The 51,767-nt window shown below is 39.3% G+C and overlaps 1 protein-coding gene across 2 annotated transcripts; it reads right to left on the bottom strand.

Moving 5' to 3' along the window:
* Positions 1-2,079: 2,079 nt before the first annotated feature.
* On the bottom strand, positions 2,080-42,245 carry LOC128695336 (uncharacterized). Of its 2 annotated transcripts, XM_070084454.1 has the most exons (4): positions 29,267-29,436; positions 25,133-25,231; positions 17,180-17,299; positions 2,080-4,439 (listed from the first exon to the last, which is right to left on the bottom strand). In XM_070084454.1, the coding sequence occupies exons 1-3, from the start codon at positions 29,342-29,344 to the stop codon at positions 17,180-17,182; spliced, it is 297 nt and encodes a 98-aa protein (XP_069940555.1). In that variant the 5' UTR covers positions 29,345-29,436; the 3' UTR covers positions 2,080-4,439. The 2 variants fall into 2 exon arrangements, 1 of the variants encoding a protein (XP_069940555.1); XR_011391925.1 differs by lacking the exon at positions 2,080-4,439 and having other exon boundaries at positions 29,267-42,245.
* Positions 42,246-51,767: the final 9,522 nt, after the last annotated feature.

Genomic DNA, 51,767 nt, shown 5'->3' with positions numbered 1-51,767 from the left:
TCTCATAAGCTACCTTTTTCTCTTTTATTACACCCTTTACTTCATCATTCCACCAATCACTCCTCTTTCCTCCTGTCCCCACCCTCCTATAACCACAAACTTCAGCCCCACATTCTAATACTGCATTTTTATAACTATTCCAACCCTCTTCAACCCCCTCACTACTCATCTTTGCACTAGCCCACCTTTCTGCCAATAGTCGCTTATATCTCGCCCGAACTTCCTCCTCCCTTAGTTTATACACTTTCACCTCCCTCTTACTTGTTGTTGCCACCTTACTCTTTTCCCATCTACCTCTTACTCTAACTGTAGCTACAACTAAATAATGATCCGATATATCAGTTGCCCCTCTACAAACATGTACATCCTGGAGCCTACCCATCAACCTTTTATCCACCAATACATAATCTAACAAACTACTTTCATTACGTGCTACATCATACCTTGTATATTTATTTATCCTCTTTTTCATAAAATATGTATTACTTATTACCAAATTTCTTTCTACACATAGCTCAATTAAAGGCTCCCCATTTACATTTACCCCTGGCACCCCAAATTTACCTACTACTCCCTCCATAACATTTTTACCCACTTTAGCATTGAAATCCCCAACCACTATTACTCTCACGCTTGATTCAAAACTCCCCACGCATTCACTCAACATTTCCCAGAATCTCTCTCTCTCCTCTACACTTCTCTCTTCTCCAGGTGCATACACGCTTACTATAACCCACTTTTCACATCCAATCTTTATTTTACTCCACATAATCCTTGAATTTCCCTTCAGTTACCACCTTTATATGTTCATGTAGCATCTCACTTTTCCCTACCCCCCTGGGAAGTTCCAGCTGTTCGGGTCTGTTCTTTCTCACTTCCTTGCTCGAAAGCTCAACTGCCTACGGTGGCTTCTCGCTCTCTTTTTCTTGATCACTTCCACTCCCATTCTCATGCCACCGCTGTGTACACAGATGGCTCTAAGTCTTCAGACGGCGTCGGATTCGCAGCAGTGTTTCCGGACAGCATTGTGCGGGGACATTTACTATCTTCGGCTAGCATTTTTACTGCTGAACTGTATGCCATTCTTGCAGCACTTATTCGTATCGCATCTATGCCTGTGTCATCATTTGTAGTAGTCTCAGACTCCCTTAGTGCTCTACAGGCTATACGAAAATTTGATACATCTCGCCCCCTAGTTCTCCGTATCCAACTTTGGCTACGTCGTATCTCTACGAAGCATAAAGATATTACTTTTTGTTGGGTCCCTGGTCATGTCGACGTACAGGGCAATGAACAGGCAGACACTGCTGCGCGGTCAGCAATACATGACCTACCAATTTCCTATAGAGGTGTTCCATTTCTGGACTATTTTGCTGCAATAGCTATCCACCTTCACGCCCGTTGGCAACAACGTTGGTCAACTCTGCTTGGTAACAAACTTCATTCTATTAAACCAAGCATAGGTTACTGGCCGTCTTCTCGTCATCAGTGCCGTGGTTGGGAGACCACTCTCTCCCGTCTTCGCATTGGCCACACTCGTCTTACTCACAGGTATCTCATGGAGAGGCACCCTGTACCTCTCTGTGAGCAGTGTCAAGTTCCAGTATCGATTAGCCACATTTTGTTAGACTGCCCTCTCTATCAACGAGCACGCAGAATTTACCTCCAACGCCGTCTTCGTTCTACTACTCTCTCTTTACCTTCCCTTCTTGCTGATGGACCCTCCTTTAATCCTGACTCTCTCATTGACTTCCTGACAACGACTGATTTACTCCACAAACTCTGATGATGATACCTTACGCACTCCCCTCAGCCCTTTCTAGCTCAGTCTCTTGCTGCCCTTTACCCTTTCACCATCCACTGCTCCGCTGTTATCCGTAACCTATTACTCATCTACCTCCCTTTTGCCACCTGATGCCCTCGCTTCCTTCCTGCCCTGCAGCGCTGTATAGCCCTTGTGGCTTAGCGCTTCTTTTTGATTATAATAATAATAATAATTGGAGTACATACCACTAATAACTAAGTAATTTTGGTGAGAATTTCTAGGATATCTGTCAAAATTGAAGGGAACAAAAATAATTTCTGTCTTTTCAGCAGTTGTACTTAGCAGACCCCTGAAAGAAATTTAATTTTTTGATGGTAGTACTGAATGGTTTGTGCAATATGTAGTTATAATGGTCATCCTGATTTTATTTTTGAAGTTTAGAAATACAATGCCAACTTTAAAAATGCAAGCAACCCTTCAGGTTTATGGATCAAAATTGGAAAATAGTGGAAATTTAAGGCAGCTAGAATAAATATATATTTTTTTTCAATATTTATTCAAAATACAAAGTTTCTTTAATAAACTAAACATTATTATTAAAATCAAAACTAAGCATTATACCCACAAAGGTCAAAAAATTAACAATACTACTATAATTCATTGCATACATGCTATTTACCTAATTCCAGTATGCAAAAACTATCCTTTATATAACCATTAAACACTCTTAAACTTATACCTTAAAAAAGAAATTATTTAATTAATTTTGTTGTATTTAGTGTGACAACACTACTTGGTATCCTAAAGCAGTTAGGACTTCAGAAACAATATTACAATTACAACAAATTGTAACAATCAATAACACGGAATGTAAGAAAATTATACAGTAAGCCCTCAACATTTTAACCACAATTATCCTAAGGATGGATGCCTCAATGCCGGTGAAGAACACTATCTGATATTATTTAAATATAATAAATCAAATTATTATGAGGGATTGCTAAACCTATAGGTGTAATTATTGTACAGCACCTTAGGAACGAAAGATTATCAGGTTTAAGGGTAGAACAGGGTCATACAGCTCAAGGAATTAGGACTACCCTATGGCTTTTCAAATAACTAAATTTAAACTGTTATACTTCTTGGAGAAATGTTACTTGTTAGATAAAATGAACAGGTTAATTCACAGAGACAAGATGTTCCAGAGAGGGGACACAGAAACAAGGGGTCACAATTGGAAGCTGAAGACTCAGACGAGTCACAGGGATGTTAGGAAGTATTTCCTCAGTCACAGAGTCGTCAGGAAGTGGAATAGCCTAGAAAGTGATGTAGTGGAGGCAGGAACCATACATAGCTTTAAGACAAGGTATGACAAAGCTCAGGAAGCAGAGAGAGAGGACCTAGTAGCAATCAGTGAAAAGGCAGGGCCAGGAGCTGAGTCTCGACCCCTGCAATCACAATTAGGAGAGTACAGATTTGTTAAAAGAAAAATTAACATTTTAGTTCTATTCCTATACAGTTCTTAATTTGGGCTCAGTTTTGTGTATAGTATTAAGTAAATAACTTCACCGTTCTCCAAGGTCAGTGTCACAAGTGGTCATGCCTGTCCTGAACTGTTTTGATGGATAAGTGGGAGGTTGTTTAATTCATGTTAAGCACTAAACCCATTTGAATCATTCAGTGCAAGATATGGTGGAGGCTCAATCCTCCGTCTGCCGAGTGAGAGACGGACGTTTCTCCCACTGAACCTCCACTCTCTAGAAAAGCACAGAATTAGTGGGGATACGACTGAGGTGCATAAATGAAATACAGGAATAAAGGGGATACCATTATAGTACTAAAAATATTTAGCCAACACAGGACTCTCTACAATAGGTTAATGTTGGAAAAATTTAGATTTAGAAAGAATATAGGAAAACATTAGGTTAGCAGAGTTGTGGACGAGTGGAACAAAATCGTGAGTAGCGTCACTGAAACTTTGTATAGCTTTAAAAGTAAGTTAGACAAGTACATGGGTGGGTGCGAGTTGGACCTGGGACCTGCTTAGCTTGGGCCAGGAAGCCTCCAGCAGTGCTCCTTTCTTACGGTAACTTGTCCGGTGCACCAGCACCGGACAAGTTCCCATAAGGGTCGATCAGATTATGATTGTGACTCAATAAAAAGAGGCAGGAGGCACTGTAATTATTACTGTCCTAATACAATTTCCTTTTAAAAATTATTTAATATAAAATACACTATTTTATATATTAAAACATTTACTGCATATTTTACTACTCTCAAAACTAAGACCTCTCAAACTTTTATAGAGTATGCAAATAGCTCTCAGAATTATATTTTATTATAAGAATAGCAAAAATGTGAGGGCTTGCAGTACTTTAAATGAATCAGTAACTTAACAAATGTTACATACACTATAAATTAGTTTTAAATGTAAAACAAAAATGGAGATTTCGTAGAAAAAAATGCCTAGCTCGTGGTTAACATGCATTATATAATACATATTCAGTATGTAAGTGATTTCAAATATAAAAGAAAGTTACAATTATTAGCCAGCCAGGCTAAAGGTAGAATAAAAAATAATCTTACCAATGCCACTATAAGGAAAAAAAAAAAATTAAAGGTGCATCACTAAAGCTGTTACTAAAGTAGGGCCTTGCCAAGAGTGAAGTTATTTCTGAAAAGACAAAATGCATAAATTAATAAGGTACACTAAAAAAATCTAGCAGAGAACTTCCCTTGATTATATAAACAATCTTTTACCATGCATAAATTTTTTATACAACAAATGGCATCTGGATCAACTCTGAATGCCTTCTTTACCACCAGGCACTTTGTCCCTTACAGGTTAAGATTTTCCCCACAAGTAAAATATTTAAATGCTAAGAATCTGAGGGTAGGAATGATGAAAATATGGTAAATATAGTTAGCAAGTGCAGAAATGAGAACAGCAGAAACACAAATAAACGTATTACAGTATAAAACTGTTTCATAAATTAGGCAAAGAAAACTATCCCTATGAATTCACAGTAAGTCATGCCTTTATCCCAGCATATCTCAAGAGAAGCAATAGGATGAAATAGTCATCGAACTGCCTTTCTCTTTTCCAGTCTTTTCCTCGTGTCCCAGAATTTGTGCTGAAAGATGTGGGTACACGTCAGAGAACACAATGTGTTAACTCTTTCATTGTCCAGACCCCCAAAATTTATGTTGCTCTCGGTGTCCAATTTAAAAAAAAAATTCTGAAATGGTAGAGAATCGTTTTCTGAAGGTAATGACAACAAAAACACGAAATTTGATGGAAAACTTACAGAATTGCACAGGCACAGTTAGTGGTCTTGGCACAATTTATGCATCAGCACTTTCACCCCCATTTTCTTAGCTATTTTGCTAGTGTGCCTTCTGTTCTACTGATTGAGCACAAGAAACCACTCATTTAACTATTTCAACCACTCTACAAAGTACACAGAATTCAGTAATTTGGCCAATTTTACACAAAATTAAAAAAATACCAATTTAAAAATAGAGCCCATAATAAAGAATGTAGACATTCCTGGCACTAAAACAACATTTCCTCTATTCATTAATCACATTTCCAGGCCTCTCCTATATTACGCTTACCTTCCATTTTGAATTTTTATTCATGCAAACATAGAAGATTTGCTCTTTCTCTAATAATAAAATACGTATAACCAGGAAAGATTGGGCATCCCAGTAATTGAATCAGACCTGTTTAATTAAAACCCATAAAACTGGGGAATGTATGAGAGTATAGTTTTACCAACGCTCTTATATGGGTGTGAGGCATGGGTGATGAATGTTGCAGCGAGGAGAAGGCTGGAGGCAGTGGAGATGTCATGTCTGAGGGCAATGTGTGGTGTGAATATAATGCAGAGAATTCGTAGTTTGGAAGTTAGGAGGAGGTGCGGGATTACCAAAACTGTTGTCCAGAGGGCTGAGGAAGGGTTGTTGAGGTGGTTTGGACATGTAGAGAGAATGGAGCGAAACAGAATGACTTCAAGAGTGTATCAGTCTGTAGTGGAAGGAAGGCGGGGTAGGGGTCGGCCTAGGAAAGGTTGGAGAGAGGGGGTAAAGGAGGTTTTGTGTGCGAGGGGCTTGGACTTCCAGCAGGTATGCATGAGCGTGTTTGATAGGAGTGAATGGAGACAAATGGTTTTTAATACTTGATGTGCTGTTGGAGTGTGAGCAAAGTAACATTTATGAAGGGGTTCAGGGAAACCGGCAGGCCGGACTTGAGTCCTGGAGATGGGAAGTACAGTGCCTGCACTCTGAAGGAGGGGTGTTAATGTTGCAGTTTAAAAACTGTAGTGTAAAGCACCCTTCTGGCAAGACAGTGATGGAGTGAATGATGGTGAAAGTTTTTCTTTTTCGGGCCACCCTGCCTTGGTGGGAATCGGCCAGTGTGATAAAAAAAAAAAAAAAAAAACTGACTGGGGTGTGGGGAAGCCTTACTTGCCCTCAGGAAAAACGGTAAAAAAAATATTTCCGCTCAATTTTAAGTTACATGTATGTACTTCCAGTTCTGAAACCAAATAAAATTATCTGTATTTCAGTAATATGCATTCCATCCTATTTAATGGTACCAAGAAAAAAAAAATGTCAATATATTAAACTGTCCACAGGGTCATTTTGTTTTTCCCATCATGCACTGCATATGGCAGGATTTTTTTTATAATGTGCGCACTCATTCTCTCATATTTAGGGCCAAAATTTACTGCTCACAATTTATGTGAGTGAGCCGAGCTTACAACATAGAACTACCTAAGGGACCCTGTTCTTAATGACACAGTCCTATGTGACAGCCACTGAAAGGGCTAACATCCCAATATCACCATACTGGAGGGATCTGGACATGCTTTGGACAGTGGTGACGTGTACTTAGCTCTGTCAGTGGTGACATGTACTTAGCTCTGTGAAGACTTGTTTGTGTGCTCTCTGTGAATCTGAACCATGATGCCCTCTCTTAAGCAGCTCTACCAGCAGCTAAAAGAGGAGCTTAGGGTTGCTAAGCTGGAGATACGACGATTAACGGAGGAGAATAAGAGGATTCGTAGTAATCCTGTTGTGAGTCCTCAGGTTAAGAGAAACCTAGCCATTGATTGCACAACATGGAACCAAGCTGAGGATCAAGAAGACTGTTGGAGAGGAAGAAACAATGAAGAACCAGAAGACTACTGTGGAAACTTCCAACTCATTTTCGGTGCTACCTGACGAATGTGGGTTGTCTACTGGGAACATCACAACAAGCACCAAGGAAGCATTGGCAGACGCGAGTGAAACATCCCCAAAAACCCCAACGAAGACCATCGAGAACGTCATGACGAATTCCACAAGTGAAGGTAAGAACATTGTTTTGGTTGGAGACAGTCAGGTTAAGTTTATGGATAGGGCATTTTGTCTTAGGGACAAGAAGAGGAGGCAGAGAGTATGCTTTCCTGGGGCTGGGATGGGAGATATTGTTAGCCATCTGGACGACATCATGAAAGGTAATGGGAGCAATCCTATTATCTGCCTCAGTGCAGGAGGCAAAGATGTTGGCAGACATAGGAGTGAGGACCTGATTAGCAGGTATAGGTCAGCAATAGAAATAATTAGGCAGAAGGGTGGGAACCCTGTCATATGTGGTATTTTGCCAAGGAGAGGAGTTGGAAACGAATGGTTGTCCAGGGAAATTGGTGTCAACTGCTGGCTAGACAAATACTGTAAGAAAAATGCAGTAACATTCATTGACAACTAGGACCTCTTCTATGGCAGAAATGACATGTATGCCAGGGATGGGGTACACTTACCTAGGTCTGGGGTGGGGGCACTGGCAACTGCAGTGGAGGGAGCTGTTAGGACTTTAAACTAGGAATAGTTAGTGGTATGGGTTTTGGCGGGAAAACAGTGAAGTCCCAGTGTTTTAGGGTAACTAGTAATAAGCAGAACAAGGTAGATAGTGGAAAGCCAGTGCCACTAGGTGAAAAGAACAGTAATAGGTTTAGTAGAAAAACAGAAATGATCAGGAAGGGTAAAGAGAAAGGAGGGTCTTTCAATGTATATTATGCTAATAGCCGTAGTGCTAGGAATAAGATGGACGAGTTGAATTAGTTGCTAGTGCAGGTAACATTGATGTATTTGCCATAACTGAGACGTGGTTTAATTAAAAAAGTCGGGACATGCCTTCAGAATGTCACATTCAGGATTTTAAATTGTTCCAAGTAGATAGAAGTATCAGGAAAGGGGGTGGGGTGGCACTATGTCCGAGATCGCTTGAACTGTTGCATAAAAACGGGTATTAAGTCTGAAATAACACATACAGAGTCTATTTGGATAGAATTTTCAGAGGGGCATGAAAAATTGAGTTTAGGAGTGATATACTGTCCCCCAAACTTAGATAGGGACCAAGGGAGACTACTATGGGAGGAAATTGTTAAGGCCACAAGGCACAATAATGTAGTAATTCTAGGAGACTAACTTTAGTCATATTGATTGGAATTTCTTGATTGGGAATTTAGAATCTAACGACTTGCTTTTTGAGGCAATTTGTGACAGAGCCTACAAGGGAAAATAACCTGCCTGACTTGGTTCTGGCAAACAAGGAAACCCTTGTTAAAGCTATCAGTATGATAGCTTTCTTAACACAATACATGCTGCCCAAAGAACATTTATCCCACATAAGGAAATTAGATCGAATAGAAATGACCCAAAATGGATGAATAATAGGCTCAAATATCTTTTAGGGCAGAAGAAAGGAATTTTTAGACATATCAAAAGAGGTGAGAGTCATCTTACGAATCGGTACATTGACATTAAGAGGAACGTTAAAATGGGATAAGAAAAGCTAAACGGGAGTACGAAATTAAAGTTGCTAGGGAATTGAAAGCTAACCCAAAAAGTTTTTTCCAGGTTTATAAAACAAAAGTTAGAGATAAGATAGGTCCCCTTAAAAATAACTCTGGGCATCTTACTGACAAGGAGAAAGAAATGTGCTCTATTCTTAATAATTATTTTCTCTCGGTTTTCACTCATGAAGACACTAACAATATCCCAGTAATTAATTTTTATAGTGGGCCTGAAGATGATAAATTATGCAATATCACAGTCACTAGCGAAATGGTTATCAAACAGATAGACCGGTTAAAGCAAAATAAATCCCTGGGCCCTGATGAACTTTTTTCAAGGGTTCTTAAAGAGTGTAAAATGGAACTTTGTGAACCACTGACTAATATTTTTAATATTTCTCTTCAAACAGGTGTAGTGTCTGATATGTGGAAGATGGCTAATGTAATTCCTATATTTAAAGCAGGGGACAAGTCGTTACGGTCAAATTACCGTCCAATAAGCCTAACCTCAATTGTAGGCAAATTACTAGTCAATTATAGCTGATAATATAAGAAGCCATCTGGATAAGCACAGCTTGATTAATGATACTCAGCATGGATTCATGAGGGGCCGTTCCTGCCTAACTAATTTATTAACTTTCTTCAGTAAAGCTTTTGAGGCCGTTGATCATGATAAAGAATTCGATAACATTTATTTAGATTTTAGTAAGGCTTTTGATAGAGTACCGCACCAGAGACTGTTAAAGAAAGTGGCAGCTCATGGCATTGGGGGAAAAGTGCTGTCATGGATTGAGTCATGGCTCACCAATAGGAAGCAGAGAGTATGTTTAAATGGGGTTAAATCCGAGTGGGGATCTGTAACAAGTGGTGTTCCATAGGATTCAGTCTTGGGCCCATTGTTGTTTATAATATATATCAATGACCTTGATGAGGGAATTACTAGTGATATGAGCAAATGCAGATGCAGTTCAGTGTAGATAAAGGTTCTGAAGCTCGGGAGTGTCCATAACCCTAGTACTTATCAGTTAAATACCGTAGAACTTAGCAGTACAGATTGCGAAGAGGATTTGGGGGTTCTGGTAAGCAGCAACCTTAAACCAAGACAGCAGTGCCGAAGCATACGTAACAAAGCAAACAGATTACTGGGATTTATATTTAGAAGTGTAAGCAACAAAAGTCCAGCAGTTATTTTACAACTTTATACATCATTAGTAAGGTCTCACCTATGCTCAGTTCCTCTTTACATTCATTTAACACCCTTGCAAACAGTTCATCATGACCTGGGGATTTGTTAGGTTTTAGTTTCTCTATTTGTCTGAGGACCATGTCACTAGTTACCGCAATCATACATAGTTTATTATTATCCTGTTCTACATAATCTATTATTTCGGGAATATCGCTAGTACAGTGGACCCCCGGTTTACGATCAGCTCCCAATGTGACCAATTATGTAAGTGCGTTTGTATGTGTATGTTTGGGGGTCTGAAATGGACTAATCTAATTCACAATATTCCTTATGGGACAAATTCGGTCAGTACTGGCACCTGAACATACTTCTGGAATGAAATAATATCGTAAACCGGGGGTCCACTGTATTTTCCTGGATGAAAACTGGGAGGAGGTAGGTATTGAGAATTTCACACACATCCTTATCACTGTCAGTGATCTGACCAGAGTTACTCTTAAATAGGCCAATCTTGTCCCTAATCTTACTTCTGTATACCTGAAAGAACCCTTTTGGGTTAGTCTTTGAATCCCTTGCGACTTTAGCCTCATAATCCCTTTTTGCTTTTCTTATTCCTTTCTTTATTTCTCTCTTTAATTGAATATATTGATTTCTTAACTGCCCATCCCCTCTTTTGATACGCCCATATATGCCTCTCTTTTGACCGATGAGATATTTTAATCTATTGTTCATCCATTTGGGATCATTTTTGTTAGATCTAATTTCCCTACTCGGAGCAAAAGTTGTCTGGGTAGCTAGAACTATGCTCTGAAAAACGTCATATTGGCAACCAAGATCACCTACCTGGCCCATAGTCAGGACATCTCAATTTAGCCCACCCAGGTAATTTTTCAGTCCCATGAAGTCGGCCAAGTGAAAATCAGGAACAGAGATTTGATTGCAGTTATCTGGGTAATTCCATGATATATTGAAACTAAGTGATTTGTGATCACTTTCCCCAAGCTCATCATTAACCTCAAGATTATTAATTAGTGAATCTTGGTTGGCAAGAACCAAGTCAAGCAGATTGTTTCCTCTAGTTGGTTCTGTCACAACCTGTTCTAAAAAGCAATCCTGAACTGTATCAAGAAAGTCACTAGACTCAAGATTTCCTGTCATATTGTTCCAATCAATTTGTCTAAAGTTAAAATCTCTCATTATCACAACATTTTCATTCTCACAAATAATAGAAGATTTACTGTTATGCAGACTACTGCATTAGTGTAGAAATGGTATAAATAATATCAGCGCACTTGTGAAAGAATATTAGACTCGCCAGTTGACGTGTATTGGATGCTTGGCATGATTTGTTTACTTTTGAACTTTGGTAAAAACCGAACATTTCTGCTACTCTGAGCTCCATTTCAAGGTAATATGTCTTCTATTCTATAAAATGAGACCAGGAAAACTAAAATACAACCATAAATACCATATGAAAATACACTGCAAAGTCGCTGTTGTAAACCAAAAACACAGTCGAAGTTTTTTTTCTCATTATGCATTGTGTGCTGCATGATTTTTTTAATACTGTGCACACTGACCACAGACCCATTCTTTCATATGTAGGCCTACCAGCTTTCTCTCACTAGATTTGAAGGTGCCAGAATTTAGGCGTACTAGTACGTCAATAACCCTGGTGTTTAAGCCGTACTAGTACATCGGAAACCCTGAAAGGGTTAAATTTCCAGACAAAATGGAGAGACGCAGATCTCAGGTAGGGAAGGGTGAACCATATAACGAGTTTTGGTCATAATTTGAAGTGTCTGTATTAGCAAAATGCAATAAAGCAGGGCCCTCCTGTACATCAACACATCAACTCCTGTTACAATTGATTTTCACTTTACTCTAGTTCTCTCCTATATTTAATGTCAGACTAAACATGAGAGGTAAAAGCACTATACAGCAGGGCCCCACTTATACGGCAGGTTAGGTTCCAGGCTACCGCCGTAAAGCGGAAACCGCCGTAAAGTGGAACACCCTTTTTTTCCACTTATAAATGCATACAAACACTAGATAACAAGTTTACACTAACATATATTAAGTTAGCAATAGAACCAGGCATCAAAAACAATAAAAAAGTACAATACACACATAGTGCACTCATTACTTACCTTAAAATATTTATAGTCTTAATCTAGGGTGAGACAAGTAGTATTTATTGTAAGAAATCAAGTGTGGTATGTATGGTAATAGCCAGGCTACCTTACCAGGCCACCCCACCCACACATACTATTCTATGATATTTAAGCATCCCAGAGCGATAAAATGTATATACAGTTCACTCATTACTTAAAATATTTGTAGTCTTAATGTAGGGTCAGGAGTAAGTAAATGAGATAAAACGAATAAATGAGAGAGAGAAAGAATGAGTACATGAGAGGGGACAGGCGCAGAGTTATGTAAACAAACCAGGCGAACGTAAGTTTTGTAAACAAACGAAGTGTACACGTCTGGTTTGTGTACAAGTTACATTGTGTACAGGTTGTCTCTACATTGATACGGTAGAATTAATAAAGAAGAACACTCCCATTCTCATGTAACATCATTTTGAGAAGAAATGAAGCTCTGAGTGAAGGCAATGGAAATAAGTCACACTGACTTTTTTGGGTTATCCTAGGTTCTCTACACGTATGTTGTTATGTATGATAATCTATGTAACTGTATTTGTGTATACCTGAATAAACTTACATACATACGAAAGGAATAATTTTCTACAGTTACCCCCAGTAACACATTTTCTCTTATGTTAGATTAGAGAAAATGTTATTCTTGCCGTCACTTGTACAAGTTATGTGGCTCCCACATCTTATATTTATGTTTATTTATTCTATTGTGGGGTGTATTTATCATCTTTTTATGTTATGTATCGTGTTTATTATATAATTTTGAAAAAAATATCATGGATGGATTAATGAAAATGTGTATATTAACGTAATATACGACATTTAATGAGACTCGGTGAGTATTGTTATTATTATCATTTCTAATATGGCGTCACTTGTGCAAGTCGTCTGCTACCACATCTCACATTTATGTTTATTTATTCTACTGTGGGGTGTATTTATCTTATTTATATGTTATGCATCGTGTTTATTATATAATTTTGCATGGATGGATTAATGAAAATGTGTATATTACCGTCGACATTTAACGAGACTGCATTTCTAATATTGCGTCACTTGTGCAAGTCGTCTGCTACCACATCTCACATTTATGTTTATTTATTCTACTGTGGGGTGTATTTATCTTATTTATATGTTATGCATCGTGTTTATTATATAATTTTGAAAAAAATATCATGGATGGATTAATGAAAATGTGTATATTAACGTAATATACGACATTTAAATGACTCGATGATTATTATCATTACTAATATGACGTCTGGAGACATAAGACACTTACCAATTTTAATGTGTACCTGCATGCCAGCACAGTATGTAAGTTTATTTAGGTACAGGTATACATAAGTATAATTATCAGAGTATATATAAAATATGAAATAACTTTTAAAAACATTTGAAATTTTGGAGTTTTCAGACAAAATGGAGAGACTTAGTGCTTACTGAGCTCATGGAGAATGTAAACAAACAGGGTGGGGCACGGTGACCGTATTAGAAAGTCAGGTGGGGTGAGCCGTATAGCGAGTTTTGGTCATAATTTGAAATGTCCGTATTAGCGGAACGCCGTAAAGTGAAACGCCATAAAGCGGGGCCTTCCTGTATTTGGAGACTACTGTACTTTTTTTTTTGGCATAGATCAACATAAAGCCAACCGAAACTAAATGTTTCACAATTATTATCCCCAGCAATGTTACACAAGTGCATGTGAAAAAACTTTCTTACATTTACTTTCAGACGTTCTGATGTCCATAACCTTTAGAGAAGATTCAACAAAGTTAAACTGGCAATCCCAAGGAATGCTTCCAATACATACCAAACTATACTTTCCTTCCTTCAACCCTAAAACACACTAACACCACTTTGGAAAAAAGTTATCTTTCCTACCAACCAAACGACTTTCACAAAGCAACACCAGTGTTGCCATAGCAACCAGTACATCCATCATACTCACTAGGACCAAAGTACATAACCTTGAATTCCAGATTGTGACTAAGGGAAAAAATGATAAAAACCTACGCATGCACAAGACAACCTGAACAACATGTATACAACACCAGATAACCACCAGCTTAGCCTGTGAATGTTCTATACAGTGTCTGTAACCCCTTTCCCCCTCCTTGAAAAGAGGGAAAAAAGGGAGTGTTCCCATGACTGTTATTCCCCTTTATGTAAAAGTAGGGGAGGGGAATTGATGGTACTCCCAAGCTGCCTTGAGGTAGAGTTCCCATCAAGACATGCCATGTGCTAGGTTTCCTGTGAATTCATTAACTGTAAACTTGCAATATGAGTTTATACCCAGTTGATTTCTGGGTCTCAGATCATCGATGAGTATTATGAATATAAGTGTGGCTGACATTCTCTCACATACTGAAAGTACTCTTCTCTCATCTTTGCCAGCAGTTTGGCAACAATGCCCTGGGTAGAGGCCTGATGCAGGCTGAGCAGTCTGACTCTTGAATGTCCATGGACAGTCTTCAGTTTAGCACCAACAGTACACATCAGAATGTATGCCTCCTGTGCCATGAGAACTAAGGAGCCAGATTAGTAGCCACCCATAGTTTAACATGTTCTAGACGTCTATTAAGAAAAATGTGCGAGAAAATACCGAGACTCACTTTAAATGTTAGAGGATTTTCTGGACCTAAGCAAGAATCCACATTCTAAGGATGGACTTGATGTTATAGGCACTTTAGTGAATCAAGTGTCAGCAGTAACAATACAACATTTGGGCATCATCATAGCTCTTATCACCAATCAGGACATTAGTTGAATGACATCCTGTCCAGCAAAACACACCGAAGATCCCAAATATTCTACCTGGGTACTGGCCCAGTTCTCTTTCCTTACCATGTTCATTAAATAGATTGTGTAAGGCAGGCAAGGACTTGATTAAAGCATAGCAGTGTTGATATTAGGGCAAGTGAGAGGTCATCAAGCAATGGGGCCTGTCAAAGTGTTAATTCAACATTTTGTATATTCATCCTTCATGTCAAGTCCCACTTATCCAGTGATTAGGTGTACTGGATCATTTATCATGGTCTGAACCCAAGAACCAGGCATCTTCAAGGGCTATCCTGGAAAGCGTAACAATGTCCAGTGTACTTGTCGAGGGTGTGTCCAACAAACATTTCAGAGGTATGTTGCAGCTGGTATTCTCTGGGTGGAAGACTGACACTAAGTCACAGAATCAGTCAAGTCAGTAAGTACATATATTCCCAACACTAGACACTCCCCAAAACAAAAATGCATAGAAACAGCATTTACAACATCTTTTCATATGTGTACAGTTATGCAAATATAAGGCAGCTTCTTCTCTGTAATACCAGTACAATAGACCCTGCCATCACCTAACAACCACCAATACCACAACCACCACCACCGTCACTACTACACCTTTCAATTGTTTACACTGGCTTGATAAAGCCTCTGGCAAGCAAAATATCGATGAGTAAGACATGTGCGTCAGCTGGGCATCTTTTTTTGTTGAAATGTTTAAACTACACAGTAGGCTTTATCAGTCAACTACAAGGGACAAAAAGGCACAAAGGACCCCAAAAAAGTAACTTCGACTTTTTTTGGGTTACCCTAGGTACTCTACACATATGCTGCTATGTATGATAATCTATGTAACTGTAGATGAATGGCCCAGAGAACCGACAAGTTGATAAATTAGACATGTGCAATATTTGGGTATCTTTAATGAGGAAACTTTTTGCCACACAGTAGCTTCATCAGTCCATACCAAGGAGAATGGTGAAGAACAGAAGTCGTTAGAAGTAATCAGTCCCTCAGCCTTGAGTCGATGTGATCAGTCCATCAATCTTGAAAAGAATATAGGATATGTGCGAAGAAATGGCTTATATACTACAGGCAAGAGAGGTGCAGCAGTCGTAGGTGTTATCACATTTGACGAATGTGGAAGTAGGTCATACCACCTACAACTGCTGCACCTTTCCTGCCTACAGTATATAAGCCATTTCTTTGCACATATGCTGTATTCTTTTCAAGATTGATGGCCTGATCACATTGTCTCAAGGCTGAAGGACTGGTTACCTCAAACTCCTCCTGTTCTTCACCATTCTCCTTTGTATGGACTGATGAAGCCACTGTGTGGTGAAACATTTCCTCATTAAAGATACCCAAATGTCGCATATGTATCTAATTTATCTATGTAACTGTATTTTTGTTTACCTGAATAAACTTACTTATATGACTGGAACAATATACAAATAACCCCACACATAGGAGATAAAAGTTTATGCTGACGTTTTGGTCTGACTTGGAACATTGACAAGTCACACTAGCACATGATATATACTGGCTCCCTCACCCTCCTATGTGCAGGTTATTTGTGTAATACAGAGAAGAATGTATTGTAGGCAGCAGTAGTAGTAGTGACGAATGAAAGATGACTGATGTAATCAGTATATCAATCTCAGAGAAATAGTTTGATGTGGTCAGTCCCTCAGCCTGGAGAAGAGCTCAGCTCCATGGTCTGAAACAATACGGAGCTGAACTCTTTTCCAGGCTGAAGGACTGACCATCTCAAACTATTTCTCCAAGACTGATGGACTGACTATATTATATTATCTTTACCTCACCATTACTCCTGCTGCCTACAATAGTTGCACATGCATCTTACTTATCAACTTCTTGTTATTTTATACCATTTTCAACAAGCAAACTGTTGTTTGCAATAGCCTGATAAAGAGTTCCCAGAGAGTAAATGTAGCAATAGTTACTCATGTCAATTTGTCTAACAATGCCAACACCCAGTACAGTATTCTAATTCTCAAATATTCTACTGTCCCTCAACAACTAGGGTAGACTTGTACAGGAGACAATGTACGAAAGAAGTGTTTTTTGACAAGGTCAGGGTAGATTTAAACATGAAGACTGCTATACTAGTCTAGCTGGCTTAAAAACTTTATAATGCACCCTATCCTGCAGACAGTAGTCAAAAAATTAAAAGAGGCACATAATGGGTCCAGAGACTGCGTATCCATGTAATAGTAGCTAAGAAAGTTAATGAACTACACTTACAAGTTTTTAATTTAGTTACAATCCTAATTTTTTCTTAATTTAACAAGCAGAGAAAATAGCATAAGCAGTACCTTTCTATAACTAGGGAAACTTGCAGAACATATTTTTTTTTTTAGAAGACTGCATAATTTTTTTATAAAGGATCTTTATAAACAAATGCTCTTCAGTATTTGCATCTTACCTAATGATACTGTTCTTCCTCTGGAAATGAAAGAGCGTTTGGATGGACTTGACTGCAGATCTCCAGCAGTTCTAGGTTGTTTATATAGTGTCTGACTCTGCTGGCATATCGAACAGGAACCTGAAAGAAATTTACAAAACATTATCAATATTGTACGGTATGAGATACCAACATGATGGTAAGGGGAAGACACACAGTTGTGTAGAACTTTTATTGATGACAGTTTTCTTGAGAGGTGAACCTGATAAAGCCTACTGTGTACAAAACATCACTAATCCGGTAGGCCATCACTAATCTGGTTCCATCACTAATCCAGCACTAATTTTGGCTAACATAACTTCAAATTTCCAGGGTTGCCTCACCAACCTGCTGTACTTGCTGAACAAACTGTTGGTGTCACTTGCAAACATAGGCTAGCAATTCCAATTTGTTTTTCTCCGTTTATTGTTATAACCTGCTCGCTTTAACCCCAAACATAGTTCCAATGAATAAAGAAAATGCTTCTCGTTGTGTAAAGAGCAAACGCTGTACAAAGTCCATGAAAGACAAGGTTGAACTTCTGGAAAAACTTGACAGCAGTGTGTCTGTGAGAAGCTTGTGTGAATTATACAGCACTGGCTCTTCCACAGTTTATGACAAAGAAACAAAGAAAAATTACTTTTCTTTGCTAACAGTGATTCAAAGAAACAGATGTGTAAAATGAATGAAGGAAAATGTTGAGAACTAGATCAAGCTCTGATGAAGTGGTTTAGGCTACGTGTAAGTAAAGATGTCGAGTTGTAAATTTCAGCTCTTCACTTTAGAAGCGGCAGTGATGACCTTTCTTGTGCAAGTCAAAATGGTTAACTTTATTTACCCTTTCATTGTTGGTACCATTGTATCACGGCTTTGAAGCCCACTGGGAGCAAGTTTGCGAGCAGGGGTCACTACAGTGAAAGGGTCAAGAAACTACAAGCTATCGGCATGGGTACTGTAGACTGGTTTAAATCCTACCTTAGCAACAGGAAACAAATTGTCAAGATCAACAACATAGAATCAGAACCCATGTCGATAACATGTGGGGTTCCTCAAGGTAATATTCTGGGTCCTTTACTATGGGAACAAGTCAACCATGTCCTCAATGAAATAAGCTGGGAAGATATCCTAAACAACACAGATCTGAACCTTTGCCTAGAAAAAATAAGCTGTGTGGCTCTTGAGATCTGCTCAAGGCACATTCCATTAAGAAAAAGAAAGAGATGTACACCAGAAAGAGACTCCCTATACAGACAAAGGTGAAGAGTCACAGCTGCTGAGAGGGACCAATATATCTGAAATACGAAGGGAGGCACTGGCCAATGAAATTGCAAATATTGAACTTAAGCTGAAGGAATCTTACAGGAGACAAGAATCACAGGAAGAACTAAAAGCCATAAAGGAAATTGAAAAAAACCAAAATACTTTTTCTTATGCCAAATCTAAGGAAAAAACAACATCCAGTATTGGGCCCCTGCTTAGGCAAGATGGGGCATACACAGATGACAACCAAGAAATGAGTGAGATACTAAAGTCTCAATACGACTCAGTGTTCAGCGAGTTGCTGCCCAGACTAAGGGTCGATAAATTAGACACACATGCAACACTTGGGTATCTTTAGTGATGAAACGTTTCTCCACACAGTGGCTTCATCAGTCCACACAAAGGAGAATCGTGAAGAACACAAGGAGTTTGAGGTAATCAGTCCCTCAGCCTTGAAGTCGATGTTGTCGGTCCATCAATCTTGAAAAGAATGGTCGACAACCCAAATGAATTTTTTATGAATGAGACCCAAAATGTTGTCATCTCAAAAACCTCAGCTATTATCCTAATCTTCTCACTTAGCAACGTACTCGTTTACCGACGCCCCAGACTTACAACGGGCTCTCTGACTAGTATGAATGCCTAAATAATGTGTATTAGAGCTGATTTCCTCTATTCTGTTTATTACAATAGACAGTACACTACTGTATAAACATTTAAAAGCATACCAGAAATGTTAGAAATGGTGCAAAGGTGACATTAAAACAATATCAAAGATGGGTGACACAAACCCACTACCATTATAGTATGCTCCTCACTTAGCGATGAATTTATTTAAAAATGTGGTCTTAGGAACAGAACTCCACCGTTAAGTGAGGAGAGGCAGTATTGTAATATACAGAATAGAGAAAAATAAGCTCTAATATGCATTATTTAGTTATGCATACTGGTCAGAGAGCCTGTCGTAAGTCCAAGTTATTAGTGAATGAGTATGTTTCTAGGTGAGGAGAGGATGCATACACTTGGAAAATCCTAGAGGGATCAGTATCAAATTTGCATACAAAAATCTCTCTCTACGAAAGCAAAAGACTCGGCAGGCAATGTAACATCCCTCCAGTGAAAAGCAGGGGTGCCACAAGTGCACTAAGAGAAAACACATTAAGTGTCAGAGGCCCAAGACTATTCAACTGCCTCAGAGCACACATAAGAGGGATTACCAATAGACCCCTAGCTGTCTTCGAGAAGGTGCTGGACAGGCACCTTAAGTCAGTATCTAACCAGCCGGGCTGTGGTTTGTATGTCAGTTTACATGTGGCCAGCAATGACAGCCAGGTTGATTAGGCCCTGATCCACCGCAAGGCCTGGTCACAGACTGAGCTGCGGAGGCGTTAACCCCCCCGAAACCCTCTCCAGGTAACATCATGCAGTGCATGATGGGTAAAAAAATTGTGACCAGGTTTTTGGTTCAACCCTTTGACTGTTTTGGCCGTACATATACGTCTCACATGCCAGTGTTTCGGACGTATATATACTCAATAATTCTAGAGGCTTCAAATAAAGCAGGAGAAAGCTGGTAGGCCCACATGTGAGAGAATGGGTCTGTGTGCACTGTATAAAAAAAATCCTACAGCACACAGTGCATAATAAGTAGAGAAAAACTCCGACCGTGTTTTTGGATTAAAACGCCGACTCTGAGGTGTATTTTTGTATAGTATTTATGGTCATATTCTCATTTTCTTGGTCTCATTTGATAGAATGGAAAACATGTTACAGAAATAGAGATGATTTTGATTAGTTTCACAAGCAACTCCAACCACCTCAAACTCACTCTCAAACCCACTAAGGTGAATTTTAAGCCACCTATTTTATTCCTGAAGAAGTAGAACCCAAAGCAGCTTGGGAGAGTATGACCACTCGTGACCACCTAGCAGTGATCCTTAACCCTTTCAGAGTCAGAACACCTGATCTGAGAATCACTCTCAGGGTCAAAGAAATAAAAAATAAAAATTCTTATGAAATAAGAGAATATTTTTCCAAAGGTAATGAAACCAAAAGTATGAAATTTTATAGAAAACTTATGGAATTATGCTCTTGCAAAGTTAGCAGTCTCAGTGATATTTATGAATCAGTAATTTCACCCACTCTGAGCCCTATTTTTCAGCCAATTCCATTGTTCCGGTTGACCAAACTCATTGCTATTTCACTACTATTCCTCCTTGACTGAATACAGGAAACTGCCCATGTACCTATTTCAACTACCCAATCAAGTGATCAGAAATTGGTAATTTTACCAATTTCACACAAAATTAAAAATTTTCCAAATTAACCCTTTGACTGTTTCAGTCGTATATACAGTGGAGCCTCAAAAATCGAACGTATCACATATTGAATGTTTCGAAAATAGGACCATTTTTTCGGACAAACTGTGTCCCTATTATCAAACGTGCCCCTATTTTCGGACCGCCGGGTATGGGACCTGTCTGCTGCCCGCTCTGTCCGCGTCCCCGCGCATGCGCCATGAGCAGTCTAGCTTTGTTTATGCTTGAGTGAACACTAACCTGCGCTCTCATTTACGCATTTTACGATTATTTCGTTGTGTTTAGTGCTTGTGGGACTGTGAAATAAGCTGCCATAGGCCCAAAAAAACTTGCTAGTGGTACCCCTGTGGTAAAGAAAGTGAGAAACACCATAGATGTGAAGAAGGAAATAATACAGAAGTATGAGTGGTGAGAGACTTGTTGAGCTTGCCAGGATGTATGGGAAAAACAAGTCAACCATCGGTTCTATCCTGTCAAAGAAAGAACAAATCAAGGAAGCTGATGTTGCGAAAGGTGTTAATATAGGGAGTGGATGAGGTGCCTTCTTCAAAGATTAAGGAGATTTGTGTCAAGTGGAATGATGTCCAAATGTTTGTGCAGAAGTACCACCCTGAGCAAGCTGAAACAAGCCATCTTTGCAACAAGTTCAGTGACAGAACCATGTCCCATTTTAGGGAAATGTTAAAGAGGCGCCAGAAACAGAGGACTGTGGACAGTTATTTTGTGAGACAGGGGTCCAGTGACTCTCAAGCTGGCCCTAGTGGCATTAAAAAACAGAGAAGGGAAGTAACCCCAGAGAGGGCTTTACCTGAAGTCCTCATGGAGATGGATTCTCCTTCCAAACACTAACCCCAACTCCCTCTCTCCTCCTCCCTATCTTCCAGATGCCATCACCAATCTTCAATAAAGGTAAGTAAAAATGTTATTTTATATGTATTACTATACATAATTAAAAACTACAGTATTTGTTGTATGTAAAACTAATTAATCTCTATAAAATGTATTTTTTGTGTGAATATTTTTGGGTTTCTGGAATGGATTAATTGTATTTCCATTATTTCTTATGGGAAATATTGCTTCGAATTTCAGACTTTTCGAATTTAGAACTAGCTCCTGGAACGGATTAAGTTTGAGTTTTGAGGTTCCACTGTATACGTCTCACAAGCCACTGTGTTTGACATATATCTACTCATCAATTCTAGTGGCTTCAAATGAAGCAGGAGAAAGCTGGTAGCCCCACATGTGAGAGAATGGGTCTGTGTGGTCAGTGTGCACCATATTAAAAAAATCCTGCAGCAGGCAGTGCATAATGAGAAAAAAAATCTCCGACTGTTTTTTTTTTTAATTAAAATGCCGACTTTGCGGTCTATTTTTGTATGGTATTTATGGTTGTATTCTCGTTTTCTTGGTCTCATTTGATAGAATGGAAAGCACATTATAGAAATAGAGGTGATTTTGATTGGTTTTACTATGAAAAGAACCTTGAAATGGAGCTCAAATTAGGGGAAATGTTTGATTTTTGCCAATGTTCAAAAGTAAACAAATGATGTCATTTTCCAATAAATGTCCAAGTAGCCATTCTAATATGCAGTCATGAATGGGTTGACATTATTTATACAATTATTACAATATTGCAGTAGTCTGCATAACAGTAAATCTTCTATTTTTTGAATGAATAAAAATTCAAAATAGAAAGCAAGAGTAATATCAGAGGGGCCTGGAAACATGACTGATGAACAAAAAAATTTTTATTTTAGAGCCAGGAATGTCTGCATTGTTCATTCTGGACCCTATTTTGAAATTTTCATACTTTTTAATTTTCGTGAAATTAGCCAAATTGCAAATTTCTGACCACATTATTGGGTAGTTGAAATCGGTAAATGGGCAGTTTCTTGTACTCAATCGATACAAAAAATGGAGTTCTAAAGAAATAGGTATGAGTTTGGTCGACTGGAACAATGGAATTGACTGTTTTCGACGTATAAATACGTCTTACGAGCCAATGTTTCTGACGTATATATACTCAATAATTCTAGCGGCTTCAAATCAAGCGGGAGAAAGCTGGTAGGCCCACGAGTGAGAGAATGGGTCTGTGTGGTCAGTGTGAACCACATAAAAAAAATCGTAATGAGAAAAAAAAAACTGATAATTTTTTTTTGGAATAAAACGCCGACTTTGAGGTGTATTTTCGTAAAGTATTTATTGTTGTATTCGCGTTTTCATGGCCTTAGGTGATAAAATGTTAAACATATTACAGAAATAGAGATGATTTTCATTACTTTGACGATGAAAACGACCTTGAAACTGAGCTCAAAGTAGCGGAAATGTTCGATTTTTACCAATGTTCAGGAGTAAATAAATCACACCACACGTCCAATACACGTCAACTGGGGAGTCTAATGTTCTTTCACTAGTGCACTGATATTATTTATACCATTTTTACAATAATGCAGTAGTCTGCATAACAGTAAATTTTGTATTTTTTTGTATGAATAAAAAATCAAAATAGAAAGCAATAATAATATAAGAGGGGCCTAGAGATGTGACTAATGAACAGAGCATATGTTATTTTAGTGCCACGAATGTCTACCTTGTTTATTATGGACCCTATTTTGAAATTGGCATCTTTTTTAATTTGTGTGAAATTGGCCAAATTGCCAATTTCTAACCACCATATTGGGTAGTCCAAATTAGTAAATGGGAGGTTTCTTGTACTCAGCTGATAGATAAAATGGAGTTCTAAAGAAATAGCTATGAGTTTGGTCAACTGGAACAATGGAATTGGCTGAAAATAGGGCTCAAAGTCGGCGAAATCGCCGATACGCATATGTCGCCGAGACCGCTAACTTCGCAGGAGCATAATTCCACGAGTTTTCGACCAAATTTCGAACTTTTGGTGTCATTACCATCAGGAAAAGATTCTCTATCATTTCATAAGAAAATTTTTTTTTTTTTTTTTTAAAAATTGAGCGACATAGAAGGACAGTTTCAGAGAGGGGCCTGAAACAGTCAAAGGGTTAATCAAAAATAAAGCTCAAAGTGGGCAAAATCGCCAATTCGTAAATATCGCCGAGGTCGCTAACTTCACGAGAGCGTAATTCCATCAGTTTTCCATCAAATTTCGTTCTTTTGGTGTCATTACAATCGGGAAAAGATTCTCTACCATTTCATGAGAAATTTTTTTTTCTTTTTTCGGAAATTTTGCGACACCAGGAGACACCTCAGGATTTGGGGTTGCGACAGTCAAGGGGTTAAAAATAGGGTCCAGAATAAACAATGTAAACATTCCTAGCACTAAAAAACATTTCCTCTGTTCATCAGTTACATCCTCAGGCCTATCCCATATTATGCTTGCTTTAAATTTTAAATTTTTATCCACACAAAATATAGAAGATTTACTGTTTTGCAGACTACTGCATTATTGTAATAATTGTACTAATAATGTCAATTTATTCCTAAATGCGTATTAGACTGGCCAGCTGGACGCATATTGGACGAGTGACATCATTTATGCACTCTGGAATATTGGCTACTTTTTGTCCTGAAACTAATCAAAATTTCTTATTTCTCTAATATATTTTCCATTCTATCAAATGAGACCAAGAAACTGAGAATGCAACCATAAAAACCATACGAAAGTACACTGCAAAATCGCAGTTTTTCCCATCATGCACTGCATGAGGCAGGACTTTTTTATATGGTGCACATTCACCACTAAGACCCATTCTCTCATATGTAGGCCAAAATTTACTGCACACAGCTTATCTAAGCTGAGCTCATCACATAGTACTACAGCACCTGCCTGCAAAGGGTTAAGGTCCCAGAACAAACATTTTCTAATAAATATGTCCTAGTGTTTGCTCACATGTCGTTTTACATCTATGATTAGTCATTGTAGCTACGTGAGACTAGCTAGTCTCACGTTGCTCTATTTTCACAATGTATATATCAAGGTTTTCAATAGTTGTAGACCTTACTACCTCCTTCTTAACCCAGTATTTGTTGGAGTAAGGCTGTGAACCAAGTAATTAACAGACGCACAGTTAAAAAAAAAAAAATTACATTTGTGGGGTAGCATTAAACCTGTAGGGATCAATACAGTGTCTGGGGAATTGGAGGCAACTGAGTTCAGTCCAAGAAACTGAAGGACAATTATAATTCCTTGGATCAAGAGCCCTCACCAGCATCAAGGAACCTACCTGAGAGAAGCTCTGATAAAGCCTCTTGTAAAACACTATACTCAAATTACCTTTCCTGACTAATTAGTTGGTAACCTATAAAACTGTAATGATTAACTTCTTAAACAGTAATCGTGTTTATTAAATAGAGCACAATTAAAATGGTACAGTGTACTTACTGGAATATTTACAGTGCCACTCACAGTTCCTGGTTCCAGCTTGATGTTGGGTCTTTTTCTCTTCTGCCCCACTTTAATTTCAGAAGCCAATTTCTGTATCTGACAATATAAGTTTTTATAAGTACCATTATCTAAATAATCAAAATGAAATATTTATTGAAAAGATCAATTTTTTAACAACAGCTGTCTCCCACCAAGGTATGATGAGCCAAACCAGAAAATACATCTACCATCATTCATTCAATAGCTGTCTTGCCAGAAGTGAGCTAACATCACAATTAAGATTACCCTCGGACTACAACAACCCTACCTCTGCTTCAGAGTGCAGACAGTAGAACTATATACAAAAAATGATGTAATTAGTCCTTCAGCCTTGGAGCTGGTGAAGAGCACCATAGTCATGAAGAGTCTGGAGCACAGGCAAGAAGGCTGGCACTTACATGCTGGTGTCGGATGGTGAGGGACGTGTAGCAGACAAAGCCATTGTCACTGGTAGGCAGGATTCCCCAGTGGAAGTATGTCATACCCGAGGGATGGGCTAGTAATAGTTAAAGCTGTGGAGATGTCCTCTGAACCAAGATTCCATGATGTTGCAGTCCAACAAGTTGTATATGAATGGTATATAATACGGACATTATGAAAACAAGAATGTCTTTACAACCTTCTTAACTACTACTGACCCGTCCCTCAGGTATGACCTACTTCCATTGGGGAACCCCACCTACCCGTGACAATGTCTTCGTCTGCTACACATCCCTCACCACATGACATCACTATATAAGCACCAGCCTTCTTGCCTGTGCTCCAGACTCTTCACAACTACGGTGCTCTTCACCAGCTCCAAAGCTGAGGGACTGATTACCTCAACTTTTGTATATAGTTCTACTGTCTTCCAATTATGTCCTTGAATTTGTATTGATAGAGCCACAGGTTGGTAAAACATCGACAATAAAGATACCCAGATGTTTCACACGTGTCTGATTGTCAAACATTATGTTGCCTAAATTATTTTTTTCTTCCTCTAACTTTTTGGTTTAATTTTACTCATAACTCAAGAAGGTCTCATCCAATCAGCATCAAAATTTCATGGTATTGTCACCGCCACTGCTTCTTATCCTCATAGCAGACACAGATTAAAACATTCACCACAGTTTTGTATCATTTACAGAAGACACCAAAATAAGCATGAAAGTCTCGTTGGTAGACAACATGAAAAAGAATTGCATGAAGATATAAGCTGGATTTCCCAGCGGGCAGTGGAAAACAACATAACATTTAATGCTTATAAGTTCCAGCTGCTTAGGTATGGAAAGTATGAAGAACTCAAAAGAGGATACTGTAAACAAAACCAAAGATGATCATCAAATAGAAAAAAAAAAAAGAATATGTGAAAGACCTTGGAGTATTCATGTCAGCTGCACAAACTATTTCTCCTATTCTAAGAGGAATGCAGAACAAGGTCATATAACCTTGCTAAGCAAAATATTCCAGAGAATACATACACAAGACTGATGAGACCATACATATTACCATGGGGATAAATCACAACAAGAGTAACTGAGCACCTAACCAAGTTGTGCAGACCTTCAAAGGGCAATAAATATGTACGAGCTACACAATGCTGCAGAACCTCATTCCATACAGGTGGCCAACATAAGTATGTTAACAGCTAGCTCACATTAATCGAAAGAGGGAGGTCAAAGAGTTTGAATTTATCCCTCACACTAGAATAAGTACAGTATCATATAGAATGATCTTGAAGAAGAGGTGGTGGAGGTAGGCTCGATACATAGTTTTACGAGCAGGTATGAAAGTGCCCACAAGGTTAGGACCCTAGCAACCACAAATAGTGAGAGTACATTATAATTAATATATTCCAGGGGAAGTGCTAAGCCCATAGGGGTCATACGGCACCTGAGAAACGGGCAGTAATCAGATAGATTTCAGGAGTCTGCAGCTTAATTTCCTCAGGTCAAGAAGTGCTTGAAGGCAGCCTCTATGAAGGAAAATTGAAACATGCACAGACAGCTGGTTAACACTTTAAATTTTGCAGAATTAGTTCCTGTCCGACCAAGTTAAATGTCAATTTTTTAATAAATGGTTTAGAAAAGCAACAAGCTGATAAATGAGACACTTGTACAACATTTGGGTATCTTTATTCTGGAAACATTTTGCCAGCAAGCAGTTTTTTCAGTCCAATGCAGAGAATGGTGGATGATGATGAGTTTGAAGTAATCAGTCCCTAAGCCTGGAGTCAATGTGTTCAGTCCAACAATCTTGATAAAATTGCAGCATATTTGCGGAGATGGGGCTGATGTACTGCAGACAGATAAGATGGAGTAGTGGTAGGTAAAGTTACCAGTGGAAAGACCCACTAGTGAAGTAGGTCAGGCCTATAGGTTAGGCAAACTTTGAAAAATTCCCAACATCAAGATCCTAAGATGTTGCTGTGTCTGACAGAACTGCCTAACCTATAGGCATGACTTCTTTCCACTAGTGACTCCTACCACTGCTCCACTTCAACTTTTTTTCTTTTTTTTCAACAAGTCGGCCGTCTCCCACCGAGGCAGGTGACCAAAAAAAAGAAAGAAAGAAAATCCCCAAAAAGAAAATACTTTCATCATCATTCAACACTTTCACCACACTCACACATTATCATTGTTTTTGCAGAGGTGCTCAGAATACAACAGTATAGAAGCATACACATATAAAGATACACAACATATCCCTCCAAACTGCCAATATCCCAAACCCCTCCTTTAAAGTGCAGGCATTGTACTTCCCATTTCCAGGACTCAAGTCCAACTATATGAAAATAACCAGTTTCCCTGAATCCCTTCACTAAATATTACCCTGCTCACACTCCAACAGATCGTCAGGTCCCAAGTACCATTCGTCTCCATTCACTTCTACCTAACACGCTCATGCACGCTTGCTGGAAGTCCAAGCCCCTTGCCCACAAAACCTCCTTTACCCCCTCTCTCCAACCCTTTCGAGGACGACCCCTACCCCACCTTCCTTACCCTATAGATTTATATGCTTTCCATGTCATTCTACTTTAATCCATTCTCCCTAAATGACCAAACCACCTCAACAACCCCTCTTCTGCTCTCTGACTAATACTTTTATTAACTCCACACCTTTTCCTAATTTCCACACTCCGAATTTTCTGCATAATATTTACACCACACATTGCCCTTAAACAGGACATCTCCACTGCCTCCAACCGTCTCCTCGCTACTGCATTTACCACCCAAGCTTCACACCCATATAAGAGTGTTGGTACTACTATACTTTCATACATTCCCTTCTTTGCCTCCATAGATAACGTTTTTTGACTCCACATATACCTCAACGCACCACTCACCTTTTTTCCCTCATCAATTCTATGATTAACCTCATCCTTCATAAATTCATCCGCCGACACGTCAACTCCCAAGTATCTGAAAACATTCACTTCTTCCATACTCCTCCTCCCCAATTTGATATCCAATTTTTCTTTATCTAAATCATTTGATATCCTCATCACCTTACTCTTTTCTATGTTCACTTTCAACTTTCTACCTTTACACACATTCCCAAACTTATCCACTAACCTTTGCAAATTTTTCTTTAGAATCTCCCATAAGCACAGTATCATCAGCAAAAAGTAACTGTGTCAATTCCCATTTTGAATTTGATTCCCCAAAATTTAATCCCACCCCTCTCCCGAACACCCTAGCATTTACTTCCTTTACAACCCCATCTATAAATATATTAAACAACTTCATCTGTCTGCAGTTAATAAGCCTTATCTCCATAAATATACTAACTGCTATCAAGACTGATGGACTGAAAACATCAACTCCTGGCTGAGGGACTGATTGTCTCAAACTCCTCATCTTCTATCATTCTCTGTATTGGACTGAAGAAGCCACTGGCTGGTGAAATGCTTCTAAAATAAAGATACTCAAATGCTGCACAAATGTCTCGTTTAAATATTTATAGTGCATTAGAAATAAATATATTTTCTTTGTGAATATTAAAAATTAGCAAGAAGCTGTTTATGCTAGTAATTACATGGCTTTTCATTATATTACTCATTTATCAATATTTTACAATTATGTCATTAATATGCACTACAGAAAATACTACCTTTCTCTTTTCATCTTCATGTGTTCGTAAAGCAGTGCTGGCAAGGGAATTTTGCTGCCCTTTATCTTCATTTACCATATCACGCGAAGGGCATTTGCAACATTTCACGTCCAAAATCTGGCGTCCTATTTCCACGCCAGTACTGCAATATCATTCAAAACATTTAGTAAAAAAAAAAAAAAACCCAGATCCTGATTTATTTAAAACACAATTAAATATTAAGTCTTGAACCAAATTTTGTCAGGTGTGTTGCCAGTATATGAGAATGTATTAACATGTCTTCTTAAGGGAACACTGGGACACGGACTATCTTTAACCCTTTGACTGTTTTGGTCGTATATATACATCTTATGAGCCACCGTGTTTGACGTATTGATACAAATAAATTCTAGCGGTTTCAAATCAAGCAGGAGAAAGCTGGTAGGCCTACATGTGAAAGAATGGGTCTGCGTGGTGGGTGTGCACCCTGTGAAAAAAATCGGGGACTCAGTGGTGCACTGTGGGAACGCCATCTTGGTAATTAATCCTTGTTCACCAAGCCTCGCGGTAAGAAGCACCTCACTCCTCAGCAGACTGGAGGTTTTTTGTTCCCAAGTGATAGCTCTAACAGCGATGGAAGCGCCAGCGAAAGTGAATTTCATGGTTTTGGATAGGGTGTGACCGAAAGCAGTGCCCAGGATAACGTAATTAATGATGAAAATCCAGATGACCCACAACCTTCCACCTCTGGTGCTGGGCCGTCTCAATCATGTTCACCTGTACCAGGACAAAAGAGGAAACTATTTCGTCATGTACAAAACTCAGATGTGAGCAGTGAAAGTGATAATGATACTGATTTCCAAGCTACTGAAAGCAGTTCTAGTTGCGACAGTGAGGGTAAATATTCTCCAGTGAAGTGGCAGTATGCACGACGCAGCATGCATTCTGGTAGTGTCTCACATGTTATTCCAAGTAGTAGTAGTAATTTTCGGACCACATCCTGTGGCCCTACACCAAGAACTAATAGTGACGATGACGACATTGTTACATTGGGGATGAATAATGTGAGCGGGGTGGCAGGTGGTGGTGCTGGTGGTGGCATGAGTCATGTGGCACCAGCAGTGGGCCACACTACTTCCTCAGCACAGCCACAACCACCCTCAACCAACCCCATACTCCCACAACCACAACTACGTGTAAATATCCAGGACCCACCAGCAGACTGCATCTGGGATTGGCAGCAAGGTGACAATTTTATTCCCAATCCCCATCACTCTGATGAAATACAAAGTGGAATACGGCCATCATGTACACTTGGGAACAATGCCACTGAACTGGAATGCTTTCAGTTATTCTTTGATGAACCCCTGATGGACATTATTGTCAAGGAAAGCAATACATACTTTGAGTATACCATGGCAAACAATTCTTTCACCAAGATCACGCCTACACCAGTGGAAGCACACAACTGTGGGAGAGATGTATCTGCTCTTTGCCACAATAATGCTTATGTGTATAAGCACAGTGTCAACACATACAGGTCGACAGACCGCTCGATTTCAACCCTAGCTTTCAATGACTTTATACCAATGAATAGATTTGTGCTACTATTACATATGCTACACTTCTCAGACATAAGGCCTAACAGAAGCGACAGGTTATATAAGATCAGGAATGTGTTTATGTACCTGAAACAAAAGTGCTGTATGTATATTTATCCCTTCAGGAAGCTTCTTATTGATGAGTCTTTGATTTTGTTCAAAGGCAGACTGTCATTCAAGCAGTACATACCAAGCAAGAGGAAACAGTGGTCAGTCGTCACGTGAGGTCACAGGCCCTGAGCTGCTTTGGGGATTAGTGTGGGCGGTTACAAAGCCATGGCTTGCTTTTGCAGTGTTTTAAAAACTGAGGTTGGAGAGCTGAAGGAGGAAGTCTTGCTTCTTCAGAAGGAAATCAGGAGGCTGAAGGTTCACCTCAATAGGTCTGGGAGCGAGTGTGAGGTAGCTAGAACGGTGGAGGGGAACGAGGCTACCAGCAGCGAGGTGCAGTCCAGCACCTGCTACAAGTGGCAAGTGGTTCCCAGTAATGGGAAGAGCATCAAAATAAGGAAAGTTAAGAGAGAAGATTTGAAGGAAGGAAATCACTTCTCTGTTCTTCAGGATGAGTGTACTTCAGTGGCCAGTGAAGGTAAAGGTACTACTTTCCCTGCAAATAGAGGCAAGTGCATCCTTGTGGTTGGTGACTCACAGGAAAGTTATATGGACCATGCTTTCTGTAATAGGAATAAGAAGGAAAGAGATAGTGTGTGCTTCCTTGGAGCTGGTGTTAATGACATAGTCAACAGGTTGGATAATATGTCAGGTAATGGGAACAAGCCTATTATCTGTCTCAATGCTGGTGGAAATGATACTGGGAAGGGTAGGAGAGAAGAGCTGCTAGATAAGTACAGGTCAGCAATAGATTTAATTAAGGGGTCCCAATCATATACAGCATCTTGCCTAGAAGGGGAGTGGGCAATGAATGGTTGTCTAGGGCAATTGGTGTAAATTGCTGGCTAGACAGATACTGCAAGGAACTTCCAATCCCATTCATTGACAACTGGGGACAACTTTTATGGCAAACATGATATGTATGTAAGGGATGGGGTACATCTTTCTGGGGCAGGGCTGGTAGCTCTTGCAAACTCAATCGAGAGGGCCATTGCTGAAATGCCTAGGATTTTAAATTGATAGAGGTATGGGTGTGTGTGTGGGAAACAGTCAGGTTGCAACACTAGGGTTGAAAACAGTAAATGTATAAAAGACATTCATCATGAAGGGAGACAGCAGAGGGCAGCAAGGGACTAGCTCCCTTAAGGCCTACTATACTAATAGCAGGAGTGTAAGAAATAAGTTAGACGAGCTAAGATTAATTGCAAGTGCAGGAAACAGATCTTTCTTCTTTCAACGTACCAGCCGTATCCCACTGAGGTGGGGTGGCCCATAAGAAAAAACTAAAGTTTCTCCTTTTAAATTTAGCAATATATACAGGAGAAGGGGTTACTAGCCCCTTGCTCCCGGCATTTTAGTTGCCTCTTATGACACGCATGGAGGAAACAGATATCCTTGCTATAACAGAGACCTGCCTCAATCTGCAAGATAGACAGAAGCCTTCTGAATATCACATACAAGGCTATAAATTATTCCACACTGACAGGGTCAACAGGAAGGGTGGTGGAGTAGCGATGTACGTCAGAGACAATTTAAATTGCTGTGTTAGACAAGATATAAAATTAGAAGTGTCAGCCATTGAATCTGTTTGGTTACAGCTTCTCGAGGGCTGTGAAAAACTAATTTTGGGTGTGATTTACAGGGCCCCAAATCTTGATAGGGAGTGCGGTAAATTCCTATGGGATGACATTCGTAAGGCCTCTACATACGAAAATGTTGTGATGATGGGAGATTTCAACTATAGACCGACTGACTGGAGCAATTTGACAAGAAATTTAGAGTCAAGTGACTTTCTTGATATGATTCAGGATTGTTTTTTAAAACAGTTTGTGACAGAGCCAACTAGAGCAAATAACCTGCTTGACTTGGTTCTTGCCAGCAGGGAAACTTTAATTAATAATCTTGAGGTTAATGATGAGCTTGGGGAAAGTGATCACAAATCACTCAGTTTTAATATATCATGGAATTCCCCTAACAATGGCAATCAAGTTTCTGTCCCTGACTTCTGCTTGGCTCATTTCATAAGACTGAAAAATTACTTGGGTGGGCTGAACTGGAATGACCTGGCTATGGGTCAGGTAGGTGGCGATGATTGCTGATATGACGTTTTCCAGGGCATAGTTCTAGCTGCTCAGACAACTTATGTTCCAAATTGGGAAATCAGATCAAGCAAAAATGATCCTAAATGGATGAACAATAGATTAAAACATCTCATTGGTCAAAAGAGAGGCATATATAGGCAAAGCAAAAGAGAAGAGGTGCAATTAAGAAATCAATATATTTAGTTAGAGAGAGAAATAAAAAAGGAAATAAGAAAAGCAAAAAGAGATTATGAGGTTAGAGTTGCAAGAGAATTGAAGACTAACCCAAAAAGATTCTTTCAGGTATACAGAAGTAAGATCTGGGACAAGATAGGCCCACTCAAAAGTTACTTGGGTCAGCTCACGGACAGTGATAAGGAAATGTGTAGAATTTTTAACACATACTTCCTCTCAGTTTTTACAAAGGAAGATACGAGCGATATTCCAGAAATAATAAATTAAGTAGAACAGGATGATAAACTATGCACGATTAGGGTCACAAGTGACATGGTCCTTAGGCAAATAGATAAATTAAAACCTAACAAATCCCCAGGCCCTGATGAACTGTATGCAAGGGTTCTAAAGGAATGTAAAGAGCAGCTTAGCAAACCTTTGGCTAATCTTTTCAGCATATCACTATAGACTGGCATGGTGCTAGATAAGTGGAAAATGACAAATGTGATACCTATTTTCAAAGCAAGTGACAGGTTCTCAGCTTCGAACTATAGACCAATAAGCCTAACCTCCATAGTGGGAAAATTTATGGAATCAGTAATTGCCGAGGCAGTGCGTAGCCACCTTGAAAAGCATAAATTAATCAACAAATTTCAGCATGGCTTTACAAAGTGGCATTCCTGCCTTTTTTCACTAAGGTATTTGAGGAGGTAGATCATGGTAATGAATATGATATTGTGTATATGGACCTCAGCAAGGCTTTTGACAGGGTCCCACATCAGAGACTACTGAGGAAAATAAAGGCACGTGGAAGAGGAGGAAAAATTTTTTCCTGGATGGAGGCATGGTTGACAAATAGGCAGCAGAGAGTTTGCATAAATGGAGAGAAGTCAGAGTGGGGAAGCGTCACGAGCGGTGTTCCACAGTGGTCAGTGTTGGGCCCCCTGTTGTTCACAATGTACAAAAACGACATTGATGAGGGCATAAAGAGTGACATAAGCAAGTCTGTTGATGACACCAAAATAGGCCGTCGAATTCATTCTGACGAGGACATTAGAGCACTCCAGGAACATCTGAATAGACTGATGTAGTGGTCGGAGAAGTGGAAGATGCAGTTTAATACACCTACCATCTGACTTACGACCGAGTTCGGTTCCGAGAAACCGGTCATTAAGTCGAAATGGTAGTAAATCGAACTTTACTACTGAATATCAACAAAACATTTTTGTAATGACTATTTTATTGTTTGATTTTGGTATTTCATGTTTTACTTTACTTTTTATGCTGTTAGTACTGTATTTTATACTGTAAGGTTTAGGATAAACACTGTGTACAACAAAAATAGTTGTATTTCCCAGAAATTTGGCATAAAAAACACGGTCGTAAGTCGAGTGGTCGTAAGTCGAGCAGGTCGTAAGTCGGATGGTAGGTGTATAGACAAATACAAAGTTCTAAATGTTGGACAGGAAAATAACAATGCCACATATAAACTAAATAACGTAGATCTTAATATAACGGATTGCGAAAAAGATTTAGGAGTTCTGGTTAGCAGTAATCTGAAACCAAGACAACAATGCATAAGTGTTCGCAAAAAAGCTAACAGAATCCTTGCCTTCATATCAAGAAGCATAAATAATAGGAGTCCTCAGGTTGTTCTTCAACTCTATACTATATCCTTGGTTAGATCTCATTTAGATTATGCTGCACAGTTTTGGTCACCGTATTACAGAATGGATATAAATGCTCTGCAAAACATACAAAGGAGGATGACAAAGCTGATCCCATGTATCAGAAATCTTCCCTATGAGGATAGACTGAGGGCCCTGAATCTGCACTCTCTAAAAAGGTGTAGAATCAGGGGCAATATGACTGAGGTGTATAAATGGAAGACAGGAATAAATAAAGGGGATGTAAATAACATGCTGAAAATATCTAGCCTAGACAGGACTCATAGCAATGGTTTTAAGTTGGAAAAATTCAGATTCAGGAAGGATATAGGGAAGCACTGGTTTGGTATTAGAGTTGTGGATGAGTGGAACAAACTCCCAAGTACAGTTATAGAGGCTAAAACGTTGTGTAGTTTTAAAAATAGGTTAGATAAATACATGAGCGGGTGTGGGTGGGTGTGAGTTGGACCTGATTAGCTTGTGCTACTAGGTCAGTTGTCATGTTCCTTCCTTAAGTGAATGTGAACTGACCTGACTAGGTTGGGGCATTGGCTTAAGTTGGTAGGAGACTTGGACTTGCCTTGCATGGGCCAGTAGGCCTGCTGCAGTGTTCCTTTTTTCTTATGTTCTTATACAGTTATTTATACTGTATGATTGCAAAAGTGGTTTGGTTTTGGATATAATTGTGTACACTGGCAGTAATACATTGCAAGATACCAGGAAATTACTAGGCATCTCTGGTGATGTGGTTAGAACAATGATGGAACCATGTCTTGGTAAGAGGCATATTTTATATACTGATAGCTAGTACACAAGTCCCTTATTCAGTGATTTCTTGCGAGTTAACATGACAGATGTGTGTGGGAGAGTGAGTGGACATCACAAGCATATGCCCAGGTTCGACTCAGGCACTCGTAGAGGTGATGTTCAGGTGTTTGCTGCCAATGACACCGTGGCATTTCGGTGGCATGACAAACGTGATGTCACATTGACATCAGTTCACCGACACGAAATGGTAGACACTGGCAAGCAGAATAGAAAGACCAATGAACCCATTGTAAAACCTGCAGCTGTGATGGCCTGCAACTTCAATATGCACTTAGTGGGCAAATGCGACACGTGGACTGGATTTGCTGATTGTGTTCACAAGAGTTATAAGTGGTACATAAAACACTTTTTCCATCTTCTTGACATTTCCATGCTGAATGCTTATAATATGTACAAGTTGAAGACCAACAACAAACCCAAATATATGGTGAATTTTGTTTGTCAGTTATCAGACAAATAATATTCAAGTACAGTGGAACCTCTACTTGCGAGCGTGTCCACGTGTGAGTTTTTCCAAATACGAGCAGTCGATGGGTCGATTTTTTACTTCCATACGCGAGCAAAATTTCCACAAGCGAGCAGACCTCAAGGCAGGTTCCTTGACACTAGTGAGGGGCTCTTGCTCTTGATCTCGGGAAATGTATCTTATTTGTTTGTTGGACTATCTTATTGAAACTTGGGCAGTGTATGATGGAAAGATGCTTCTTAACCCTTTGAGGGTCGACAGGCCCTCTCCGAAACTCGTTCTCAGGGTTGGCCAAATTTCAAAAAAAAAAAAAAAAATTTTTTTTTCTTATGAAAAAATAGTTTTTTCTTCTAAACATTATAGGCTAAACAAAAAAATTTTAACGTCAATACTTACCGAGATATGGAGGCGTGAAATTTGCCAAAATTGAACAACATATGGTAACATCGCCGACTGCTGTCACCCGGTATTTTTCTATTTACTTTTTTATGTACTATTTTCAATTATTTTTCAATTTTTCTTTTTCTGAGTAACTTTTATGGCCTCTGAGGCCAACATGATCAGTATTTTGTAAGTTATTTCTTTTTCAATACTACACAATAAGGGCATAAACACTGTTGTCATTATTTTGTTTATAGAAAATATTTACACAAACAAACGATATGAAATGTTGTTTATTACTATTTTTCTATATTTTATATACACATATACAGTCACAGGGAATGTTTCTAGAAGTTCTGAAGCCTGTGGAACTCTTTGAAACATGGTGTCATGCACAGTGGAGTTTTACACTCCTCACACATAAAACGAGTGTCTCTGCGTTGTTGTGGGCGTTTTTTTGTATGTGCACAGACGTAACAGCTCTTCTGAGCCTTTTTCTTGAAAGCAGTAGCAGGCAGTTTTACCAGGAAGTGATCACCATGCTTCAGACGAGCAGGTAGTTGTTGATAATTTGGTGGGCGGTCAATTGCAGGTGCTGTTCCTTGGTACTTGAATACTATTTGTCTGATGACAGACAAACAGAATTCGCCGTACTGTGGTTTGTTTCTGGTCCTCATCTTATACATATTATAAGCATTGAGCATGGAAATGTCCAGAAGATGGAAAAACAGTTTGATGTACCACTTATAACTCTTGCGAACACAATCAGCAAACCCAATCTGCATGTCACATTTGTCCACTGAACGCATGTTGAAGGTGTAATCAATCACAGCTGCAGGTTTTAGAATGGGTTCATTGCTCTCTCTATGCTGCCTGCCACTGTCTGCCATTTCATTAGGGTGAATTGATGACAACAGTGTGACATCTCGTTTGTCATGCCACCGAAATGCCATGATGTGATTGGCAGCAAACGCCTGCACCTCACCTCTACGAGTGCCAGCGTCAAACCTGGGCATATGTTTCCGATTTGCACGCACTGTGCCACACACATCTGTCATGTTCACTCGCAAAAAATCACTGAGTGAGGGGCTTGTGTACCAGTTATCTGTATATAATATATGCCCCTTACCAAGGTATGGTTCTATCATTGTTCGAACCACATCACCAGAGATGCCCAATAACTTCCTGGTATTTTGCAATGTATAACTTCCAGTGTACACAATAATATCCAATACCAGACCACTGTAACAATCACAAAGCACAAAACTTTATACCAAAGCGTTTCCTCTTGCTTGGTATGTACTGCTTGAAAGAGTCTTCCTTTGAACAGAATCAAAGACTCGTCAATTACAAGCTTCCTGAAGGGATAAAAATGCGTACTGAATTTCTGTTTCAGATACACAAACACATTCCTAATCTTATATAACCTGTCAGTTCTGTCAGGCCTGGTTTTATCTGAGAAGTGAAGCATACGTAACATTAGCACAAATCGATTCACTGGCATTATATCACTGAAACCTGGGGTTGCAATCAGGCGGTCTGTTGACCAGTATGATTTCACTTTGTGCTTATACACATGTGGCATAAGCATTATTGTGGCAAAGAAAAGATACATCTCAGCCACAGTTGACTCCTTCCACTGGTGTAGACGTGATTTTGGTGAAAGTAATGTGTTTGCCATGGTGTACTCGTAGTATGTGTTGCTTTCCATGACAATACTTTTCATCAGTAGTTCGTCAAAGAATAACTCGAAACATTCCAGTTCAGTGGCATTGTTCCCAAGTGTACAAGATGGCCGTATTCCACTTTGGCTGTCATCAAACTGGTGGGCATTTGGAACAAAATTGACAGCTTCCTGCCAATCCCAGGTGCGGTCTGCTGGTGGGTACTGGACAATGACAGGTGGTTGTGGTTGTGGAGGTTGTGGTTGTGGAGGCTGGTGTGGTGGGTGAGTGGGGGATGGTGGCCTTTGTTCTATATCAGCTGAGGCAGCGGCGTGGGTGGCAGCATGGCCCACTGCTGGTGCCTCACCGCCAGCACCACTACCACCACGCACATTTTCCATCCCAATTGCAACAGTATCTTCGTCATTTTCACTGTCTGTTCCTGTTGTACAGCCACGGGATGTACTCCGAGATACACTCCTTCCCCTTGGTATAACATATGGCACACTACCAGAGCGCATATATCGTCGTATATACTGACGCTTCACTGGGGAATATTGCACTTCACTATCACTACTGGAACTAGTTTGAAGAGCTTGTAGTTCATATTCACTATCACTATCATCACCCATGCTCTCATCTGAGTCTGGGATTTGGGAAAATAGAAGTTTCCTCTTGGGTTCTGGAACAACTGAACGTGAACAAGAGGGCCCAGCACCAGAGGTGGAAGGCTGAGGGTCGTCTGGGTTTTCCTCACTATTACTGATATTATGGTCATTAGTTTCAGTCAAAACCTCACTAAAACCACGAAACTCATCTTCACTGGCACTTCCATCAGTATTAGAACTGTCACTGGGGAACAAAAGTGTCCCAATTCGCCGAGGAGCGAGGAGCTTCTTACCGCGAGGCATGGTGGACATTGTTTACTAAGAGGGCATTCCCACAATGCACCACTGGGTCCCAGATTTTTTTTCTACCGCGCACACCGACCACGCAGACCCATTCTCTCACACCTAGGCCTACCAGCCTTTTCCCGCGAGATTTGACGGCGCTAGAATTTATGCGTACTAGTACGTCAAAAACCCCTACGCCTAAGACGTACTAGTACGGCCGAAACCCTCAAAGGGTTAATGTACACCAAAAATGAAAGAAATCTAAGCATAAATAATGAAGTTCACTTCTCAGCAATTAACCACCCCTTAGTGGTAATTTTGAATGGTTTTTATGGTTGTATTCTCGTTTTTTTTAGTCTCATTTGATAGAATGGAAGATAAATTACAGAAATATATATGATTTTGATTGCTTTCACGACAAAAAGTACCTTGAAATAGAGCTCAACCTAGGAGAAATGGTCCATTGCTTGGCTGTTTCAGTGTAAACAAATGACATCACAGTAAATCTTATATTTATTGTGAATAAAAATTACAATTTATATAATAATAATAATAATAATAATAATAATAATGAAAGAAATCTAAGCATAAATAATGGAGCTCACTTCTCAGCAATTAGCCACCCCTTAGTGGTATTTTTGTATGGTTTTTATGGTTGTATTCTCATTTTTTTGGTTTCATTTGATTTTGATTGGTTTCATGACGAAGTGCCTTGAAATTGAGTTCAACCTAGGAGAAGTGGTCCACTGCTTGGCTGTTTCACTGTCCATTCCAATATGCAGTCGCGAATGGGTTGACATATTTATACAATTATTGCAATAAGGAATAACAGTAAATCTTATATTTTTTGTGTGAATAAAAATTACAAATAATTTATATAATAATAATAACGATAATAATAATATGTATAATAATAATATGAATAATAACAATACGTATAATAATAATAATAATAATAGTAGTAGTATAATACAATAATAATAATTATAATAATAATACATATATAATAATAATGTACTACATATAATAATTATAATAATAGATGGCTTCAAAAGGCCGTCACTAGATGGCAGTGTTTACCACAACAAAGAGGGAGCGGTTGTGGCCACCTCCACCTGTTATATAATGACATTTTATTCATTCTAGAGTATATATCGTGTTTCTATGTTATTTATATTGTCTGTTATGTCATACTAGATGAACTGTGATAGATAAATAAGCAGTATAGATGATATTAGCGAAATTATTCATGAAGAATTTTGCCCGGACTCCAGACAAACTCTCTTCCACCGCCGACACCGCCCATACCACTACATGAATGGCATACAGTGGACCCCCGGTTTATGATATTATTTCATTCCAGAAGTATGTTCAGGTGCCAGTACTGACCGAATTTGTTCCCATAAGGAATATTGTGAATTAGATTAGTCCATTTCAGACCCCCAAACATACACATACAAACGCACTTACATAAATACACTTACATAATTGGTCGCATTGGGAGCTGATCGTAAACCGGGGGTCCACTATTTTATTCATTCTAGAGTATATATCATGTATCTATGTTATTCATATTGTTTATTATGTCATACTAGATGAACTGTGATAGATAAATAAGCCGTATAAATGATATTAGCGAAATTATTCATGAAGTATTTTGCCCGGTGTCCAGACAAACTCTCGTCCACCGCCTACACCACCCATACCACTACATGAATGACATTTTATTCATTTTAGAGTATATATCAGGTTTCTATGTTATTTATATTGTTTATTATGTCATATTAGATGAAGTGAGATAGATAAATAAATCGTAGAGTTGACATTAACGAAATTATTGAAGTACAGAATTCCACTGGAACGGATTAATTGCATTTCAATTAATTTAAATGAGGAAAATTGACTCTTGCAAACGAGCAAATCAAGTTGCGAGCAAGGTCATGGAACGGATTAAACTCGCAAGTAGAGGTTCCACTGTACCAAGGAACAACACTTGAAATAGACCAGCGCCCACGAAATTATCGACACGTCCTATCGTCTGAGGCCTGGTGATCACTACCCCATACCACTGCCTTCTACTGCTCTCAAGAAAAATGCTCAGAAGAGGTGTTTTGTCTATGCACATACCACAAAACACCCACAAAAATGCAGACACTTGTTTTATGTGTGAGGAGTGTAAAACACCATTGTGAACACACCATGTTTCCAAGAATTCCAAAAGCTGCAGCAGTTCTAGGAAAGTGTCCAGTGATAGTACATATGTATATATATACAGTGGACCCCCGCATACCGATTTTAATCCGTGCAAGAGGGGTCATTGGTATGCGAAATAATCGGTATGCGAATGAATTTTCCCCATAAGAAATAATGGAAATCAAATTAATCCGTGCAAGACACCCCAAAGTATGAAAAAAAAAAATTTTTACCACATGAAATATTAATTTTAATACACACAAACTGAAAAAGGCATGCACAATTACATGACACTTACTTTTATTGAAGATCTGGTGATGATTGATGGGATGGGAGGAGGAGAGAGTGTTAGTGTTTAGAAGGGGAATCCCCTTCCATTAAGACTTGAGGTGTCCAGTCCTTTTCTGGGGTTACTTCCCTTCTTCTTTTAATGCCACTAGGACCAGCTTCAGAGTCACTGGACTTCTGTCGCACAACATATCTGTCCATAGTGGCCTGTACCTCTCGTTCCTTTATGACTTCCCTAAAGTGTTTCACAACATTGTCAGTGTACAGGTTGCCAACACGGCTTGCAATAGCTGTGTGAGGGTGATTTTCATCAAAAAAGGTTTGCACTTCAAGCCACTTTGCACACATTTCCTTAATCTTTGTAGTAGGCAACTTCTTCAATTTCTCTCTCCCCTCCTCTGAACCAGTTTCCTCAGGTCTGGCCTCTTGCTGTTGAAGTTGATCTATCAGCTCATCAGTGGTTAGTTCTTCATTGTCCTCCTCCACCAACTCTTCCACATCCTCCCCACTAACCTCCAACCCCAAGGACTTTCCCAATGCCACAATGGATTCCTCAACTGGCATAATCCTCTCAGGGTTAGCCTCAAACCCTTCAAAATCCCTTTTGTCTACACATTCTGGCCACAGTTTCTTCCAAGCAGAGTTCAAGGTCTTCTTAGTCACTCCCTCCCAAGCCTTACCTATAAGGTTTACACAATTGAGGATATTAAAGTGCTCTCTCCAAAACTCTCTTAGAGTCAGTTGAGTTTCTGAGGTCACTACAAAGCACCTTTCAAACAGAGCTTTTGTGTACAGTTTTTTGAAGTTTGCAATAACCTGCTGGTCCATGGGCTGCAGGAGAGGAGTGGTATTAGGAGGCAAAAACTTGATGTTAATGAATTTCATGTCCCCATAAAGTCGCTCTGCCACGTCTGTAGGATGACCAGGGGCATTGTCTAACACCAGGAGGCACTTAAGTTCTAATTTCTTTTCAGTTAGGTAATCTTTCACATTGGGGGCAAATGCATGGTGTAACCAGTCATAGAAAAAGTCCCTAGTGATCCATGCCTTACTGTTTGCCCTCCACAGCACACACAAATTCTCCTTGAGGACATTCTTTTGCCTGAACGCTCTGGGAGTTTCAGAGTGATACACTAATAAAGGCTTAACTTTGCAATCACCAGTAGCATTGGAACACATCAATAAAGTAAGCCTGTCTTTCATAGGCTTATGTCCTGGGACTGCCTTTTCCTCCTGAGTAATGTAGGTCCTGCTTGGCATTTTCTTCCAAAACAGGCCTGTTTCATCACAATTAAACACTTGTTCAGGTTTCAGTCCTTCAGTCTCTATGTACTCCTTGAATTCATGCACATATTTTTCAGCCGCTTTGTGGTCCGAACTGGCAGCCTCACCATGCCTTATCACACTATGTATGCCACTACGCTTCTTAAATCTCTCAAACCAACCTTTGCTGGCCTTAAATTCACTCACATCAGCACTAGTTGCAGGCATTTTTTTAATTAAATCCTCATGCAACTTCCTAGCCTTTTCGCTTATGATCGCTTGAGAGACGCTATCTCCTGCTAGCTGTTTTTCATTTATCCACACCAATAAGAGTCTCTCAACATCTTCCATCACTTGCGATCTTTGTTTCGAAAACACAGTTAAACCTTTGGCAAGAACAGCTTCCTTGATTGCCTTTCTGGTGCCCACAATAGTAGCGATGGTTGATTGGGGTTTCTTGTACAACCTGACCAGGTCGGCGATACGCACTCCACTTTCATACTTATCAATGATCTCTTTCTTCATCTCTATTGGAATTCTCACCCTTATTGCTGTAGGGTTGGCACTAGAAGCTTTCTTGGGGCCCATGGTCACTTATTTTCCAGAAAAAGCACCGAAAACACTGTAATACAAAATATTCCGATTGTATGCTTGGATGTTACTGCGGAGGCTGGCTGGTAAACAATGCCACTGGCGGCACATGTGAGGCTGGCTGAGGGCGCACATTGGACGCGTCTCGGACGAAAATCGGTGAGCGGGTTTTTAAGCGGTATGCGAGGCAAAATTTTTGCGATTAAAGCAAGCGGTATGCGGATTAATCGTTATGTGATGCCAACGGTATGCGGGGGTCCACTGTATTATAGAACAACAGTAATAAACAATTTTTTATATTGTTTGTGTAAACAAGTTTTGTAAACAATATGATACTAGTGTTTTTGCTATAATTGTGTTACATTCAACGAATGTATATATGAACATTGCATCATATTTTGGTCTCGCAGGCCACTAAGTTACGTAAAAAAATAAAATAGTAAAAAAAAAAAAAAAACAAGAAACCTTTAAATGCAAGTAAACCAAAATTTACCAGGTGAGCAGCATTCGCCGCTGTTGCCATATGCGGCTCATTTTTTGCCAACTTTATGCCTCTATATCTTGGCAAGTACTGATCGCAATTTTTTTTTTTTTTTTTTTTTTTGGGGGGGGGGGGCACTCAAAACAATCAGAAAATTAATCTTAACATTTTGATGAGAATTTTTTTTTTTTTCGAATATTTTTCGACACCAGGAGACACTTCAGGATTTTGGGGTTGCGACAGTCAAAGGATTAAACATCAGAACAATTTATATTATGATATGAGAATGCCTGTCTCACATTTTGTGCCATAAAGTACCATTTATGTGTAGCTGACTGCTATTTCATTCCCATAAACTCAACATTGAAGATCTTTGTAGTTTTTATTTTGATATAATTCACTAATTAATTTTATATAACCCTTTCAGTCCAGAACACCAAAATTAATTAATATTACTCCTAGTGTCCACTTCTTTTTTTTTTATAAAAAAAAAAAAACATTCTTCTGAAATAGAAGAGAATCTTTTTCTGAACGTAATGACACCAAAAGTATGAAATTTGATGACAAAACTTATGAATTATGCAGGCACAAAGTTAGCAGTCCGGATGCAATAAACAATGTAGACATTCCTGGCACTAAACAGCATTTCTTCTGTTCATTACTCACCCCCCTAGACCCCTTCCTATATTACACTTACCTTCTGTTTTGAATTCATAATCACACAAACATAAATGATTTACTCTATTTCTCGGACACAAAAATATAACAAGGAATAATTGGTTACTGTTTATGGCATCTCAGTAATTTAATCAGACCTACTAAAAACCCAAAAAACAGACGGCATGTATGGGGCCTTACTCATCCTCAGGAAAATCAGCAAAAGTTGAATATTTCCACCACTTTAGCCCAATTTCAAGCTACAAAATCATCTCTACTTTAGTAGTACATCTTACACTCTATTGAATGATACTAAGAAACGGCCAACAATACCATAAAAACCATCACAGAAAAAGAACTCAAATTTTCTATTTTAACCCTTAAACTGTCCAAACAGATTTACATTCACGTTCGTAGTGCTCCAAAAGTAGATCTTCGTTTTTTTTACATATTTTCAAATGTAAAAAAAAAATGTAGAGCAAAGTTTTTTTTTACACGTTTTCAAATGTAAAAAAAAAAAAAAAAAGATCTATGTTTTTTTACATACTTTCAAATGTTGAAAAAACGTAGATCTACGTTTGGACAGTTTAAGGGTTAAACTGAACACAGGGACTGAGTTTTGCTTTTCTCATTATGCACTGCATAATAAGGAAAGCAGGATCCCCCCCCCCAAAAAAAAAAAGAAAAATGGAACTTTTTTTTTTTTAATTTAATAATTTATAGAGAAGGGGTTACTAGCCCCTCCATCCCGGCATTTTAGTCGCCTCTTATGACACGCATGGTTTACGGAGGAACAATTCTGTTCCACTTCCCCATGGAGATAAGAGGAAATAAACAAAACCAAGAACTAATAAGAAAATAGAAGAAAATCCAGAGGGGCGTGTATATATATATATATATATATATATATATATATATATATATATATATATATATATATATATATATATATATATATATATATATATATATATATATATATATGCTAGTACATGTATGTGTAGTCTGACCTAAGTGTAAGTAGAAGTAGCAAGACGTACCTGAAATACAGTGGACCCCCGCATAGCGATTTTAATCCGTGCAAGAGGGCTCATTGTTATGCGAAATGATCGGTATGCGAATGAATTTTCCCCATAAGAAATAATGGAAATCAAATTAATCCGTGCAAAACACCCAAAAGTATGAAAAAAAAAATTTTTACCACATGAAATATACATTTTCCTACACACAAAGAGAAGGATACATGCACAATAGTAGAGTAGTACATGCACAATATATATTGTGCATGTACTACTCTACTAAATGAAGAATAAATGACACTTACCTTTATTGAAGATGCAGCAATGACTGATGAGACACTGTGTCCTGGGAGTGCCTTTTCCTCCTGAGTACTGTAGGTCCTGCTAGGCATTTTCTTCCAGAACAGGCCTTATCACACTGTGTATGCCACTACGATTCTTAAATCTCTCAAACCAACCTTTGCTGGCTTTAAATTCACCAATATGAGCACTAGTTCCAGGCATTTTTCCCTGTTCACCTGGGTGTTAGTCGAGTGGTGTGGGTTGCATCCTGGGAGACAAGATTAAGGACCCCAATGCAAATAAGTTAGACAGTCTTCGATGACACTGACTTTTTTGGGTTATCCTGGGTGGCAAATCCTCTGGGGTTAATTGTTTCTTGGTATTCTCAATAAGCCACACCAACAACGGTGCTACAGCAGCAGCAGCAGCTGACAGTGCTACAGCAGCAGCAGACGATGCTACAGCAGCAGCTGACAGTGCTACAGCAGCAGCAGACGATGCTACAGCAGCAGCAGATGGTACTACAGCAGCAGCAGCAGCTGACGGTGGTACAACAGCAGCAGACGATGCTACAGCAGATGATGCTACAGCAGCAGCAGACGATGCTACAGCAGCAGCAGACGGTACTACAGCAGCAGCTGACAGTGGTACAACAGCAGCAGACGATGCTACAGCAGCAGCAGAGGATGCTACAGCAGCAGCAGACGGTACTACAGCAGCAGCAGACGGTACTACAGCAGCAGCAGCAGCTGACGGTGGTACAACAGCAGCAGACGATGCTACAGCAGCAGCAGACGGTGGTACAGCAGCAGCAGACGGTGGTACAGCAGCAGCAGCAGCAGCTGACGGTGCTACAGCAGCAGCAGCAGCTGACAGTGCAGCAGCAGCTGACAGAGCAGCAGCAGCTGACGGTGGTACAGCAGCAGCAGCAGCTGTACCACCAATAGTAGCGATGGTTGATTGGGGTTTATTATACAACCTGGCCAGCTCGGAGACACGCACTCCACTTTCATACTTATCAATGATCTTTTTCTTCATCTCTATAGTAATTCTCGCCCTTATTGCTGTAGGGTTGGCACTAGAAGCTTTCTTGGGGCCCATGGTCACTTATTTTCCAGATAAAATCACCAAAAACACTGTAATAATACGAAATGTTCCGATTGTATGCTTGGATGTTACCACGGAGGCTGGCTGGTAAACAATGCCACCGGCGGAACATGTGAGCGTGGCTCAGGCCGCACATTGTACGCGTCTCGGACGAACAGCGGTGAGCGGGTTTTTGAGCGGTATGCGAGGCAAAATTTTTGCGATAAAAGCGAGCGGTATGCAGATTAAATGTTATGTGATGCCAACGGTATGCAGGGGTCCACTGTATTGCATGTTTATGAGACAGAGAAAAGACACCAGCAATCCTTCCATCATGTAAAACAAGTACAGGCTTCTGTTTTGTACTCACTTGGCAGAACGGTAATACCTCCCTGGGCAGTTGCTGTCTACCAACCTACTACCTAGAACATTTTCTAATATCTAGGCCAAAATTTACCACTCGCAGCTTAGATACGAGTAAGCCGAGCTCACGACAAAACTACGTGAGGAACCCTGGCCTCAATGATGTAGTTCTACATGACTGCCATTGAAAAGGTTGAGATTAAGCTAACCTAACCTAAAATTGAGATACACAAATGTTGGCTATGGCACAAAACATCTGAAAATCAATTGTGATTAATGAACCAGTTACTTTTCTTAGTTTCTTAAATTGTTTGTGGGCTCAAATTTGTCCTAGGAAGTAAAGTTTAAGCAGTAACACAGTTAGGGAAAAATGAGAGGATACTGAGGGTTAAAGCCCTTCTCCCACATGTAAATTCTTTTTATATACTTTTTTGAATTAATGGCTAATTTTCACTATATATATTAATCAGGGACCACAAGAGCACGATAATTTAAATAACTTTTTTCCAAACAAGCCAGCTGTATCCCACCAAGGAAGTGTCTGTTTGTTTACATAGTGGGTGGGGTGGCCAGGCTGGTTTCCCTACACTATCCTACCTACCACACCACTTTCTACAAATAAATACTTTTCACCTCTCACCCTACATTAAGACTACATATATTTTAAGGTAAGTAATAAGTGTACTGTATATGCATTTTATCACTCTATGGAGCTTTAAGCATCGTTGTAGTATATTATGTGTGGGTGGGGGTGGCCAGGAGGGCTACCACACCTAACTTCTTACAGTAAATACTACTCACCTTTTGCCCTACATGAGGACTACGAATATTTTGAGGTAAATAATGAGTGTACTGTGTGTGCATTTTACTTTTTATTGTTTTTAATGCCTAGTTCTATTGCTAACTTAATACAGTGGAACCTCAGGTTACAAATTTAATCCATTCCATGGACTTGTTCGTATCCTGATTTGTTCGTATGCTGGGTTAATTTTCCTCGCTTAAATTAACTGAAATGCAATTAATTTGTTCCAATTGAATTCCTGCTCTCAGGAAGCATGACAAAATAACCCTAATATCAATTCTACAGCTTATGTATCTGTCACAATTTATCTAATGACTTAATAAACAATATAAATAACAGAAACCTGATATACACTCTAGAATGAATAAAACAGTATGTCATTACATGGACAGCGGTGGGAGGAGGATTGTGGTCGGGAGTGGTCGTGCATTCGTGTTATAACAGAAAACAGAATTTGTGAGGCTAACTGAATTAGATCTGGTGTACATACGGCATTAACATACCTTGGAGAAGAAATGCAGAGCAGCATATCCTGTCAGGAGTTCACACTTTTCTGAAGAACTGCCCCTCAAGGAAGGCTCCTTGATGATGGTGAGGGGCTCTAGATTTAGGGAATTAGATCTGTGCTCCAGTTCCCAGAATTAAACCTGAATACATTCCCCCCCCCCCAGGTGCTATATAATCCTACGGGTTTAGTGCTTCCCCCTTGATTATTATAATAATAATAATAATAATCTTAAGAATGGTTATGTACAATTTTTATGTTTATCTCACTACACTATGTATCTCCTGTGAGCTGTTTCTCCGTCAACCATGTCAACAGCAGCTTTTCCATCTTTTCATTGGCAGAGGTCCACTGCTTAGAAATTACTGTAATGCCCTTTGCTGGAGCTATAGCCTTTATAGACTCCTCCTGCTTTAGTATTGTACATATAGTAGAGGGGCTATGCTTGTACTCAACTCGCTAAGTCCTCAACCCTCGTACCTAGTCTGTGCTTATTAATCATTTCTTACTTCAATTCCATGAAAATCATCCTAGAAATCTGGCGAATTAACTGCACAAAACGCAAGGAAATCATGAGGATTCCTTGCAATGCGAGAGTAACTCCGTCAGCACATGTGCACTGGTGACCATTGTTTTGATTGACACTGCTGTTTGGTGGTGGTGTTGTTAAACTAAATTATACTCAGTACGTACATACATGTACTATTATCATAATTATTATTGTACTATTACGTACAGGTCCCCCTCAACATTCACGTTTTCAACTTTCACGGGCTTCACACATTCGCGAATTCCCAACCGCCAAATTCCCAGCCACCAAATTCCCAACTGCCAAATTATATTTAAGTTTCCCACCACCTGCGAGTCCCTACTACCCTCCCTCTGACCCCCGCAACTGGCAGCCAGCCCTCCCACCACTCAGTGTGGTGAGTGTTTTGTTTGTTCATTATTTGCTATTAAACTACAGTATAAATAATGTAAACCCATTCATGACTGCATATTGGAATGGCTATTCGGAAAGGTATTAGACGGTGACTTGTGTTTACTCTTGAACACAGCAAAGAATCAAACATTTCTGCTACAGCTAAAAATAACAATAGTAGTAGTAGTAGTAGTAGTAGTAGTACTAGTAGTAGTACTAGTAATAGTACTAGTAGTAGTACTAGTAGTAGTACTAGTAGTAGTACTAGTAGTACTAGTAGTAGTACTAGTAGTAGTACTAGTAGTAGTACTAGTAGTAGTACTAGTAGTAGTACTAGTAGTAGTACTAGTAGTAGTACTAGTAGTAGTACTAGTAGTAGTACTAGTACTAATACTAATAATAATAATAATAATAAATACGATATAACTGAAGGAAATTGTGCAAAAATACGAGGGAGTGGTTGACACATCGTCAGTGTAGCTTTGTTTATGCTCGAGTGAGCATTAGTCTCCATGCTCTTCCAAACATTTCACAATAATTCATTGTGTTTGATGCTTGTAGATCGAGTGTGACTGGAGTGGTAGAGGCAGTGGTTGAGGCAGCGATTGAAGCAGCGATTGAGGCAGTGGTTAAGGCAGCGACTGAGGCAGCTGTTGAGGCAGCTGTTGAGGCAGTGATTGAGGCAGCGATTGAGGCAGCGGTTGAGGCAGTGGTTGAGGCAGCGATTGAGGCAGTGGTTGAGGCAGCTGTTGAGGCAGCGATTGAGGCAGCAATTGAGACAGTGGTTGAGGCAGCTGTTGAGGCAGCGATTGAGGCAGTGGTTGAGGCAGCTGTTGAGGCAGCGATTGAGGCAGCTGTTGAGGCAGCTGTTGAGGCAGCGGTTGAGGCAATGGTATTTAATAACATACATGTTAATAATAATAATACATGTTATTAATAGTAACATGTACTATTATTATTTATAACATATATGTTATTAAATACCACTGCCTCAACCGCTGAATTATTGTGAAATGTTTGGAAGAGCATGGAGACTAATGCTCACTCCAGCATAAACAAACCTACACTGATGATGTGTCAACCACTCCCTCGTATTTTTGTACAATTTCCTTCTTCAATTATATCGTATTTATTATTATTATTATTATTATTATTATTATTATTACTATTGTTATTATTAGCAGTAGCAGAAATGTTTGATTCTTTGCTGTGTTCAAGAGTAAACACATGATGTCACCGTCTAATACCTTTCTGAATAGCCATTCCAATAAGCAGTCATGGATGGGTTTACATTATTTATACTGTAGTTTAATAGCAAATAATGAACAAACAAAACACTCACCACACTGAGTGGTGGGAGGGCTGGCTGCCAGTTGGGGGGGTCGGAGGGAGGGTAGTAGGGATTCGCAGTGATTGAGGAAGTGGTGGAGGCATTGGTGGAGGCATTGGTGGAGGCATTGGTGGAGGCAGTGGTGGAGGCAGTGGTATTTAATAACATGCATGTTATTAAAGCATAACATGTATATATTTAGTACAATTCACGATGTTTTCACGTATTTTATGATTGGTCATGGTTCAACAAGCTAAGGAAGCAGTATTGTATTATATTTCCCTACAATATGTTGGGGCACAAAACATTCACGGTTTTTCAACATTCGCGAGGCTCTTGACCCCCTAACCCTCGCGAATGTTGAGGGAGACCTGTATATTATTATTATTATTAACACATCGGCTGATTCCCACCAAGGCAGGGTGGCCCGAAAAAGAAAAACTTTCATCATCATTCACTCCATCACCGTCTTGCCAGAGGGGTGCTTTACACTACAGTTGTAAAACTGCGACATTAACACCCCTCCTTCAGGAGGGGTGTTAATGTTGCAGGGGTTGGTATAGGTAGTAGGTTGGTAGACAGCAACCACCCAGGGAGGTACTACCGTCCTGCCAGGCGACTGTGAAACAGAAACTTTTAACTGTTTTACATGATGGTAGGATTGCTGGTGTCTCTTTTCTGTCTTGTAAACATGCTGGATAACAGGTATATCTTGCCACTTCTACTTACACATAGGTCACACTACACAGGCAAGCAATGCATATATATTTATATAGATATACATACACACACCTAGGGTTTTTCTTCTTTTTCTTAATAGCTCTTGTTCTTGTTTTTTTTTCTCTCTCTATTGTCCATGGGGAAGTGGGAAAAGAAT

Source organism: Cherax quadricarinatus, chromosome 13, assembly GCF_038502225.1.
Source record: "Cherax quadricarinatus isolate ZL_2023a chromosome 13, ASM3850222v1, whole genome shotgun sequence".
Lineage (NCBI taxonomy): Eukaryota > Metazoa > Arthropoda > Malacostraca > Decapoda > Parastacidae > Cherax > Cherax quadricarinatus.
Note: the sequence above shows the minus strand (reverse complement) of the source record. Positions and strands in the feature narration are given on the sequence as shown.

Coding starts and splice junctions, on each gene's coding strand:
- LOC128695336 (XM_070084454.1), bottom strand. CDS start 29,344: ATGGTAAATGAAGATAAAGGGCAGCAAAATTCCCTTGCCAGCACTGCT. Junction 25,232..29,266: donor ATGAAGATGAAAAGAGAAAG/GTAGTATTTTCT, acceptor TTATATTGTCAG/ATACAGAAATTGGCTTCTGA. Junction 17,300..25,132: donor GTGGCACTGTAAATATTCCA/GTAAGTACACTG, acceptor AATTTCTTTCAG/GTTCCTGTTCGATATGCCAG.